Here is a 50878-nt window from a genome sequence, read left to right as displayed (position 1 = left end):
ACACATGCACATCTGTGGCCTGCTGGAGGTCATTTTGCAGGGCTCTGGCAGTGCTCCTCCTGCTCCTCCTTGCACAAAGGCGGAGGTAGCGGTCCTGCTGCTGGGTTGTTGCCCTCCTACGGCCTCCTCCACGTCTCCTGGTAGCGCCTCCATGCTCTGGACACTACGCTGACAGACACAGCAAACCTTCTTGCCACAGCTCGCATTGATGTGCCATCCTGGATGAGCTGCACTACCTGAGCCACTTGTGTGGGTTGTAGACTCCGTCTCATGCTACCACTAGAGTGAAAGCACCGCCAGCATTCAAAAGTGACCAACACATCAGCCAGGAAGCATAGGAACTGAGAAGTGGTCTGTTGTCACCACCTGCAGAACCACTCCTTTATTGGGGGTGTCTTGCTTATTGCCTCTAATTTCCACCTGTTGTCTATTCCATTTGCACAACAGCATGTACAATTTATTGTCAATCAGTGTTGCTTCCTAAGTGGACAGTTTGATTTCACAGAAGTGTGATTGACTTGGAGTTACATTGTGTTGTTTAAGTGTTCCCTTTATTTTTTTGAGCAGTGTACTATGGTATCACCTCGATGTTAGGCCCCACTGACACATAGAGGAAAGCTGGCACAGAATCCTACACTCTTAGAAAAAAGGGTTCCAAAAGGGTTCCCCGGCTGTCCCCATAGGAGAACCACTGTTGTGCTACCCTTTTTGGTACTAGGTAGAAGAACCCTTTTGGGTTTCATGTAGATCCCCTTTCCACAGAGGGTTCTACGTTGAACCCAAATGGGTTCTACCTGGAACCAAAAGGGTTCTCTAATGTGGAGAGCCAAATAACTCTTTTAGGTTCTAGATGTCACTTTTTGTTCTAAGTGCAGAACACAGACAGAATAACTGTTGGACAGAGAGGTAGCCCAAGGGGGAAAAAAATAATGTTTTCACCCATGACTATCTCAAACAATACATCAATCGCACACTGCAGATGGTGGCAAATTCAAAACAGCTAAGTCCATCCCCTGTGAGAAAACTGCCTTTTCATAATAATCCAGCCTGACTAGAAGCCTGACTAGAGAAACAAAGAGAAACAAAACACTTAATAACCTAGTAAAAGACAATGATGGCAATACATTTTCATAATGGTCCCATGGAATCTAATAATTCACATACCTTCTTTTGCGTTCCTATCCCACTGATGTATCTTGCTGTATCCATTAGATTAAATATCCATCCATTCATCCATCCAAATATTCATGCATTGTCATCCACGTGGTCTGTAAATAACACAATATTCCATATTCCATGACTCTTCTCTCCAACCACTAACCACCTAACACATGCAGAAAAGCAAGAACGAGACCTTCCTTTTTGACCTGTTTCTGAAGATATGGGACGTTGGCACATTAGAGTTAGTCAGTCAGAGTAATCGCTGTAAATCGGACTAGCGGTGCTGGTGGCCCTGCGGCCTTAGGGAGAGATGTTCCTGGCGGTACCAGGGAGCCCAAGGCCATAACAGTGGCCTTACAGTACTGAAACCCCCCCTGAGCTGCCACAGGATAATGGGATCAGGGAAATCATCTATGTTTCTATGTAGACTTGTCAAGTAATGTACTCAGGTCTAGAGAATTCCAATCATAGGCTATGAAGAACGCATCATTAGCAATACTAGCAAAAGGGTCTTGTCTTACACTCAAAACAAATCACTAACAACCCAAACTTGACCGTAGGTAATACTAATAACTACAAAATAAAACTCTTTAAACATGTATTAACTTTTGGACACACAGAATATAAAAATTATGGTTTATACATGTATATATTTAGACAACAACAAAACATTTTTCCAACATGTGAACTTCAGCCTATCCGATGGAAGATTGCTTATAATAATTCACACTCCGATAACTCCGATCGAGTCAGAGAAGTCATTCTAGAACCATCTTCTATTGTTGCTGATCAAGGACTAAATTTGCATTCAACAGACATCCCAATAACACATAATGAATGGATAGGGCGGAGAGATTCTAGGAACGTCTTGTCTTCTTCAGTCAAACGACTTCTTCCACGGCCGGTGTGAGAGAGTGAGCGGTGTGATTCACACAGCGGTCTGGCTATAGACTAAAGGCTTAAGCAGGTCTGGACTATAGAGTATGTGAGGCCCATGGTAAAGAGTAGAACCACTCCACTGTGTGGCTCTGAGGCAGAACGGCACACCATGGAGGGAGGCTTGACTTCAGACTTCACCTCTGGTGGTGACACCATGGTCCCTTGAATCTGGAGGGGAAACGAAAGAGAGGGACAATTGTATAACTATGAAATACAGTGAGGAAGATTACTATTTAAAACACATTCAATCATATATTATACAGTCGATTTTAAACTAAAAAGTGAACAACATTTATATAAATCAACATCCCAGAAGAGTGAAAGGACACAGATTCATTGGTTCCCTCTGGTTCCCTAGTCAGTGACTAATTGAAAGCACTACATCAACCCCAGCCCTGACTGAACACTCACCGACCACTCGTCCTGCCCCCACCTGGAGCAGCGCACATTCATGGGCAGCTGTAGAACCATCTCGTTGAAGGACTTCCCTCTGTTCTTCGACCACCTGTACTTGTCCATGGCCTCTGTGAAGGAGAGGTTGCTGTACTTCTTTGGGCTCTTGATGATGAAAGGCCAGGTCCTTTGACAGAAGAAGAATATACAGTAAGTGAAAGGTCGAATGTAAAAGGAAGAATGTAAAATGTAGAGTATTTACCATACACATGCTGATGCACAATATATCAGTCACTGTATACATGTACAGTGCACTGTAAAGTATTCAGACCCCTCCACTTTATGAACATTTTGTTACGTTACAGATTTATCCTAAAATTGATTAAATAATTTTAAAAAACATCAGTCTACACAAAATACCCTATAACGATGAGGTGAAAACAGGAAGAAGAAAAAAATGTTGTACAGTTATTAAAATTAAAAAACAGAAATACCTTATTTACATAAGTATTCAGACTCTTTGCTATGAGACTCGAAATTGATCTCAGGTGCATCCTATTCCATTGATCATCCTTGAGATTTTTCTACATCTTGATTGGAGCCCACCTGTGGTAAATTCAATTGATTTGACATGTTTTGGAAAGGCACCTACAGTACCTGTCTACAGTATATAAGGTCCCACAGTTGACAAAACCATGCCAAGAGGTCGAAGGAATTGTCCGTAGAGCTCTGAGACAGGATTTTGTCGAGGCACAGATCTGGGGAAGGGTACCAAAACATTTCTGCAGCATTGAAGGTCCCCAAGAACACAGTAGTCTCCATCATTCTTAAATGTAAGAACCAATACTCTTCCACCAAGACTCTTCCTAGAGCTGGCTGCCCGGCCAAACTGAGCAACCAGGGTAGACAGGCCTTGGTCAGGGAGCTGACCAAGAACCCGATGGTCACTCTGACAGATCTCTAGAGTTCCTCTGTGCAGATGGGAGAACTTTCCAGAAGGACAATCATCTCTGCAGCACTCCACCAATCAGGCCTTTATGGCAGAGTGGCCAGACAGAAGCCACTCCTCAGTAAATGGCACATGACAGCCTGCTTGGAGTTTGCCAAAAGGCACTAAAAGGACTCACAGACCATGAGAAACAAGATTATCTGGTCTGATGAAACCGAGATTGAACTCTTTGGCCTAAATGCCAAGCATCACATCTGGAGGAAACCTGGCACTGCTCATCACCTAGTCAATACCATCCCTACGGTGAAGCATGGTGCTGTCAGCATCATGCTGTTGGGATGTTTTCAGTGGCAGGGACTGGGAGAATAGTCAGGATCGAGGGAAAGATGAACGGAGCAAAGTACAGAGAGATCCATGATGAAAACTTGCTCCTGAGCGCTAGGGACCGCAGACGCAGGAGTGGCTTCGGGACAAGTCTCTGAATGTCCTTGAGTGGCCCGGCCAGAGACCGGACTTGTACCCGATCGAACATCTCTGGAAAGATCTGAAAATAGCTGTTCAGCGACGCTCCCCATCCAACCTGACAGAACTTGAGAGGATCTGCAGAGAATAATGCGAGAAACTCCCCAAATACAGGTGTGCCAAGCTTGTAGCGTCATACCCAGGAAGACTCAAGGCTGTAATCGCTGCCAAAGGTACTTCAACAAAGTACTGAGTAACGGGTCTGAATACTTATGTAAATGTGATATTTCAATTTAGATTTTTTTATAAATATTCAAACATTTCTAAAAACCTGTTTTTGTTTTGTCCTTAATGGGCATTGTGTGTAGATTGAGGAGGGGGAAAAAAATTGAATCAATATTAGAATAAGGCTGTAAGGTAACAAAATGTGGAAAAAGTGAAGGGGTCTGAATACTTTCCGAATGCACTCTACAATATTCAACATTTTTACAATTTATGGTCAGAAGGAAAAACAGCAGCTGCTAACTAAATCCTTCCAAAAGCATTTCCATGAGGAAGACATTAGGGAAAGTGGGACTGCTGTTTCCTGCTAAGGCCAGTTTTTGTTTATAGAAGGTTGGTGTTCCTCTTCATGACAAGGCTTCTTGGAATAAAAGGAGTGTAGCCATGCTGTAATAGCAGGAAGAGTAAACGCACTCCAGCAGCCCAACCCATCAAATAGACTCTCATTTCCAGGCCTTTTTTACAAACTATTCTCCGGTCTAAGGTCTCGCATACACAACTTACCACTCAGGAGCATATGGACAGGAAACACCATGGACACATTACAATACATTTACATTTTAGTAATTTAGCAGAAACTCTTATCCAGAGCGACTTGCACTAGTGAATGCATACAATTCATAAATGTTTTTCCCGTACTGGTCCCCGTGGGAATCGAACCCACAACCCTGGCGTTGCAAACACCATGCTCTACCAACTGAGCCACACAGGACTTCCTTAATAACTGATGCTACCTACAGTAGCATCAGTTAGGTTGCACTATGCTTCTTTAATTTACTGACATACTGACAATGAACTGACTTGTACGTAATCTAATGATTACATGAAGTAGATTGATGTTATGTTTCAGGATTTCACATCTGCTTTTGATGCTATTGTCATTTTATTTGCATAAAAGCAAAGATGGAAAAACTTAATGGTAAAATTATGTTTCACTAAGCATGCTACCATCCAGTTTTCATGCAAGTAAAGTCATACAGTATACAAACAGGACAGCTGTGATAGAAACAGGAAGTTTCAGTACAATTTTATAAATATCTACAGATACTATGTTTATTGGACATCGTGGGTGTCGGTAAAATGTATTATGTGAGAAATAGCAGTGGAAACACCTGTACGCGCAAATACTGATATAATAACCATCACTCCAAGCAAACTTGGAGTCACACGATGGTATCAAAGATTTGTATAAGATGATATGGAACGTGGTCCTCCAACTACGACTCGGGAAACCACACAGTTTATTAGGCTACAGATGAAGTGGGTGTTTGATGCTCCCTTCCAATAAATACAGAGGGTCTTATCTGTTGACATGATGATCGATGCTTGACTGCCGTTTGACAAATACAAATATTCTCGTGCATCCATAATAATGTCATCATGTAGACTAGCCCACCCTCACTTTGTATGTGAGCTGTTGCCTAGAATGCATGTGCCAAAACCAGAGTAGGCAAATTTGCTATTTAACGCAACAGTTTTTGTGACAAAACTATCGGTTGAACTTTAGATTTTTATTCGGTAATGAAAACTTAAGCAAAAATGTACATTTTGTGTGCACTATGTCATCATGCACAGATTTTTCTCTACAACAAGTTAGTTTGGTGGAAACACCACTAGAGGGAAAATGCGCATATTTTCTTTATTCAGATTTTTGAATATTCCCATGACAAATTGTCACCAATTGAATGGGAATCTAGCTACAGAGACAAACATTGTGCATTGTCTAATTTAAATGGATGAACAATATGTTATTTTTTACAAAATGAATGGAATGCAAGAGCAAAAACATATTAAGGAAAACAATAAACTATTGCTTTGTATATCTTGCTGTCAAATTCCAGCATGCTAACTGGTAAAACAAAACAGAACCATCTAAAACAGGAAAAAGAGTAACACTGTGCTCAACTTCAGATGTGCTCCACATGTTGACCCCACTGGGCTAGTGTGACTATGAGCTCATTGGGACTATACCCCATATTCCTCTGTCCTTTCCTCCTTCCTAAGACATGCAATCTCTTTGTCCCATAAACCTCTTCCAGTCGTTCCCCTATTCTCTCTCCCAGGCCTGGGGGAACGTATGTATTTAATCTCTCTCTATAACATGCAGTAACTCATTTGGAACATAACTTCTCCATGAGAATGCATTGTGTATGACCTTTGACATTTGTAAGGTGCTCCAGGCAGAGAAAACTCTTCACCTAAAAATGATCTTCCCCAATTGGTGTTACAGGTTCCAACTTGAACCGCTACATGGGTATTGCAGTCGCAGTACAGAGCCTCTTACTTACGTGACAGGCATTTGGATCTCTTTGACTCCGATGAACTTAAGCTGCCCGTTGATCTCAGGGAGGCTCTCACACCTGGTCAGGTTCACTCTGGGATAGTAGAGCAGGTAGGACAGACACATCTCATCCCTGGTGGTCAAACCACCCTGAGGGAACAGCCAGAGGGAAAATCATCTAGAAATCAAGTGGTTAAGAGCCTTGGGCCAGTAACCGAAACGTCACTGGGTCGAATCCCCAAGCCGGCAAGGTAGAACATTCTGCCGTTCTGCCCTTGAGCAAGGCAGATAACCCCCAACATCAACTGCTCCCTGGGTGCCGATGATGTCGATCAAGGCAGCCCCCACACCTCTCTGATTCAGAGGGGTTGGGTTAAATGCGGAAAACACATTTCGGTTCAATTCATTCAGTTGTGCAACTGACTAGGTATCCCCCCTTTCCCTATTCTGTATACTAAACACCAATACAACAGATACATTAACGGTTACGTATACTCAGCCTCCTCTAGCCTTTTGCGGGCCCTAAGTGAGATTTGGTTGCCCTCCCCCCACCTCGCAGGCATTTTAGTGGCCTCCCTCTTGGCGGAAGAGCAAACATTTTGCAGTTTTAATGCTAATTTCCAACAATTCTACAAAATGTTCTATGGGGTGGAGAGAAAATGTTGCTGTTCTAAAGTTCATTTTCTGAAATTGTACACATTTTGCCTTGGCTTATGCCATGTTCATACAATATCTGGATGACTAACAAAATCAATGGGTCCCCTGGAGGTCGGTGGCCCCCTGGAGGTCAGGGCCCCTGGGCATGTGCCTTTCCTAATTCAGCGATGAAGGTTTAGATAGCTGGCTAGACTTATAATCCTTGCAGTTCTATAAAATGTTAGCTGACATGGGATAATTGAGTGATTGTCAGTGACTGATATGACAAGAGAAAAACTGCTGATGTACAACCAAATTACAAAATTGCACATTGTGTATTCTAGTATGCTATCTCTCAACAATAAGACTCAGTTCCTAAAATGTTGTTTACAATAGCATTTACAAAAGTATGGTGGGAGGGCCGCTGGGGTCCTACGCACATCGTGTAGTCTGCACCACTGCCTTTACTATACTTTACTGTTATCAAATTACACTTCTATTTTATTCTATTTAGCCCCACAACAACATTCTTCTGCAAATACATGGATATCTGTGTAACAATCATGAACTTTAACAAACACTAAGATTTGGCACCAGGGTCCTTGTAAACCACTAAGAAATCATGAAAATCTGTTCTGAAAACATGTGACTGATATAGATTAAGTACCACTTCAGGCTGTATTATGTCTAACACGAAGCTGACACAATAACAGTGCCTTGTGGTGACAAAGCTGTAATGGAATAAAATTCTGTTTTATATCGTTCCAGAATAACAATTGGTTGGCATGTTTACTCCTGAACAGTAGAGAGTAACTCTAGAAGAGAAGAAGCCCTGTTTTACGACTGTAGTCATCAGTCATTTGTTCGTTTGATGTCTCTGTAAGAAACGATGCCAGTAGCTGCAAACAACTATATAACCAAGATCCCACCTGTGGTCCTGGGGGGTATCTGCAGACAGATTGTTCAGCCAAGAACAGACAGCCTTTAACACATACAGTACAGTGCCGTGAAAAAGTATTTGCCCCCTTTCTAATTTTCCCTACTTTTGCACATTTTTGATACTGAATGTTATCAGATCTTCAACCAAAACCTAATATTAGATAAAGGGAACCTGAGTGAACAAATAACACAACAATTACATACATATTTCATTTATTTAATAAACAAAGTTATGCAACACCCAACGCCTCTGTGTGAAAAAGGAATTGCCCCATTATACTCTATAACTGGTTGTGCCACCTTTAGCTACAATGACTCTAACCAAACGCTTTCTATAGTTGTTGATCAGTCTCTCACGTATCTGTGGAGGAATTTTGGCCCAATCTTCCATGCAGAACTGCTTGAACTCAGTGACATTTGTGGGTTTTCAAGCATGAACTGTTCATTTCAAGTTCTGCCACAACATCTCAAATGGGATTAGGTCTGGTCTTTGACTAGGCCATTCCAAAACTTCAAATGTGTTGCTTTTTAGCCATTTTCATGTACTTGATTGTGTGTTTTGGATCGTTGTCTTACCGCATGATGCAGCTGCGCTTTAGCTTCAGCTCACAGACGCATTGCCTGACATTCTTCTGTAGAATTCTCTGATACAGAGCAGAATTCATGGTTCCTTCTATTAAGGTAAGTCGTCCAGTCAGCAAAGCATCCCCAAACCATCACACTACCACCACCATGCTTGACCGTTGGTATAAGGTTCTTACTGTGGAATGTAGTTTTTAGTTTTACTTTTGACTCATCTGTCCATATAACATTCTTCCAAGAGTCTTGATGATCATCCAGGTGCTTCCAAGTGCTTTTTGGATGAGATGGGTTCCATTATGTCTGGCAAAAACCAAACACTGCATTCCACAGTAAGAACCTCATACCAATGGTCAAGCATGGTGGTGGTAGTGTGATGGTTTTGGGATGCTTTGCTGCCTCAGGAACCGGGCCAACTTATCTTAATAGAAGGAACCATGAATTCTACTCTGTATCAGAGAATTCTACAGGAGAATGTCAGGCCATGTGTCTGTGAGCTGAAGCTGAAGTGCAGCTGGGTTATGCAGAAGACCATGATCCAAAACACACAATCAAGTCTACATGAAAATGGTTAAAAAGCAGCAAGTTCGAAGTTTTGTAATAGCTTAGTCAAAGTCCAGAACTAATCCCAATTGAGATGTTGTGGCAGGACTTGAAATGAGCAGTTCATGTTTGAAAACCCACAAATGTCACTGAGTTAAAGCAGTTCTGCATGCAAAGGTGGGCCAAAATTCCTCCACAGTGATGTGAGAGACTGATCAACAACTACAGGAAGCATTTGGTTGCAGTCATTGCAGCTAAAGGTGGTACAACCAGTTATTGAGTGTAAGGGGGCAATTACCTTTTCGCACAGGGGCATTGGGTGTTGCATAACTTTGTTAATTAAATAAATGAAATAAGTATGTATATGTTGTGTTATTTGTTCACTCAGGTTCCCTTAATCTAATATTAGGTTTTGGTTGAAGATCTGATAACATTAAGTATCAAAAATATGCAAAGGTAGAGAAAATCAGAAAGGAGGCAAATACTTTTTCACAGCACTGTATGTCTGAAAGTATCAACCAAGAGGTTCATGCAGGGGAAACACAACTCATTTCTATTACCGGTAAGTACATAACACTAAATTCCATTCCATTTAAGTATACTAATTCTACTGATCTATTAATTTGTAATTGTGTAACAGGAATGATGACATCCTTCTCTGTAATTTTTCTTCAAAGGTAAGAATGGTTCAAAAACAATATGGGCTTTGTGTCCATCTTATGGTACATCTGAAGTCAAAGCAATAACCCCATAGCTCTACCCTCAAGGGTTGTGTAATGTTGTTATGAACATGACCATTTTTGTTCTGTTCTGCAATCAACCAAATCATCAAATAATCAAATCATAGAAACACAGAGACAGATTTGAAGCTCAAATAGGCTCCGCCTGAGGAACAATAGAACACGTAAAAATTAGGTGATCTCTGTAAACTCACATAAAACAGATCATTAGGAAGAAGCCACATCTTAAGGATGAGCTGGATTCATCATGTCAGAGCTGACAGCTCAGTTTCAAAGGCCCCATAAAAGCAAAAGGAAGAAAATAATAGAGAAAGCTGGCAAAATAAGTATTCATTTATCCATGTGGATTGTGAGTAGTGCATTCTTACCCAGGTCATGTTTTGTCTGTCTTTTGTGGTGTACTTGCATTCTGTGATCAAATTGTCACCCTGAAAAGAAAGATTAAAATCAAGGCTCTTCTGTGGTTGTAAATTTAGAACCCCACATCAAACAAAATTGTATTTTCATTAAAGTACATAATTACGATAACACTAAAGCTGTCACGACTTCCGCCGAAGTCGGTCCCTCTCCTAGTTCGGGTGGCGTTCGGGGGTCGACGTCACCGGCCTTCTAGCCATCGCCGATCCACCTTTCATTTTCCATTGGTTTTGTCTTCCCTCACACCTGGTTTCAATTCCATCAATTACATGTCGTGTATTTAACCCTCTGTTCCCCCCATGTCATTGTCCGGAATTGTTTCTTGTAGTGCTTGTGTATGTTATGCTGGTGGATATCGGGTTTTGTTTGACCCATTCATTGATTGTTCTGTTTACGGTGTTTTTTATGTTTATTTAAACGACACCGTTGTAAATCAGTTTTCGCTCTCCTGTGCCTGACTTCTCTGCCGCCAGTACGCACCCCGTTACAAAAGCAGTAATATACAGTACAAGGAGGCGTGATTTCCTGTGGTTTTAGCATGGCTATGCTGCGGTCGAAGGTACGAGGCAACAGCAAAATATGAACTTCTAATTATGTCCTGTATCTATGTAGGTGGATAAAAGTCATGCAATCATCAATCATTACTGTTCATCACAGGGAGAGGGGAACATGCTACAACCTGCATGGCAAACTCAAGTGGTAGATTTATATTCCCATATTTTCTACACTATTTAAAGGTAGACTCAGCAAAATGATGTTGCCACGAGCAGCACCACAGATATTGCGGTGAGTGATATGCAAGAATTCTCTCTCACGCGTCACACACAGTATCTGCGCATGTGCATGGGTTCGCTTCACGTTGTTAGAGCGTGGTAGGTACGGGATGAAAACAGTGGAGAAGTTTAGCCTTACTCTTCAACGCTCTTAGTTGTTGTGGAAATTGACCCACTATGCTGTTTACTTTGTGCACCTACATCATATCGCTGAGTCTACCTTTAACGTGTCAGCTAAACAGTATTTCAGAGTACCAACAGGTAACAACAGCCTCTCCTCCTTCAGCAACTGGAACTCCTGGAAGTTGAAGTCAAACTCCTCGTCATGTGACAGGGGCTGCAGCTCCTCCTGTCCCCGGAAGTGTCTGGTTCTGATGGCACGGCCAGCTAGGTGAGCATGCATCAGAACAGCAAACACCCTCACTCCGCTGGGCATCTCCTGGCCTAGGGACTGACAGAGGAGCAAATAGATATTCTCTCACAGATGCAGAAAGTGCTTTTTAGTTTAATTGCATTTTTGGATGACCACTGTTTTGGGCACATAGCAAGACTAAAATGAAGGCTTGTCACTGTTGGTGGTATAGCATAACAGTAATTTAACAGTGGATGTTTGACTCCTGTTGTTCCCTAGTGAAATGGGAATATCTGGCATTGCACCAGTTTGAAAGACTCCGTCATAGCTGGCTGTCTTACCTCCTGCAAACACTCGCGGGTACAGTGTCCCTCTGAGATGTACTCCTGCATGCCTGGAGGCAGCATGTGGTACAGACTCACCCACACACCTGTCTCTATCACTCCTGCATCATACTGACGCAACTCTGGGGTGTAGAACAGACGCAGGCCAGAGCTGTCCACCACTCCTGACAATGAAACAGTAATATTACAATGAACAGGGTAACTGACTGTTGAACTGTAAAGTGCTGTAGATATCACTTTGCCACACGCATGTGTATGGTGAGAATGGGTGAAATGGGAAAATTACAATAGAGTCAAGGCAGACAAGTAACATTCATTGTTTGTAATGCAACATGCCGTGTCCTTGTGAGTGTACTATACCTTGTTGAAAGGCTGGGTTGTCATAGTGGACCTCCATCAGGACATAGACAGGGTCTATTGATGTGCCAATGGACAGTCCAACATGGGGTGGATAGGTGAACCCCTGTAAGGGTAGATTGAGAGGCATACTGAACATGTCAATAAGGAAGCTTACATGATCACTCTGATACATGGAAATACATGTGGCTAATGTAAAGTTTTATAACACTGAATTAAAAATGACTACAAATTTGAACCAATTGCCCACCTCACCACCAATGGCCCAGGCGAAGACTATCGTCTCACATGTGAGAAAGGAGTCAGGCATATTTGGATGGTAACATTCATGGCCAGCCTTGAGCTCACTCTCATTCAAGGCGCTATCACATTGATACAACAAAATGTGATGGACCAGGTTTTCATGGCCCCTTTGAATCAAAGGCTCAATCTGTAAACAAAAAGAAGAGGGAAGTAGTAAATGTTAGTGTATTCTAACCCCGGTGGCTTCTTTTGAATTGCCTACACTTGCCTTAACTTTTACTGCAGTGGGCTAAATCAGGGTCACACAGATTATTTCTTTGTAGTCTTAAACAAATCTAATTCGAAACAAAAGTATACACACACGGTTATGGGCATAAAAAAAAGAAGACACCTGTACCATGTCAGATATTAGTATTTTGAAATGTATTTAATTTTGAGTTTGCACCCCAATATTACACTTTATATACGTCACAGAAGACTGAAATATAACAAAACCGCTTGACATTGAAACACCAGATTTTTGGCGTTTATTAATGATAAAATAATGAAAATAATTCACAACATTCCACTCATGAGGCCACTAGAGGTCTATTTAGTCATTTGACTGCAGGAAAGGGTTAGACCTCAATTATATTGCTCTCAACCATAGGAGTCACACAAGAGGGGACAAACAGGATTGGGTAGGCCCTGCTCACCTCAGGATGAAAGTAGTGAAAAATAAATGTAAATAAATATGTTTTTCCTCAATGGGCCTGGGGGACTCTAGCTTGGACTTAGAATCTGAGAAAAGCAGCTTGCTGCCTGCTGGGCAAACCGTGACATCATACTGTGAGGCCTCCTTTAAAATCAACTGGACACAAGACCAAAGCTTGGCCCATGAACACCGTATTAATATTTAGACATTCTTCCTACTTTTTCTCAAATGTATTTATTCATGGTGGAAGCAGCCGTGGTAGTCTAAGTTTGAGGTTGAGATTGTGCCATGAGAGAGGAAGGATAGCGCCTCTCTTGTTAGACGATTTGGTACACTGTGTAACAAACTCTGCCTTTATAGAACACTTTATAGGCCGCTTTCTCTGAATAAAGAACTTCATTGAATAGAATACATCTATCAAACTAAAATAAGCATGTCATGTAGACAGTTTTCAGGAAGTCTTGAAAGTCATAGAGTCATCTAAACAGAAGGTGAGGTTGTGGTGCCCAAGATAATAGAGGGTGGAGTGAGGTGGTGAACGACCAAATCCCCCAGAGGGACGAAAGAGGTGGAACGGAGGGTAGGGACAGAAACCGTGACTGAGAAAATATCATGGGAATGGGGTCTTTTTGAAGTGTCAAGGATAGGATTATTGGTACAACATGCACAGGGAAAATGAGATGGGCCTTTTAAACTTCTGTATAAATGCCTTAAAACCCCAAAAGAACAATAGTAGCGTTTCATCTCCACAGATGAATTGGAGGAGACAGTCCCATTCATATCACGCATAATAACAGATGTCTTACATACTGCCTCTCACTCACTGACTCACACATCATGCACACGCACATGAACACATCTGGAATGGATAACAATAACAATGTTTAATCACAACAGTCCGACTCCCACGTGGCATTTGGATACTGAAATGATTTCCCTTTTACTCTACTAATTCTATAAAGGCAACACTTTTTGCATCTTACATTATTTCTTCACGCAAAGAGCTCCCTCCAAAATAAGAGTTCACAACAATATCTGGGATATCTCACAACAGTTTGTGTTATGTATAGTGGAATCAGATATCCTCTGAGCCCTGCAGCTGTTAATAAGGGTAGGATTTTCCAGACCTTTTTTTAACTAAGGGTAGAATTTTCCAGACCTTTCTGAAACTCCTCTGACAAATTGGATAAGGGCAGTGGAGCATATTTTTTTGATAGAATGGTGCTGGTGTTTCTCCTTCTATGATCTAATTGTCATCATCAGAGTGGCAGATTGCAGAACAGAAGAGCCAGATTCATGTACAGTAGAGTAAGCTGTGTGCTGGAGGGGGAGTAAGAGAAGAGAGAGCTTGCTATATTTATATCTTTCTGGCTCTGGTTCACTTAATGACTGAAGACTCTTTGTTTTGAGCTCAAGGATTCTAAAGTCAAAGAGGTCATAGCCATGGCAACTTTAAAAGCAACTCTCATGTTTTCTAATTGGCAGAAAAGTTCTACTGTAAGTGATATGACCAATGATAACACGATACAGTACAGGACTACTATTCCATACTATGTTAATAAAACTAAGGCCCTTTCGTAAAACATCAAAATCTAGTTTCAAAAGCACATTTGGTCTTTATGACAAATCCCACTAAGGATTAGAACAAGAAATGAATAAGGAATGTGCCATCGCAGCATTCTTTTGATTCTAAATTGTATGTGCTACCTCCTTTCATCAAGTGTGTTTTAAAGCTTTTTGGTTTCATACTAGTTCAACTATGTTTGGGACATATCATTTATATAATGGCTCATTTAATACACAATAGCAATTTGGAGCAGCAAACAAGCGGCAGGTGTGCCTCAGAGGTGGGAGAAACCTCCCCACGGGGGGAACCCACTACAGACGACTGCAATGAAAGAGGGAGGCAGGCAGACAAATAAAAACTCAGAAATTATCCAGGTGAGATGCCTTTAAAGAAAGGTAAACAAGATGACTGCATGCTGACTGAACTGTAGGCTACTCCTTCCTCAAGGGAAAGCCTGTTGTCGATTTGGATAATTTTTCTGTGTTGTTAATATAGCTCAATGAATTCCAAGTCTGTACTTACTCTAATGATATGGTGCTTCTTCTGAAACTTCTGGATCTTAAATATCTGACACCAGTAGGTAGTGTCCTTGAATGGCACTGGCACCTATCTTGAGAGGAACAAACAGACAGAGAGACTGATACTGTATTTACTCTCCATAAAATTGGACTGATCATAAATCTCACACACTGCAAATACAGTCTCAGAGTACAAAAGGTCCTCTGAAGTAATAAAACCTAGAAGTGGTATCAAGTTTGTTTAAGAGATGGATAGTGGGTGAGAGAAGTAACCTTTTCTTCTCCAGCTGTCTCACTTACGTTTATGTATTGCAAGTTGAAAAAGTCAATCTCAGAGGAAATATTAACTTTACTTCCTGGGTCGAGTAGCCGCATACTCTTCCTCCCCTGTTCACTCCATGGTACATCGGTCCTGACGGTCCCACATCCTCACTGTGGTAGGCCCATATTACCCTCACTGTGCTTTCCTGGGCAGACAATACACATACACATCTTCTATCTATAAGTGAATTTCAATTTTAAAATGTGGTAAGAAGTACTATGACACGTCGGGCATGAACTGACATTTAAACTAAAACGCTCACACACGCACACATTCAAACACGCAAACATCAACCTCCACATTTCCCATTGATAAAACATTTCCACCACCCACGTACCGTGATGTCCTTGTCACTTGTGTCACAGGTCAGGAGATGCCTGCTGAAAGCCAGGACTGTGTGTGTACTGTTCTCCCTGCCATACTGCAGCCTGTAGTTCTGCTGCACATCTCTGTGCACTTTTCTGTTGGCGTCTGCAAAGTAATCCTGTTGAAAGCATGCCGGATAAAACACAACTGTCCTGTCTGCAATAAAACTGTCCTGAACAAGGGGACAAGAGAGCCCTTCAATGTAAAAATACATTCATAGATGTAAATCACAAAACTTTGGGAGAACCAGTGTTCCAATGACACAATTGAAAGAGCATGGTAGATAATTGCATTACTTTGCTTAATTACTGATCTATTACTGTATTATTACATTAGCTAGGATCACAACTAGCTAAAGGACTATTACCACAGGACTATGCTTCATTTGTGGTTAACCAACTGTCTTGAGCCCCGTTTATACCTGGTACCAACTTGCTTCCGTTGTCCTGATCTTCTCCACACTCTGATTGTGCCCACATTTTTAGACAGGTGTAGATGATTAAAATACGCATTGTGATCAGATCTTCCTGACCACCTCCAGAGGTAGTCAGGCACGCTTTGTGGACAAACGCATCTGGACAGTGAAAACATTTAAATCATCATTATCCTACACTTTAAAATCATTGACAAGGTGGCCAATTGACTTATGCCATACTTTTGTGTGTGTAATATATGGTGTATATATTTGCAAACCGAAGCATCTAAAAAGCTAGTTTTCCTATTAAAGCTTCAGAAAATGTGTCTTATGTTCCCTGTCTGAAATGTAAATGACTGTCTGTCAATATAAGTCTTAAAATAAATACTAATTATTTTGAAAGAATAGCTGTGAAATTATTTGCATACAAGGAAGGACCAGGAAATCTGGTCACAATGCAGACACAGTGGACGGATAACAGACACATTTCAGAAAACGTGGGCACAATCAGAATGCGGACAAGATCAGGACACAGGACATGTTAGCACCAGGTATATACAGGGCTTTGTTGTGGCAACTGTCTGGTTGTTATGTCTTTGTCCTTATCACTGCCAAGCATTGCTTGTAAATACATGACAACAAACAACAACAACATTGGCACAAAACTACAGCTGCTGTCTCTTCATAGACCCTGTCCCTCTGGTAACACAATAAGAAGGACTGTGTTAGATTGTGTGGCATCATTGCCAGATCCCTGAGGCACAGTGAGCTTCCTGTGATGTGTAGCAATATCCAGACCCTTTACCCTATTGGAGTCAATCCATGAGTGGCTGGCTGTGCCCCACAAAAGTTTACCATAAGGCAGTGGGTCAGACTAACAGTAACAGGTATGGCCAATCGCTTGTTATCTGATCAATAACCATAAATTCAATTTGGAGACTCTCAATTATTATTTAATCTACTTTTAGATCCAAAGTCGTGTATTTAGGAATACATGTCTCATCTAAATACATGGCTCTGGAAAATACTATTTCATCAGGTAAACACCCCAAATATACCCAAGTGCCCTGTGAAAAAGTACGAAGAAAAAAAAAATGTATGAAATGAAAATGAAATGTATGCATTCACTACTGTAAGTCGCTCTGGATAAGAGCGTCTGCTAAATGACTAAAATGTAAATGTAAAATAGCTAAACATAAATGTAATATAAATCATAATTTTCATATAGCTGCACAATTGAACTATGTATGCACTGTTAAAATTCCAGTGAAAGTAGCCCACCTCTCATGTGATAAAAAGCAAGGCATACCTTGCGTCACTTTCATTCTGTAAAACCCAGGTGAGTAACATACCTGTAGATACGGTGTCCCATCCGTGACTCCACCAATGACAATGTCCGACGACGCCATGGCACCGTTGGGAGATAGACCAAATCCTATATACCCTCTAGTTTCCACTTCTATTTCAAAAGAAATAGTTCTCCGGTCAAACCTCCACTTTATATTATACTTCCCATGAGGGTCCAAAATAGTTGAGTGACTAAATCCACTCCCGTGTGTCAAAGTTGCGTAAAACCAAAATGTTGTGAAGAAAACTATAACACTACTATATTTCGCGGGTAACATTGTGAACATTGACGAAAAAACAACTACAAACAAAAACAATATAATTGAATGTCGTTGTTTAGATACAAATTACGTTTCTTTAGAAGTGTTTGGTTTGAAAGTTGTACGCCGGCGACCAAGCACGCACACTCATCTGCAAGGAAGCAGCTTCTCTCATCCTCTCACTAGAACTGTCGAAACTTGTGCTGGCCTCTGATCTTCATAGAGACACGTTCCACACTGCTACTCCTGTGGTCAGGCCTTACCTGGGGGGTTGTTGTGCATACAGGTGGCTGTCGCTGTAGGCAGTGCAGTATAGGACCGTGATATGAAGGGGAAAGTGGGGTAAGTTGAGACATTGTTCACATTCAGCATCACTCTCAAGGGAAATATAGTATTCTTTCTAACAAAGACATCTAAATATATTTCAGGATGTTGTGCATCCCTGGAAATGATCAGAATTCATGTAAACAAGACAGTTTTGAAAACATAGCATGTCCAAAAAAAAGTGGTTTCTCGGCACAACTTACCCCCGGTTCAGCGGCCTATACATTTCTGTTCTGAATTAAATAACACTACCTTTTAAAAATCATGTCAGTCTTTATTTCCCAAACACAATTCAACATAATCACAATCACTTTTTGTCTTTTAAGCATATTTAACACAGGCTTAACCCCTAATAACACTTAATAACACTTTTAACATAGGCCAGGCCCTGTTATTACCGCATATCCCAGTGATGGGAAGAAAACACTTACATTTGCCATTGGCTCAACTTACCCCAAATCAAACATTTGAACTTTCATGCTAGGTTTAGGACATCATATTGAAGCTTATAGAGACCCCAACTGATGTATGAAACAATCTTAAAATGATCCACTTTGATTTAGATACAAGCACCAAAAAACCTCTAACACAAATTCACTTGACTTGGTGACCTAACTGTGGACCTAACTTGCTTACCAGTTTTGCCATGGGGTTTCTTTCTCCACAGACTTCATTCAATTATTACCATTTCCTAAATGTTAAGTCAAATTATTAATTTTGTCTATGGTATCCTAGAAACAAGGGTGTCTCAATTTACCCTTTTGGCTCAATTTACCCCACTCTGCCCTATCAAATTTCACTGCCTGTATCACAACACAGAGTGTGCAGAATGGGTGTGTGACAAGCACATCAATTCAGAATGGTGCAACAGGCCAGGGAGCCTGGTTACAATGTATAGTTAGACACTGGATGGATAACCTCTGAACATGTAAGGACATAATAGTCGATTTGCCTAAATGCCAACCAGAGATAAAAATTTAAAAAAGCTCCACGTAAATGTATCAGGCTAAAATAGAATACAGAGGACGAAAAATAAGTGTGTTAAAGTGATGCTACATATGTTTCATATAATTTTAGCCAGTCGTTTTTAAACAGCATACAGAAGGCCTGTTTCTCATATTTCACCGTCATATTTTGTGTGAAAAATTAAACATCTTTCTTAAATTGAACTTTTCCTAAATGTATCAGTGCCATCCAGTCTGTACATGCAGCTTCATCTGTCAAGAGATCAACTGCAGGGAGAAAAACTGGCAAAACTTCCAGGAACTGCTCCTCCTTCAGAAACACACGTACATGCAAGAGGAGGTGAGGAAATAAAATCACCCACTGCATAAAATGGTAAATGTGTTGGAATTTGTATATGCTCATTTTCACTAAAATCCTTGTTCAACAAGAATAAGGCAATTAAGCATATGAGATTGAGTACACAAATCAGGGTTTTATTCTGTTATTCAGCCCATTTATCATGTTTCAGGAGTATATTGTACAGTAAAGCTTCCTCCCTCAGAAAAACTGGACAAAACCAAGAATCAAAAAGAAAAAGTATATTATTTAAACTTTTGATGTGTAACTTTTCCATTGAAAACACAAAGCAGATATGAAGTTGTGTAGCCTAAAGTACAACCAAAACACACTGAATTAAAGAAGAATGATGATTAGTAGGCAAAGGTCAGAATGGGGGAAAAAGGGAAGCCAGTAATTAAGAGTTCATTGCATCTAGTGCTGCACTGCTTTTTATTGAAGAAAGGGGAAACGGAAAAAGCTGTATAAAAACAGATCAAATTTTGGTGAGGCAGCAAAAACATTCACAGTTCCACAATAATTGTATAACCCATACTGTGCCTTCAGAAAGTATTCACACCCCTCAACTTTTTCCACATTTTGTTGTGTTACAGCCTGAAATCTAAAATCTATTACATTTTAAAATGAAATGTCTTCAGTCAATAAGTATTCATCCCCATTCTTATGGGGAGCCTAAAGTTCAGGAGTTAAAAAAAAGAATTAAAAAAAAGAGCTTAACAATTCACATACTAAGTTGCATGGACTCACACTGTGAGCAATAATAGTGTTTAACATTTTTGAATGACTACCTCATCTCTTTACCCCACACATACAGATAACTAAGTTACCTCAGACGAGCAGTGAATTTCAAACATAGATTCAACCGCAAAGACCAGGGAGGTTTTCCAATGTCTCACAAAGTTGGGCACCTATCAAATCAAACATTTTATTTGTCACATACACATGTTAAGCAGATGTTATTGCGGGTGTAGCAAAAAGCCTGTATAGAACTTCGGTAACATTTTGCTCAAATTTGCTCAGTTAAAGTCCCCAGCTACAATAAATGCAGCCTCAGGATATGTGGTTTCCAGTCCAATAAAGTTCTTTGGGGGCCGTCGTGGTGTTGGCTTATGGAGGAATATACACGGCTGTGACTATAACCGAAGAGAATTCTCTTGGGAGGTAATACGGTCAGCATTTGATGGTGAGGTATTCTAGGTCGGGTCAACAAAAGGATTTGAGTTCCTGTACGTTATCACAATCACATCATGAGTAGTTAATCATGAAACATACACCCTCGCCCTTCTTCCTGGAGAGATATATATTCCTGTCTGCACAATGAACTGAGAACCCAACTGGCTGAATGGACTCAGACAGTATATCCCGAGAGCCATGTTTCCATGAAACAGAGTATGTTACAATCCCTGACGTCTCTCTGGAAGGAAATCCTTGCCCTGAGCTCGTCAACCTTAATATCCAGAGACTGAACATTAGCGAGTAATATACTCGGAAGTGGTGAGCGCACCTCCAGAGTCGGACTAAAAGTCCACTCCGACTTTTTGGTAGATGGGTAAAAAATAAAAAGCAGACATTGAATATCTCTTTGAGCATGGTGATGTTATTAATTATACTTTGGGATGGTGTTGCAATACACCCAGTCACTACAAAGATACAGGTGTCGGAGAGGAAAGAAACCGCTCAGGAATTTCACCATGGAGCCAATGGTGACTTTAAAACTGTTACAGAGTTTAATGGCTGTGGTAGGAGAAAACTGAAGATGGATCAACAACATTGTAGTTACTGCACAATACTAACCTCAATGAAGGAAGCATGTACAGAATACAAAATATTCCAAAACTTGCATCATGTTTGCAATAAGGCACTAAAGTAAAACTGCAGAAAATTTTGCATCATGTTATGCTCATCATTGGCAAGGAATAGGGAGTTAAGGATAAAAATACATCAGAATAGAGCTAAGCACAGGAAAAATCCTAGAGGAAACCTGGTTCAGTCTGCTTTCCAACAGACACTAGGACATTGAATGTTCCTGAGTGGCCTAGTGCAGTTGTCAATTAAATTGTCTATGGCAAGAAAATGGCCGTCTAGCAATGATCACCAACCAACTTGACAGAGCTTGAAGAATTGTCAAAATAATCATTTGCAAATATTGCACAATCCAGGTGTGCAAAGCTCTTAGAGACTTACATCTGTAATCGCTGCCAAAGGTCATTCTAAAGATGTATTGACTCAGGGGTGTGAATACGATTGAAAATGTGATATTTCATTTTCAATACACTTGCAAAAATGTAAAAAACATGTTTTCACTTTGTCATTACGAGATATGGTGTGCATATGGGTGAGAAAAAAAGCAATTTAAGCAATTTTGAATTCAGGCTGTAACAACAAAATATGGAATAAGTCAAGCAGCATGAATACTTTCTGAAGGCACTGTACATATTTATTTATACAGTGAGAATCTTTGTGAGATTAAATAAAAATGCATAAATTGCTTCATAGAAAATAAAGGCTTGAGGTGAAGAATAAGCCAGCACTCTGAGGAACTTGACAGCAAAAGTGATGCAAGATATTACTTAGCATTGCACAATTCTTGGCCTCTGGTGCATAGACTAGGCTACAGTGCATAATAATTAGCAGGTACTGTATCACACAAGACTATTCCTGGTCAATGCTGTGTGTATTCTTCTTACTATAGTATTATGGCCATGAGATTTGTAACTCAAACTTAGTCCTAAATAATCATTAAAATGCCAGGACCAAAGAGTATGTGAAAAGCATCATCATCCTTTGACTGATGCCCAGATGATTAAACCAACGACAACAGCAAGAACTGCCAGAACGACAATGAGAATGCAGATCTTCTTCCTAGATTTGCGCTGAAAGGGGCAAAACAAACACTTAACGTTATAAGAAAATGAATTTGATGCGGCATTGTAAAAGATACAGAAAAAGCATAATGATTTATTCACCCTCAAAATAATGATTAATGTTACCTACCTGATAGTCTGCAGCCTGTGCTAACTGCTGGGTGGCATTCTGAACATGAAGGTCAGCAGTTTCGACATTGGCCTCTATACTGTCTAGGGGTATAAATGCACAGTGAAAGGGTCATTCTCTCACAGAGGTTCAGTTTTGGTTGAATGTTTTCTTGAAAATGTTGCTGAAAACGTTAGAACCTTTGACTTGTACACCATGACGATGACTAGCCTCTCAAATGATGTCATTATCACGTTAACATCCCTTCAGTTTTAACTGTGGGACATAATCGTGTGTGTCTAGCTAGCGTAGCTGTTTGTCATCCTCTGTTCCCAGAACACTCAGACTGCTCTCCATAAAGACTCCTAAACATGCAGTACTTGATCCCTGTAGGCGTATGCTGTCAATGTTTTGAAAGTGGAAAAGTTTCTAACAGTCAGAAGTTTAGAGGAGTAAATGACAATGTATGCTTACCGATCACATCCCCTTGCTCATGGACCATCATTCCCAAGTCCTTAAATATTTCATTTATATCTGTAATATCAGACTAAAAAAAGAGAAAATAAGCATTGAATAAACAGACAACATAACAAATTAAATGGACTGGATATAAATTCATTATGTAAGTGTGATTTGCAGGATAGAATAAGGCAGTGATCATCAACTAGACTCAGCCACGGGCCAATTTTTTCTTGAGCGGATGGTCGGGGGGCCAGAACATAATTACAAGTAATTTGTAGACTGCAAATTGACAGCAAGAAGCCCAATATTTTACTAAAACATAATAATTTCAAACCTTGCTTGCATTGGTATAAGTTCACGTGTCTCTCTATTATGCGTGGGAATACTTGGGAACAGATTTGGGAATGCTGATCCTCAACACTGGGGCCCCTCAGGGGTGCGTGCTTAGTCCCCTCCTGTACTCCCTGTTCACCCACGACTGCGTGGCCAAGCACGACTCCAACACCATCATTAAGTTTCTTGACGACACAACAGTGATAGGCCTGATCAACGACAACGATGAGACAGCCTATAGGGAGGTCAGAAACCTGGCAGTGTGGTGAAAGGACAACAACCTATCCCTCAATGTGAGCAAGACAAAGGAGCTGATCGTGGACTACATGAAAAGGAGGGCCAAACAGGCCCCCATTAACATCGACGGGGCCGTAGTGGAGCGGGTCGAGAGTTTCATGTTCCTTGGTGTCCACATCACCAACGAACTATCATGGTCCAAACACACCAAGACAATTGTGAAGAGGGCATAACACCTTTCCCCCCCTCAGGAGATTGAAAAGATTTGGCATGGATCCCCAGAGCCTCAAAAGTTCTACAGCTGCACCATCGAGAGCATCCTGACAATTTGCATCACTGCCTGGTATGGCAACTGCTTGGCATCTGACCGTAAGGCACTACAGAGTGTAGTGCGTACAGCTCAGTACATCACTGGGGCCAAGCTTCATGACATCCAGGACCTATATACTAGGCGGTGTCAGAGGAAGGCCCAAAAAATGGTCAAAGACCCCCGTCACCCAAGTCATAGATTGTTCTCTATGCTACCGCATTGCAAGAGGTCCCAGAGCGCCAAGTCTAGGACCAAAAGGCTCCTTAACAGCTTCTACCCCCAAGCCATTAGACTGCTGAACAATTAATAAAATGGCCACCCGGAATATTTACATTGACCCCCACGCCCTTCGTTTTTAAACTGCTGCTACTCGCTGTTTATTATCTATACATAGTCACTATACAAATTACCTCAACTAACCTGTACCGGTACCCCCTGTATATAGCCTCGTAATGTAATTTTCTTGTGTTACGTTTTGATTTTATTTTATATTTTAATTTTATTTAGTAAATATTTTCTTAACTATTTCTTGAACTGCATTGTTGGTTAAGGATTTGTAAGTAAACATTCCACGGTAAGGTCAACACCTGTTGTATTCGGCGCATGTGACATAACATTTGATTTGACTTCTGAAATTAAAATCACTTGGAGCTGATTTTACGGTGTTTTTACAGTCCGATATGTAAAAAAATTATTATCTGAAAACTTAGGGGGGCAAATAAAATCGCCTTCGGACCACATAAGCTATGACTACTGTATGGCTTATGGTATAAGATAATTTAAAGGAATGAAAGACTTCCAGCAAAATCATAATTTAACCCTGAATCTTGTTCACTAATTTTGAGTAATAGGAGTGCTGTCACCTCTAGCTGTCTGATGGAGGTCTCTCTCTCCTGGATGAGCTGCAGGTCCTCTTCAGTGATGGCCACCTCCTGGGACTGTGACTGGACCTGGGCCTGCCCCCCACTGTAGAGTCAGACATGGGGAAGACGTGGTGAACCACCCAAAGCAAAACACTCACCTCCCACTCCATCTGTCTGTGCTAGAGAGAGATGGGCCTGATGGGCCTGTAAAGACTGACATGTTAACACTAAAGTGGATGTTTAGATAAACTAGCAGTTAGAGAATAGTCAACTATGGGTTTTGTATGTGAATATTCATTTGATGGTTAAGCGATTCATAGTAGAACAAAAGGTCCGGACATATAAAAAAAGAGCTAAACCCCAATAGACCAAATAAAAAATATCATCTTAACTGTAAAATAGGATGTTTACATTCTCCACAACTGTAGGCAATAGAGGAATCAGGATTATGAACTCTGGGTAAATCCATTAAATATGAGTGTCTACAGTGGTTCCTTCCTCTGTGGTCGGCATGCAGTTTTATGTGGCAACAGACAGTGGGATGTATTTAAACAGCTTGCACAGTATGTTTAGTGCAGCGTGTCTGTACTATTTCACTCAAAAATCACGAGACCACTGAAATGCTGAACTCTGACCTTTCAAAGACGTTTCCATTTCCTCCAAAGCTGTCGTCAGGATAGCCACCCTGAGGGTGGACAGAACAGTCAGTCTGATGATCTCTAATTTCAGGTGGGATTTGATTTATGGCTTTATGTGTAAAGTGACTACAGTTTGGGAGGAAAGACCACACTTGAAACATTTACAATTCCTCCCCTCTCGACAACCAAATAACTGACTACTCCTCCTATCACCAATCAACGGCTATATATACACTACATGACCAAGTATGTGGACACCTGCTCATCAAACATCTCATTCCAAAATCATAGGCATTAATACGGAGTTGGTCCCCCCTTTGCTGCTATAACAGGCTTTCCACTAGATGTTGGAATATTGCTGTGGGAATTTGCTTCCATTTAGCCACAAGAGCATTAGTGAGGTAGGGTACTGATGTTGGGCGTTTAGGCTTGGCTAACAGTCGCTGTTCCAATTGATCCCAAAGGTGTTCGATGGGGTTGAGGTCAGGGCTCTGTGCAGGACAGTCAAGTTCTTCAACACATATAGCGACAAACCATTTCTGTATGGACCTCACTTTGTGCATGGGGGCATTGTCACGTGAGAAACAGGAAAGGGTCTTCCCCAAATTTGAAATCACAGAATCATCTAGAATGTCACTGTATGCTGTAGCATTAAGATTTCCCTTCACTGGAACTAAGGGGCCTAGCCCAAACCATGAAAAACAGCCCCAGGCCATTATTCCTCCACCAACAAACTTTACAGTTGGCACTATGCATTCGGAGAGGTAGCGTTCTCCTGGCATCCGCCAAACTCAGATTCGTCCATCGGACTGCCAGATGGTGAATCGTGATTCATCACTCCAGAGAACTCGTTTCCACTGCTCCAGAGTCCAATGGCGGTGAGCTTTACACCACTCCAGCTGACGCTTGGCATTGCACATGGTGATCTTAGGCTTATGTGCGGCTGCTTGGCCATGGAAACCCATTTCATGAAGCTCCCGACGAACAGTTCTTGTGCCGATGTTGCTTCCAGAGGCAGTTTGTAACTCGGTAGTGAGTGTTGCAACCGAGGACAGATGATTTTAATGCACTACGCCCTTCAGAACTCTGCGGTCCTGTTCTGTGAGCTTATGTGGCCTACCACTTCTCGGCTGAGCCGTTGTTGCTCCTAGACGATTCCACTTCACAATAACAGCACTTACAGTTAACCAGGGCAACTCTAGCAGGGCAGAAATTTGACAAACTGATTTGTTGGAAAGGTGGCATCCTATGACGGTACCATGTTGAAAGTCACTGAGCTCTTCAGTAAGACCATTCTACTGCCAATGTTTGTCTATGTAGATTGCATGGCTGTGTGCTTGATTATATACACCTGTCAGCAACGGGTGTGGCTGAAACAGCTGAATCCACTAATTTGAAGGGGTGTCCACATACTTATTTAACATACATACATACATACATACATACATACATACATACATACATACATACATACATACATACATACGGAAAGTATTCAGACCCCTTGACATTTTACACATTTTATTACTTTACAGCCTTGTTCTAAAATTTATTAAATAAGAAATCCTCAATCTCCACACAATACCCCACAACGACAAAGCAAAAACAGCTTTTTAGAAATTTTTGGAAATGTATTAAAAATACTGAAATATCACATTTACATTGATGAAGAGAAAAAAACAATGTAATACATTTTAGAATAAGGCTGTAACGTAACTAAATGTGTATATACACAGTGCATTTGAAAAGTATTCAGACCCCTTGACTTTTCCCCACATTTTGTTACGTCTTTATTGTTCCAAACTTCTTCCATTTAAGAATGGAGGCCACTGTGTTCCTGGGGACTTTAAATGCTGCAGAAATCTTTTGATACCCTTCCCTAGATCTGTGCCTCGACGCAATCCTATATTGGAGCTCTACAGACAATTCCTTTGACCTAATGGCTTGGTTTATGCTCTGACATGTACTGTTAACTGTGGGACCTTATATAGACAGGTATGTGCCTTTCCAAATAATGTCCAATCAATTGAATTTACCACAGGTGGACTCCAATCACATTGTAGAAACATTTAAGGATGATCAATGGAAACAGGATGCACTGAAGCTCAATTTTGAGTCTCATTGGAAAGGGTCTGAATACTTATGTAAATAAGGTATCCGTTTTTAATACATTTGCAAAAATGTCAAAAAACATGTTTTTGCTTTGTCATTATGGGGTATTGTGTGTAGATTGACGAAGATCATTTTTTTGTATCCATTTTCGAATAAGGCTGTAACTTAACACACACACACACACACAGTAGCTTTAAACCTTTTCCTGCATTAAACAAAAACGTTCATGTTGAAGGTGTGGTCTGTACCAGTGGAGGCTGGTGGGAGGAGCTTTATGAGGATAGGCTCATTCTAATGGCTGGAATAGAATTTGTGGAACGGTATGAAACGTTTCAAACATATGGAAACCACGTTTGAATCCGTTCCATTAATTCCATTCCAGCCATTAAAATGAGCCTGTCTTCCTATAGTTCCTCCAACCAGCCTCCTCTGGTCTGTACCTAGTAAAGTTTGTGTACATTTTTGATGATTACTAACCGACACTCTGGACTCGGCACGGACTCTGGCAACACACGCCTTCTCTTTCTGAGCAGCCTGCCTCTGTGTCTTTTGGAAATTGGCCAGTGCATTGGAGAAGTCATTGATAAATCGGTCTTTCTGGATCTTTCGCTGGCGCTAGAAGAGAGGTATATGTAAACAAATGAGTTAACATCACATACAGTGTTCATGATACTGTGCCATAGCATCACTCTAATCTCAACCGATAGATAATTATTCTTAGGATTTCCATCTCAGGCCCTCATGTCCTACTTTACATAAGCAGAAGTGAAAAACTAACAACTAATTATGTGACTTATATGAAAAACATTTATATATATTTTCGTTAGCAAGAAATACAACTAGAATGTGTTTGCAATTAAACCCATCATTTGTCTTTCCATTGTCTAAATTAAACATCCAGGACAGTATTGAAAAACAGAAAATGTGGATGTTTGTAAGAATTGCTTTATTCCTGCCATGGCGTGCATTCCAAAGTTTCCTTATGAGCTCTACAAAAATGCAATAATTGCTTTCTTTACCACACACAAACAAACAGAAATTCCTTCAACACTGTTGGATTTCTGCTGTCAGGAAAAATGTTCATGCAGCGTGCCTTGGGCCTTCCTTGAACGAGAAGGCACAACTACGAAAACAGGAAATAAAGGCTTAATGCGTTTAAGAATAGTGCACCAGCAGTATATATAAATAAAGGCGGATCCGTAAGTAACCCCTCCGCCCCCCTGGAACCCTCTTCCCCAGAGCTAAAGATCCGAAACACGTTCTGCGCAAGCTTTTCTTTAGCTCTACTTTACGCACACATTTGAGGTCACCCTCTCTTCACATTTCTCACTGTCAATCGTGAATGATAATTCTTCAAGTTTTACCGGTGAAACGTCCATGTAGCATCTGCATGCCAACCATTTGATCTCAATCACAATTTCATGGGAATATGCAGTGTTGCACACAGTACAGTGTTGTTTTGAATTATCTACAGCAGTGGTCACCAACCTTTTCAGAGTCAAGATCACTTTCCCAGTCAAAAAGCAAGCAGAGACCTACCGCTCAGATTTATTTTTAAACATGACTAAAAACATTTGACATTAACCTAATATAAAACAGTTCTAGACCTAATACATTTCCTAGTACATTATCACAGCATTTTGGCTATGCCTGTCTTGCCAATATTGTTATTCTCAGACCATATTAGATTTCAAAACTCAAGCTTTGATAACAAAATAGATCTGCTAATGTAGCACTTGCGAGGCACTGTGGACCATAATTTGCTTCTTTATTTTACCAGACTGATGGTACCTGCATCTGGGAACCCAAGAAAAGAAAACTGAGGTCAACTCATGATATCAGTGATCTTCAGGTGGGAAAGTCTGAGCTTTAGAAAGATGCCCGAGTTTCCAACTTGGAATTCGGAGTTGGATGACCATTTAAAACAATTGTTCCCAGTCGGATATCGTTTTCTATTCACCCCCCGAGTTCCCAGTTGTTTTGAACATGGCATTAGTCTCAGCGGAGGGAGAGAGCAGCAGAGAGCTATCCGATTGGCCAGCGCAGTAGGCGCACTTCATTTAGCTCTCCTGGTCTGGCCTGTAGGCAGAGTTTGTCCCTTCAGACAAATGGTTCAAAATGGGAGCACTTTGCCTACTCGGCGCACAGGGCTTCTTGAATCAACTGCACCTACCACAAACAGCGTAACACGAATTGAAAAACACTAAATTGGAGCGCAAGGCTTTATCATTGGCTTTTCTACAGAAATGTTTGGTGATCGACTGGTTAGTGACCAATGCTTATACTATTATATTCGGTTCTGTTATGTAGAATACTATCATTATGTGATTTTCAGGTTTAATTTTATTAAATGAGCACCATTCATCACTGAAATTCACCAGAGTAGCCTGTTCTCCAGGCAGCCAAACGAGTAGGCCTAGAGCAGTGAGTAAAGGAGGGAAACCCACAGCAGCGGGTTCCAGAGAAATCAGAACTGCAGCCACTCCGATAAATAAAACACGGTACCTTATCATTCCCTATTATACAGTATCGGCACACCATGTAATGACAAAGTAGAAATATATTTTTTTAAATGACATTCTTTTGAAAGGAAATTGTTATCCAATTTATAATCTCATAAAAGTAAAACATTGAGAATGCAGGGTAAGTTTGTTGAAAGTTGGCTAAGATAAGACGCAAATACAAAGCGGCAATCAGCAGTTAAAACAAAAACAAAGCATACTCCCGAACACTGTTTCAGCATAACGCGAGGGATGGGACTGGGAAAATGTAACCACTCTCAAATTAAAAGACAGAGCTATGGATGCAAGGACTGACCAGCCATGATATAAAAATTATAGTTTTAACCATGTTTTTTTAATGCTATACAGTGTGTTTACATTTACTTTGTTTACAAACATTAAGAATAAAACAAGCTTATATTTGGGGTTCTGATGGGGTACGACCGTTGAACTAAACTCATGGAGGCATGTATAAGTAATATTCTTCAAGAATCAATGAATACATTTAAGTCCAAAAATGGATGTAGCAACTGCTGATTGCCCCTTTAACAAATGACAAATGCATTCATAAAAAGGTGAACGGAGGGCACTATTACAAGTGGAATTACTTACATTTTTTTATTGAAAAGTTGTGTTGATTGACACTTGAAACTCACAAGGAACAGGTCATCCAAAGACCAGCTTAGACAACACAGGCCAGTCCACCTAACATGTGACCAATGAGAACTGAGGTGCTGTTCATCTAGCCGTTTTCACAATACTGTGTGAATAATGTTCTATCTGCTATTGTACATGACAGTAGTTACTATACCTTTTGTTGCTTGTTGTACAAAAAAAGGTGTTGAGTACCTGTTCAGTTGTGACAGGCAAAGAGCCAAATTGCTTCACACTTTGGTCGGTTTCTTTGGCAAGGTGGTTGACATTCTGCCGTTTCTGCTGCCTACATTGGAAAGTCAAAAGCCTAATTTAGATAATATTCCATTATAATAAATATTCCATTATAATACCTGCATGTAAAAACATCTTTAAAAGTTACAGACTACAAGAGACATATTCTGATTAAAACAAAACTCACAGTTGCTGTCTGAGCTCAGTTGTGTCTTGTGGTGTTCCCAACTTATCCACAATACTCTGTATTTCAGAAGCTGGTAGAAACAAGGCACACATTGTGACACAAAACAATACGTGTTCATTCAATAGGAAAAGTATTACATTTGAAAATTCATTCAAAATAAAAATATAATGTAGATATATTAATACTTTTCAGTCTACCCCCAGGCCTCATAGGATATGTATAGTAGTAGCCTATTGGCCTACTAAAGTCTGAGGACATAACAAAACTTGTTTGTACTGTTGTGGTTGTGTGCACAGTTTGTTCATGTGTATCAATTACTTTGTTGTGCTATCTTTTGGATGTTGGAGATTATCATCTGAGTAAGCACATTTGGGTCCTGCACTTTTCCGTACTGGTAGGCCATCGTTGACACATTGGGAGTCTCCCCAAGACCTTGAAATATAAAATGTTACAAGTATTGTTGTCAGTCACTCACATGGCTTGCCTCAGTTCACTTCTATTCACTCCCACCTGCTTTATGTATTATGTACACTCATTCCCCTAGACATACATACGTGCTGTCGCCAAAGTGAGAAAACTATTTTATACAAGCATGTGGGATTTAAGTGAATAAACCATGAACGTTGAGGAACATAATAGGCCATCAGTAAGAGAAACGCATGAATGTACACAAGAGTACAGTCTGCAAGAGGTTATTTGAAGTTCATCAGCCAGCCGTCCAATCAGATACAGGCATTGGAAGAGAGCACAGGCAGGGCAAGCTAACACCCTCAACCTGAAAAACCAGAAAAATGCGGAAATACGACGCCTGAATAACTGGGCATGGATGAATGTCAAATACGCCCCCTCCCCACTGTGTCTATTTGCTACTCGTATGTCATCATATACATTTCATCAAACGCTAAAAACATGAATGGTAAAGTAGCCATGTTCATTTAGATCAAGGAAATACTGCAGAGATACATTGTTGGATCTCCAGTTGCACAAATGCTGACAACTTTCAGTAAACATTTAAAATCCCTTTCAGGTCGCATGAATTACAGCTTAATTGTCGCTTGTCGACATTTACTAATCATTGCATATCCAAACATTGCTGATGGCAAATTTCGGGGAACACCAAATATTCGTTTACCTTAATGAGTTCTGTCTTAACAGTCTGCTCGGCCTACACTCTGCTTCCTGATCTGTGTCATGTTTTTCTAGTCACATGATCCACTCTATGCTGCTTTACAGCAAAGATCAAATCAGAGTGCAAGAGGCGAAGTGAGAGGATTTACTTCGCCCAAAATCTTTCCACGAAAATAAGACCACGAAGTGAGGAATTTGTGCATGTAGGTCAATGAGAATGTCGAATTTGGTCAACACAAATGTAATTGATTGCTAATTTGTTACGTCTTGCTTATTTGAACGAATAGACGTTTCATAATGGTTTGGTTGTTACAAATGCACAGATATAACTGGACGCACATGGCATTACGGTAACTTAAAAATAAAAACAACTTTATAACCTAACACAGCAGGCATAAAATAAACTCCTGAAACTAGATCCCCCACATTCTGGTCTTGACGAGAATTTTAAAAAAAATGTTAGTAGATCTTCTCTTCTGCACTGTTCAACCAATCCAGAAAATGTGGATGAGGAGTTAAGATGTAGTGTCGCCTTGTTAACGTCCAAAAACGGAGGTGACGTCACGCGCTCTCGCTTCCATTTCCACTAACAACCGGAACATCCTTTTATAATCAGCCTCGGCGGGGCTAAGGCTACATTGTGCCTGTTGTTTATATGCGTATTTGCCCTCTCAATGGCTAGAATGGTCCCACTTGATCTCGCCTCCTCCTGCCTGCCTTCCATCTTTGAGGACATGCTTTTCCATCGTTAGAGCAGCTGTCTTCTCACTATAATAGATCATCTTTGATAACAAAATGTTTAGCTCAGACAATGGGACTGGGAGCCGGGTACCTGTGATTCTTTAGTTCAACTCTAGCCATTATATGATTAGACACAAGATGATTGAGTTACAAAAAAAATCCCAAAACACATTTTATGTACTTTATGACGCTTTATTCTAAGGTAGGCCTATGCTACATTCAAAATACAATAAGAAAGGATTTATAAGTAAACACAGTTACGTGAAGAAGACCAGCCAAATATTGACAGTACTATAATGTGCAGAAGAGGTTTCTCAAATGCTTCTCTTCATTTGCCTCATTGAAAACACTATCCAAGGTGGACAGATTATTGCTTAGGTAAAGAAAACTGCCACTAAGCCACATAGTGTACATGTATTGAAATGAATCCTTTTCTGAGAAGTAAATTATAGTAGCTGGACTATTCATCCGCAGCCCAAAAAAAGGGCTATTATGAAACATTTACATTTTTTTGGCATGAAGTTAGTTCCATACCGTTCACACATAGTTGTATATTATATTAATGTAGCTTTACAATAGATCGTGTAGTAGCAAATACATTTATATAGGAAGAATTTCTATTGAATATTTTCAATGTGGTCATGGGTGCACCTCAGCCACGCTCAAGGTCCTAAACGATATCTTAACCGCCATCGATAAAAAACAATACTGTGCAGACGTATTCATTGACCTGGCCAAGGCTTTCGACTCTGTCAATCACCACATCCTCATTGGCAGACTCAATAGCCAGAGTTCAGTGTGTCAAATCGGAGGGCCTGTTCTCCAGGCCTCTGGCAGTCTCTATGGGGGTGCCACAGGGTTCAAATTTTGGGCCGACTCTTTTCTCTGTATACATCAATGATGTCACTCTTGCTGCTGGTGAGTCTCTAATCCACCTCTACGCAGACGACACCATTCTGTATACTTCTGGGCCTTCTTTGGACACTGTGTTAACTACCCTCCAGACGAGCTTCAATGCCATACAACTCTCCTTCCATGGCCTCCAACTGCTCTTAAATACAAGTAAAACTAAATGCATGCTCTTCAACCGATCGCTGCCTGCATCTGCCAGCCCGTCCAGCATCACTACTCTGGACGGTTCTGACTTAGAATATGTGGACAACTACAAATACCTAGGTGTCTGGTTAGACTGTAAACTCTCCTTCCAGACTCACATCAAACATCTCCAATCCAAAGTTAAATCTAGAATTGGCTTCCTATTTTGCAACAAAGCATCTTTCACTCATGCTGCCAAACATAGTCCCATGTGGCTCAGTTGGTAGAGCATGGTGTGTGCAATGCCAGGGTTGTGGGTTCAATTCCCACGGGGGACCAGTACAGGGGAAAAAATCTATGAAATGTATGCATTAACTACTGTAAGTTGCTCTGGATAAGAGTGTCTGCTAAATGACTTAAATGTATACCCTTGTAAAACTGACCATCCTACCAATCCTCGACTTTGGTGACGTCATTTACAAAATAGCCTCCAATACCCTACTCAATAAATTGGATGCAGTCTATCACAGTGCCGTCTGTTTTGTCACCAAAGCCCCATATACTACCCACCACTGCGACCTGTACGCTCTCGTTGGCTGGCCCTCGCTTCATACTCGTCGCCAAACCCACTGGCTCCATGTCATCTACAAGACCCTGCTAGGTAAAGTTCCCCCTTATCTCAGCTCGCTGGTCACCATAGCAGCACCCACCTGTAGCATGCGCTCTAGCAGGTATATCTCTCTGGTCACCCCCAAAGCCAATTCCTCCTTCGGCTGCCTCTCCTTCCAGTTCTCTGCTGCCAATGACTGGAACAAACTACAAAAATCTCTAAAACTGGAAACACATTTCCCTCACTAGCTTTAAGCACCAGCTGTCAGAGCAGCTCACAGAATACTGCACTTGTACATAGCCCATCTATAATTTAGGCCAAACAACTACCTCTTCCCCTACTGTATTTATTTATTTATTTATTTTGCTCCTTTGCACCCCATTATTTATATTTCTACTTTGCACTTTCTTCCACTGCAAATCTACCATTCCAGTGTTTTACTTGCTATATTGTATTTACTTCGCCACCATGGCCTGTTTTGCCTTTACCTCCTTTATCTCACCTCATTTGCTCACTTTGTATATAGACTTATTTTTCTACTATATTATTGACTGTAGGTTTGTTTTACTCCATGTGTAACTCTGTGATGTTGTATGTGTCAAACTGCTTTGCTTTATCTTGGCCAGGTCGCAATTGTAAATGAGAACTTGTTCTCAACTTGCCTACCTGGTTAAATAAAGGTGAAATAAATAAATAATTAAAAATAAATAAAATGTGACAATAAGATTAAGTCATTTTCGAAACCACGGATAAAACAGTGCATAGATTATTGGATTTGCAGAGAATAGAGAATAGGTGGTGTGCTAAAGTTTGTGTATAGATCAACTATGAAATTAACAAAGAAAGGCAGCCAGCAAAAGATGAAAACACCCACCACAATGCCTAAAGTTTTAGCTGCTTTCCGCTCTGACCGTTGAGACACCACACCTTTATCTCGCTCATTGGAATTCTTTTGGCTGTCTTCAATCTTCCTTAGATGTTCTTTTGCCACCAAAAATATTTTGGTATACAAACCCACCATTACAGAGCATGGAAAGAAAAAGGCTATCAATGTGTCTAGGGCGCCCCACAGAGCATTAAAGACAAGATTACAACTTCCCAGGCAGTATATGGATGCAATGAATTCATCCAGTCCTCTTACATTTGCTTTTGAATATAATAGGCAATAGGAGTACAATGCAGCAACGGCCCAACTGGCAAGAACCATGAGCCATGCAATTGGTATAGTAATCTTGGTGGAATAGCGAAGTGGATTGCACACAGCCTCATATCGATCTATGGCTATGAATACCAGGTGGAAAATTGAAACAGATGTGAGGAACATATCAAAACTAGAATGCAGCAAACAAAAAGCATCTCCAAAGTACCAGCAGCCCTCCACAGCCCTCATTGTACTAAAAGGCATCACAGTCACTCCAAGCAGCAGGTCTGCAACTGCCAAAGACATTATAAGCATGTTAGTTGGCGTGTGGAGCTGTTTTATGTGAGCAATGGAGATAATGACCACACCGTTCCCTAGAATTGTGACCAGCATGCCTGAAACAAACAAAAAGTATAAAGCAATTTGAACCCCTCCACTGAAAATGTCTCTGGTGCAGGAGGCATTTGATTCTGGGTAACAGAACAGCTTTGGATCCAGATGTTGATGAGATATCCATTGCCAAAAACAAAAAGACATTCAAGTTAGAGCTGATTACTTGCTACTGTAGTCACAGGTGCAGGAGTGTGAGTGGTGCTGAATCCAGCACAGTCTTCTTAGAGGAATGACAGGGTTTATACACTGTATTGGACATATTTTGGGCACACCCCTTTCCCAGCTACCAGCCAGTTATAATAGGTTACATGATTTACATCTGTGTATATTATATGTGTATATTCAAGTAATGTACAGTATGACAGTATGATAGTTACATAAAATAGTGATGTCATGACCTCTAAGCTCAGAATTACTGTTCCAGCGGTGTGTACCTCAAGTAGGCACTAGGAGGAGACAAATAACACTATTAAACAAGGTGACAGGCACAGGGCTCACAGGCATTGAAATACATTTATTTCAGGCAAACAGCTTTATATGAAACAGGTTAAAAGCAGCTTCTGTTACATTTTTACTCAAGCTTTATCTTTTAGTTGCATAACTGTCACATGTTACATCCCATCATAATTCATATATTTATTTGAACACACATCATACAACGTCAACTGAAACTTTACTCAGAATACAATCTAAATCTACAAGAACCTCTGTGAAAGATGTGACCACTGATGATGATTCTCAAAGCCCTCCTGAACCAAGTGTAAAAGAAAGCATAGACAATAGGGTTAAAAGCAGAGTTCAAATATCCAAACCAAACCAAGGTATCCCCCAACAGCGGGGGGATGGAGTACTGTATGAAAGGGTCAATGATGAGGCACAAAGAAAAGGGACTCCAGCAGATTAGAAACACTCCCACTACTATTGCAAGAATATTTGCCCCTCGTCTCTCTCTACGTCCAGAGTCTGCCTCTTTAAACTGACGAGATACATCTTTAATGGACCTGGCCTGAGCCCTGGCAACCCAATATATCTTGGAATATATACAAATCAAGATCATGCCTGGGATGTAAAAACAGAAGGAAGATGCTACTAAAGCCGCCACTGGACTAAAGAACACCTGACAGCCTCCAATGCACTTGACATGTGTTTCATAGAAATCCTCCCTGCCTTTCAGATTGATCTCAGGGAAGATCATTCCATAAGCAAAAATGGCAGGGACCAGCCAACTGCTGGTGATCATGATCAATACAGTGTTATTGGTGATGATCAGTCTGTACGACAGTGGCCTGCAGACAGCAAAGTAACGGTCAATGGAGATGAAGGATAGATGGAAGATGGAGGCTGTGCTCAGCATAATATCAGTGCTGGTGTGGAGCTTACACAGAAACCCTCCTAGGTACCAACAGCCCTGGACAGAGCGCACAGCGCTGCATGGCATTACAAACACTCCCAGAAGGAGGTCACACACAGCCAGGGAAACGAGCAGTTGGTTTACGGAGGTTTGGAGCTGCTTGAAGTGTGCAATGGAGGTGATGACCAGAAGGTTCCCAATAACAGTCACCAGTATGGCCAACACCATCGATGTGAACATCGGAACCTGAACGCTCAGGGGTCGAGCAATCCTCACACACGATCCACTCAAAGACTCGTAGCAGAAAAGAGTCTGTGATTTCACAGTGCTGTTGAGGTTCGAAGTATTTGAGAAGTCCATTCCACCTGGTGTTTTAGGCCTAGAGACAAGGAACAATTTGATCACATCTTTAAATGTGTTTTTCAAAATGTTTCATGTTTTCATCAGTCATATACATTTGTGTTTGCAAAAATGAACTGGACTTACGTTCAATGAAAGTTTTGTGTTACTGTAACAGATGGAACACTGAACTGCTAGTCCAAAACGTTGTTCTGAGTCAGATTATTGGGCTTCTGAAAATACAACACATCCTGCTGGTAATGCTTCCCATCGGAATCCAGTTTATTTCTAAAAATAACACAAATGAGGGCAATGCACTTGAGGGAGAAATGGCTATGGTAACACATTCCCATATAAATAGTAAGCCGTTACTATCTTCATGAAATAGTTACACATTTAATAAACACAGTTTTTATCAAACTTTTATACTATATATTCATAGAATGTAAATGTAATCATGCAACTTGAACAACTACTTCTGTTCATGACTAGTATCAACAACAATTTCACATCACAGAAGTTAATGAAACAAAATTGGCATCAACTAGTCATACTGTGTGGGGTTCTTGATTGAAAGGTCACAAAGAAAGAAAATAGTGTTTGAATGTCATCTTTCTTATTCTTGCTCCTTTGAAAATATGAAAAAGTGGTATGAATAGACAGACTCCATGCAATCAACCTAAAACTGATACTCACCTGAATATCTACAAATATTGTGCGTTTATTTAATTAGTTCTCAGCAATCAATACCTTAATCCGTATTACTTCATTGGAAACACTAAGCACTGATTTTGAGCTCTGGTCAGGATCCTTTCAGCTGAGGGAAACGAAGAGACAAGTAAACACTGTAGTCATGTTGACTTGTTGAACAATTGGTTATGAAATGATGGTGTGTAATAAAGATCAATCATATGAAAAGTTTAATCTCACCTAATCATAGTCAGCAAACCATGCACAACCTCCTTCAGTCTCAGGCTCTACGAGCACCTAGACTTTCCTCTGAGCATTATATAAACAGACGGATGCTGCTTCACAGCCAATGAAATTTGAGTTTTAGTCTGTGGAGACTCCTATTGTATGTTGTTTACTGTGTCTGATGAGTCCACATGATTCAGTTGGCAACATATAGTCGTCAATTATGGGCCCATTTGCAATAAACAATTAGCATTGTAATAATGCAGGATTATCTGTCATAATCTAAATAGCAGTCAAGCATAAGCAAAGATCACACATTTAAGTATTCAAGAATCAATGGGTATACACTGCGCGACGAGGGCACTGCATATTGGTGAGGTCAGGCTCAATGGGTTCTGAGGTCAACACCCTTGTAGGTGTTAAAGAAATTACTGTGAAATAGTTGTTTCTGGTGAGTTTTGAAGGGAAAATAGATCAAATCAAATCTATTAGTCACATGCTCCGAATACAACAGGTGTAGACCTTACAGTGAAATGATTACTTATGAGCCCCTGACCAACAATGCAGTTAAAATGTTTTATATATATCTATATACAAAACAAAAATGGAATAAGAGTAAGAAATAAAAGTAACAAGTGATTTATGAGCAGCAGTAAAATAACAATAGCAAGACTATATACAGGGGGATACCGGTACAAAATGACCAGAAACAAATAACTTTCTTCTGAAACTCGTCAGTCTATTCTTGTTCTGAGAAAATAAGGCTATTTCATGCAATAATTGCCAAGAAACTGAAGATCTCGTACAACACTGTGTACTACTCCCTTCACAAAACAGCGCAAACTGGCTTTAACCAGAACAGAAAGAGGAGTGGGAGGCCCCGGTATACAACTGAGTAAGAGGACAAGTACATTAGAGTGTCTAGTTTGAGAAACAGACACCTCACAAGTCCTCAACTGGCAGCTTCATTGAATAGTACCCGCAAAACACCAGTCTCAATGTCAACAGTGAAGAGGCGACTCCAGGATGCTGGCCTTCTAGGCAGAGTTCCTCTGTCCAGTGTCTGTGTTATTTTGCCCATCTTAATCTTTTCTTTTTATTGACCAGTCTGAGATATGGCTTTTTCTTTGCAACTCTGCCTAGAAGGCCAGCATCCCATAGTACCCTTCACTGTTGACATTGAGACTGGTGTTTTGCGGTTACTATTCAATGAAGCTGCCAGTTGAGGACTTGTGAGGCGTCTGAAAATAAAAACAGATCGATGATGGCTAGGCAGAGTGACACAGAAGAGGACTGGTCACCCCTCATAGCCTGGCTCCTATCTAGGTTTCTTCCTAGGTTTTGGCCTTTCTAGGGAGTTTTTCCTGGCCACTGTGCTTCTACACCTCTATTGCTTGCTGTTTGGGGTTTTAGGCTGGGTTTCTGTACAGCACTTTGTGGCATCAGCTGATGTAAGAAGGGATGTATAAATACATTTGATTTGATTTGAAGGCCCATTTTATTGCTTCTTCAATCAGGACAACAGTTTTCAGCTGTGCTAACATAATTGCAAAATGGTTTGCTAATGATCAATTAGCCTTTTAAAATGATAAACTTGGATTAGCTAACACAATGTGCCATTGGAACACAGAAGTGGTGGTTGCTGATAATGGGCCTCTGTACGCCTATGTAGATATTCCATAAAAAAATCAGCCATTTCCAGATATAATAGTCATTTACAACATTAAGAATGTCTACACTGTATTTCTGATCAATTTGATGTTATTTTAATAGACATAAAATGTGCTTTTCTTTCAAAAACAAGGACATTTCTAAGTGACCCCAAAATATTGAACGGTAGGTTAAGTATTTTAGGCATATCATGTGGATTAGGCGTCATGTAAAATCATTGTCAAAGCGCAATAAATACTGTTGCATGACGAACAGGTGCTGTTAGATTACATTATTGTTCTGCCCGTTTGGAAAGGTGTAAACAACACTTTAAATGCTTTATAATCCAAATGTTGAAAGTGCGTGGGCGACAGAGAGAAACAAAATGGTTGTCACGTCGTGACCAGTATAAGGGGTTATTCGCTGTTGCAGTTTGGTCAGGACGTGGCAGGGGGTGTTTGTTTTATGTGGTTCGGGGTTTGTTGGGCTATGTTACTATGTAAGAGGGGTGTTTGTTTAGAGTGTTTCGGGGTTTGTTGGGCTATGTTCTTGTTAGTTGATTTCTATGTTAGTTCTAGTCTTTCTATGTCTATGTTTAGTTAATGGGGTTGACCTTCAATTGGAAGCAGCTGTTCCTCGTTGCTTCTAATTGAAGGTCTTATATAAGAGGGGTGTTTTTTCTATGGGATTTGTGGGTAGTTGTCTCCTGTTTTGTGTCTGTGCACCTGACAGGACTGTTAGTGTCGTTCGTTGTTTTGTATATGTTATTGGTTTGTTTTTTCCTTCTTTTGATTTAATAAAGAAGATGAGTATACACGTTCCCGTTGCACCTTGGTCTAATCCTTATGACGCCCGTTACAGAACTACCCACCACCAATGGACCAAGCAGTGGGGGTAAGGAGCTGGAGAGGAGCTATCGGGAGTCGTGGACCTGGGAGGAGATCCTAGCCGGAGAGGGACCATGGAGGAAGGCTGGAGAGGACCGGGAGTGTTTTGCTGGAACACGGTTGGCATGGAAGCCTGAGAGGCAGCCCCCCAATTTTTTTTTTTGGGGGGGGCACACGGGTAGTTTGGCTGGGCCAGGGTTGAGCTCTAAGCCAACTCCCCGTGCTTACCAGAGGCAGCGTGGTACTGGTCAGGCCCCGTGCTATGGGGTGATGCGCACGGCGTCGAGGCCAAGCATCCACAGGCCGGTATGCTTGGTGCCAGCGTCCCGCATTTGCCGGGGGGAAGCGGGCACCCAGCCAGTAAGGGTGGTGCCAGTCCTGCTCTCGAGACCGCCAGTGCGCCTTCACGGCCCAGTGTATCCTGTTCCCGCTCCCCGCACTAGCCCTGAGGTGCGTGTCTCCAGTCTGGCATCTCCAAAGACAGCACCACGCACCAGGCCTCCAGTGCGTCAGCCCAGTCCAGGATGTCCTGATCCCGCTCCTCGCACTAGCCTTGGGGTGCGTGTCTCCAGTCTGGTACCTACACTACCAGCCCCACACACCAGGCCTCCAGTGCGTCAGCCCTGTCCAGCTCGTCCTGCTCCTGCTCCTCGCACTAGCCTTGGGGTGCGTGTCTCCAGTCTGGTACCTCCACTACCAGCCCCACGCACCAGGCCTCCAGTGCGTCAGCCCAGTCCAGCTCGTCCTGCTCCTGCTCCTCGCACTAGCCCTGTGGTGCGTGTCCTTAGTCAGGCACGTCCTAAGCAAGCTCCACGCATCAGGTCTTCAGTGCACAGTCCCCGTCCAGAGCGTCCGGCGACAGTGCCTCGTCCAGAGTGTCCGGCGACAGTGCCTCGTCCAGAGTGTCCGGCGACAGTGCCTCGTCCAGAGTGTCCGGCGACAGTGCCTCGTCCAGAGTGTCCGGCGACAGTGCCTCGTCCAGAGTGTCCGGCGACAGTGCCTCGTCCAGAGTGTCCGGCGACAGTGCCTCGTCCAGAGTGTCCGGCGACAGTGCCCCATAGAGAGACGGCCCACAGTCCGGAGCCGAGAGAGACGGCCCACAGTCCGGAGCCGGCGCAGCCAGAGTCACCCTACAGTCCGGAATCGGCGCAGCCAGAGTCGCCCTTCAGCCCGAGGTCTCCAGCGACGCACATCAGCCCGAGGTCTTCAGCGATGCGCCATAGCCCAGAGACTTCGGGAGGGGTAAAGTTTAATGAGTATTTAGGGGGGGTGGACAGGTTAGGTTGGGGAGTAAGGCCGGAGCCTGATCCACCTCCATAGTAGGTGGGTTGGGGAGGGGGGGGTGTAGCACAAGAAGCGTCGGTGACGGTGGCCACCCTCCCTTCCCTCCCTTTAGTTTGGGATTATTTTTGTTTTGGGTTAATTTTTGTGTTTTGTTTTTTGTTTAAGGTGCATCTGGGGTCTGCACCTTTTGGGGGGGGGGGGGGGGGGTACTGTCACGTCCTGACCAGTATAAGGGGTTATTTGTTATTGCAGTTTGTTTGTTTTATGTGGTTCGGGGTTTGTTGGGCTATGTTCTTGTTAGTTGATTTCTATGTTAGTTCTAGTCTGTTTAGTTAATGGGGTTGACCTTCAATTGGAAGCAGCTGCTCCTCGTTGCTTCTAATTGAAGGTCTTATTTAAGAGGGGTGTTTTTTCTATGGGATTTGTGGGTAGTTGTCTCCTGTTTTGTGTCTGTGCACCTGACAGGACTGTTAGTGTCGTTCGTTGTTTTGTATATGTGATTGGTTTGTTTTTTCCTTCTTTTGATTTAATAAAGAAGATGAGTATACACGTTCCCGCTGCACCTTGGTCTAATCCTTACGACGCCCGTTACAATGGTGCAGTTTGAGGCCAAGTGGCGGAGAATGATGGGGATGTGAGCAGGTGGGTCTGGGCAGGTGTGATGTAGTTGTCGATTGTATGTACATGTTTAGTATTGTCCAAAAAAATGATGTTCCCCTCCGTATCCTCGCTGGACACTCTTTCATTCAGTTTCTTCTTCACATCAGCAAAGAAGGATTCTGTGTTTCAGAAACTCAATTTATATAGAGGAGCTATCACTTGTGGTAAATGTAGGCATTTTGTTTTTAGAATGATTTATTTCTGTTTTTCAAGGTACAGAAACCAACAGCAAAGCCAAAAGCATAATCATCGTTCTAATTCCCCCTTGCCATAGTGTGGCGCAATGACAGAACGACACAATTTACCACAATCTGCCACCATCTTCTACAAACATGTCGCGGCATAAGTTTGAAACTTTTAATTGAGAAACCACTGTATGGAGCTAGTTAGCTAGCTAGCTAGTTAATAATTATATGTGTATCATACATTTGACTGGTTAAACAGCAGTCCTGCAGCAGCCCTCGCTTGTGCCTTGCTAGCTAGCTACAAATTGAACGAGACACTAGCCAGTTAATTTTAGCTAATACCAATGACAAATGCCCCTCAAATTGTCAATATGAGCATTTTATTTTGTTCAGTTATCAAAGACCACATTAATAATCTGTCAGTTTAAACTAGAGATATTGGCTGCGTCTCAATCCCCCGCATCGCCTATGTCATAATTACAAAGTTAATTTCAGACTGTCATAGTTTGATAATTGTGTAATTATCGAGGTTACCTAGCCAGCTACACTTTCAAACAAAGTCAACAACGTAGCCACTGCTAGCTAGCCTACTTCACCAGCCAGCAGTACTGTATCATTTTAGTCATTTTAGTCTAAGGTTTTTGCAACGTAAGCTTAACTTTCTGAACATTCGAGACGTGTAGTCCACTTGTCATTCCAATCTCCTTTGCATTAGCGTAGCCTCTTCTGTAGCCTGTCAACTATGTGTCTGTCTATCCCTGTTCTCTCCCCTCTGCACAGGCCATACAAACGCTTCACACCGCGTGGCCGCTGCCACTCCATCCTGGTGGTCCCAACGTGGTCTCCGGCAGCCTCTGGAACTGCCGGTCTGCGGCCAACAAGGCAGAGTTCATCTCAGCCTATGCTACCCTCCAGTCCCTCGACTTCTTGGCGCTGACGGAAACATGGATTACCACAGAACACTGCTACTCCTACTGCTCTCTCCTCGTCTGCCCACGTGTTCTCGCATACCCCGAGAGCATCTGGCCAGTGGGGTGGTGGCACTGGAATCCTCATCTCTCCCAAGTGGACTTTCTCTCTTTCTCCCCTGACCCATCTGTCTATCGCCTCCTTTGAATTCCATGCTGTCACAGTTACCAGCCCTTTCAAACTTAACATCCTTATCATTTATCGCCCTCCAGGTTCCCTTGGAGAGTTCATCAAGGAGCTTGACGCCTTGATAAGTTCCTTTCCTGAGGATGGCTCACCTCTCACAGTTCTGGGTGACTTTAACCTACCCACGTCTACCTTTGACTCATTCCTCTCTGCCTCCTTCTTTCCTCTCCTCTTTTGGCCTCACCCTCTCACCTTCCCCCCCTACTCACAAGGCAGGCAATACGCTTGACCTCATCTTTACTAGATGCTGTTCTTCCACTAATCTCATTGCAACTCCCCTCCAAGTCTCCGACCACTACCTTGTATCCTTTTCTCTCTCGCTCTCCTCCAACACTTCTCACTCTGCCCCTACTCAGATGGTATTGCGCCGTCGCAACCTTCGCTCTCTCTCTCTCCCGCTACTCTCTCCTCTTCCATCCTATCATCTCTTCCCTCTGCTCAAACCTTCTCCAACCTATCTCCTGATTCTGCCTCCTCAACCCTCCTCTCCTCCCTTTCTGCATCCGTTGACTCTATGTCCCCTATTCTCCAGGCTGGCTCGGTCCTCCCCTCCTGCTCCGTGGCTCGACGACTCATTGCGAGCTCACAGAACAGGGCTCCGGGCAGCCGAGCGGAAATGGAGGAAAACTCGCCTCCCTGCGGACCTGGCATCCTTTCACTCCCTCCTCTCTACATTTTCCTCTTCTGTTTCTGCTGCTAAAGCCACTTTCTACCACTCTAAATTCCAAGCATCTGCCTATAACCCTAGGAAGCTCTTTGCCACCTTCTCCTCCCTCCTGAATCCTCCCCCCCTCCTCCCTCTCTGCGGATGACTTCGTCAACCATTTTGAAAAGAAGGTCGACGACATCCGATCCTCGTTTGTTAAGTCAAACGACACCGCTGGTCCTGCTCACACTGCCCTACCCTGTGCTTTGACCTCTTTCTCCTCTCTCTCTCCAGATGAAATCTCGCGTCTTGTGACGGCCGGCCACCCAACAACCTGCCCGCTTGACCCTATCCCCTCCTCTCTTCTCCAGACCATTTCCGGAGACCTTCTCCCTTACCTCACCTCGCTCATCAACTCATCCTTGACCGCTGGCTACGTCCCTTCCGTCTTCAAGAGAGCGAGAGTTGCACCCCTTCTGAAAACCTACACTCGATCCCTCCGATGTCAACAACTACAGACCAGTATCCCTTTCTTTTCTCTCCAAAACTCTTGAACGTGCCGTCCTTGGCCAGCTCTATTGCTATCTCTCTCAGAATGACCTTCTTGATCCAAATCAGTCAGGTTTCAAGACTGGTCACTCAACTGAGACTGCTCTTCTCTGTGTCACGGAGGCTCTCCGCACTGCTAAAGCTAACTCTCTCTCCTCTGCTCTCATCCTCTAGACCTATCTGCTGCCTTTGATACTGTGAACCACCAGATCCTCCTCTCCACCCTCTCCGAGTTGGGCATCTCCGGCGCGGCCCACGCTTGGATTGCGTCCTACCTGACAGATCGCTCCTACCAGGTGGCGTGGCGAGAATCTGTCTCCGCACCACGTGCTCGCACCACTGGTGTCCCCCAGGGCTCTGTTCTAGGCCCTCTCCTATTCTCGCTATACACCAAGTCACTTGGCTCTGTCATATCCTCACATGGTCTCGCCTATCATTGCTATGCAGACGACACACAATTAATCTTCTCCTTTCCCCTTTCTGATAACCAGGTGGCGAATCGCATCTCTGTATGTCTGGCAGACATATCAGTGTGGATGACGGTTCACCACCTCAAGCTGAACCTCGGCAAGACAGAGCTGCTTTTCCTCCCGGGGAAGGACTGCCCGTTCCATGATCTCGCCATCACGGTTGACAACTCCATTGTGTCCTCCTCCCAGAGTGCTAAGAACCTTGGCGTGACCCTGGACAACACCCTGTCGTTCTCCAATAACATCAAGGCGGTGACCCGATCCTGTAGGTTCATGCTCTACAACATTCGCAGAGTACGACCCTGCCTCACACAGGAAGCGGCGCAGGTCCTAATCCAGGCACTTGTCATCTCCCGTCTGGATTACTGCAACTCGCTGTTGGCTGGGCTCCCTGCCTGTGCCATTAAACCCCTACAACTCATCCAGAATGCCGCAGCCCATCTGGTGTTCAACCTTCCCAAGTTCTCTCACGTCACCCCGCTCCTCCGCTCTCTCCATTGACTTCCAGTTGAAGCTCGCATCCGCTACAAGACCATGGTGCTTGCCTACGGAGCCGTGAGGGGAACGGCACCTCCGTACCTTCAGGCTCTGATCAGTCCCTACACCCAAACGAGGGCACTGCGCTCATCCACCGCTGGCCCCCCTATCGCTGAGGAAGCACAGTTCCCGCTCAACCCAGTCAAAACTGTTCGCTGCTCTGGCACCCCTATGGTGGAACAAGCTCCCTCACGACGCCAGGACAGCGGAGTCAATCACCACCTTCCGGAGACACCTGAAACCCCACCTCTTTAAGGAATACCTAGGATAGGATAAAGTAATCCTTCTAATCCCCCCCCCTAAAAGATTTAGATGCACTATTGTAAAGTGGTTGTGCCACTGGATTTCATAAGGTGAATGCACCAATTTGTAAGTCGCTCTGGATAAGAGCGTCTGCTAAATGACTTAAATGTAATATTCTAAAATGTAAATATAATTACCAACATAAAAATGAATTGTACACAGTTTCTTACCTTAAAATTGTTGTCCTGGTCTCAAAGACAAAGCTGTCAAAGTTGTGAGAAACCTTTCAGGTTCAGTGGAGGCGAGGCACCTCCCGGTGGCAGCAATCATTTTCAGTCCCCTGAAAAAGTCACAATTTTCTCAATCCTGCCAATGACGCATTGGCGTCAGTCATTACTATGGCAATTGAAGATGCCATAGTAACCATACCATACCGCTAATAAACAGTGTTCATTATCAAAATCCCAAAATAGAGATGTTAAATGCACATGTTTAGTATTAGAGGATGGAATACATACAGCAGCATCATTGTCACCAGTATCTTGTTGCATCTGCAGCATTGACCATGCAGACTGCAAGTGGTTGTGATTCGTGGTAGAGGACAACTGCTCTCCTTGAGTGACGGGGGGGCGGGAATGTGTGTGTGTGTGGGGAAAGAGAGAGAGAGATGACTCAAGTAGCAAACGGAGTAAACTATAAAAATGGACATAACATGGGGCAAACCAAACAGGTCAAATTGACATGTTTCTAATATTGGGCAGGGGGGTCATAACCCCTCGTCCCCATTACAAGGACATCTTACAGATTTTTCCTTTAATGAATGGTTTGGAATGCAAAGTGAATTATATATCAGTGAGTCTTATCTGTGCAGCACCTTCATCAGGTCCCCTACAATCCCTGCTCTACAGGTCCTGTGATGTAATGACAGTAACTCTATCTGTTTGTATATTTACCACATTAATGTGTTTTCCCCTGCATGCAGAGCTGCCTCTAGCCTTTTGGGGGCCCTAAACGAGATTTGGTTGGAGGCCCCCCCCCCCCCACAATGCCGCCACAACATTTTAGTGGCTTCCCTCTTGACAAAAATATAAACGCAACATTCAACAATTTCAAAGATTTTACTGAGTTATAGTTCATATAAGGGAATCAGTCAATTTAAATTAATTAATTAGGTCCTTATCTATGGATTTCACATGACTGGGAATAGAGATATGCATTGTAAAGTGGTTGTTCCACTGGATATCTTAAGGTGAATGCACCAATTTGTAAGTCGCTGTGGATAAGAGCGTCTGCTAAATGACTTAAATGTAAATGTAAATACCTTAATAAAAAGGTAGGGCACCTCCCAAGTTGCACAGCGGTCTAAGGCACTGAATCGTAGTGCTTGAGGCGTCACTACAGACCCGGGTTCGATCACAGGCTGTGTCACAACCGGCCATGACTGGGATTCTCATAGGGCAGCGCACAATTAGCCCAGCATCGTCTGGGTTAGGGGAGGGTTTGGCCGGGGGGGGCTTTACTTGGCTCATCGCTCTCTAGCGACTCCTTGTGGCGGGCCGGCGCCTGCAGGCTGACTTTGGTCGTCAGTTGAACTGTGTTTCCTTCGACACATTGGTGCAGCTGGCTTCCGGGTTAAGCGGGCGGGTGTTAAGGAGCGCGGTTTGGCGGGTCATGTTTCGGGGGACGCATGACTCGACCTTCACCTCTCCCGAGCCCATTGGGCAGCAATGAGACAAGATTGAAATTGGGAGAAAAAAGGGTTAAATACAAACAACAATGTTGTCCCACTCCTCTTCAATGGTTGAGCAAAGTTGCTTGATTTTGGCAGGAACTGGAACATACTATAGTACAACAAAAAGAAAGGAGGACCAAGGCACTCTTCATATAAAGAATTAAAATGCCTTTATTGGTATGGCATGTTCAATAGAAACAAGGTTTAAAAAAATCCAACGCGTTTCGGCTGCATGGCCTTCGTCAGGGAGTACAAAGAAATAATACAATGTCCTCTTTTTAACAGCTTTTCCAATTAGCCCTAATTTGAAGAGGGAGTGGTTACAAAATTGATTGGACACACCTAGTAAGCAATACTATACACATAAAAAAGTGAAACACTGTAGCTGTGCCATCACAAAAAAAGGAAGATAATACAACTCCAAGATAGAGGCACTAGAACACCCAGCAAGGTAGTTCCAACCCTAAACATGTCTGGGAGAGATGTCAAGAACAAGAAAGCAATATATTCCCTAGTACACTTGAACACAACAAAACATGAACAACAACAGTCTAAACATAGCTGAGGGCAATTGAGAAAAAAGACAGCAAATGGACCTATCACAACCCTACAATAATGGTGAGAAATCCAAATCTTCATTTAAACCAGGGTATTTAGTGGCCTGTAGTTTGTAAATCCAAAAACTTTCCCTTTGGTTTAACTGTTTAAGACGGTCCCCTTTTCTAATAGAGGCCGGAATATGATCAATACCCATAGCTTGTAGGGAGGCAGGGTTGCCTTGGTGTAAGGACTTCTAGTGCCTTGCCATGGGGTAGTCGTCATTGCCTACCCATATGGCGTACTTGTGTTCCGCTAGACGGTCTTGAAGGCGTCTCTTTGTCCGTCCAATGTAGAACACCTTGCAAAGTGGACATTCCAATCTATAGATGACATGAGTGGCTTTGCAGTTAATGAAATGCTTGACGTAATACTCCATTTTGGAAGCTGTGTCTACAAAATACTTTTTCTGTGCAATATTTCTGCAGTGGTTGCACTGGGTTACCCCCCCACTACCATACAACATTCAAAGGCACTTAAATATTTTGTCCTGCCCATTCACCCTCTGAATGGCACACATACACAATCCATGTCTCATTGACTCAAGGCTTAACAATCCTTTAACCTGTCTCCTCCCCTTCATATACACTAATTGAAGTGGAATTAAGAAGTGACATCAATAAGTGAAATAAGGAAATGTTTTGCTTGTCAGCAATCAAGATTTCAGGATATGTAACTTTCAAAATACAGAAATCATCCCTGTATGATTCATCATACGGGGATGATTTCTGTATTTTGAAAGTTACATATCCTGAAAAATTCCACCCAAAAACTATATTTTGGTGTTTGTTTCATTAGTCCATTGTTAACATTGTCCCAAAATGTTTTGCTTGTCAGCAATCAAGCTTTCAGGATATGTAACTTTCAAAATACAGAAATCATCCCTGTATGATTCATCATACGGGGATGATTTCTGTATTTTGAAAGTTACATATCCTGAAAGCTTGATTGCTGACAAGCAAAACATTTTGGGACAATGTTAACAATGGACTAATGAAACAAACACCAAAATATAGTTTTTGGGTGGAATTTTCCTTTAAGGGCTCATAAGTAAGAATTTCAAGGGAAGGTTTACCTACACCTTTTGTATTCGGTGCATTTTACAAATACGATTTGATTTTGATTTGATTTTATAAGCAGTGTCCTTTTTTCCCCTGCCTTTTCTTCACCTGACAGTTGGATGCCCATCTGACACTGGCCCATCGAAACAACACCTAAACTATATCCAAACTAATTTCACACATATGATAATAGTGGTAGCTTAAAGACAAGATTACATTTACAATAGTCTCATGGGTGACTATATTATCAATTGGCTTGTGAATGAAGAAACATGACGAACAGTGCAGTGTGTAATTAACAAATAAGGGAACGCTTTCCAAAAAGCAACCTTTTCAAATCAAGCTACAGTGGTTAATGCAGGTCAGATGTTTTGATTTGTAAAACCTATGGGAAAGAGCAGATTGTAAGGTTTCTAAAACACCTACATTTCTAAAACTATTCTATTTCAAATGCATTTTTTGTTGTTGTTGCTGAATAACAGTAATTCCATGCGTCCATGAGTTCCACAAGTGAGGGGGGAGGGGGTGGGGTTTGTAGGCCCAATGATTCTGGTATACAG

At 42.1% G+C, this 50878-nt stretch overlaps 4 protein-coding genes across 4 annotated transcripts; all 4 read right to left on the bottom strand.

Annotated features, from left to right (window-relative positions):
- Positions 1 to 1746: 1746 nt before the first annotated feature.
- Positions 1747 to 18196, bottom strand: LOC115174879 (DBH-like monooxygenase protein 1 homolog). Its single transcript, XM_029733871.1, is given in 13 exon segments — positions 1747 to 2268; positions 2512 to 2680; positions 6475 to 6617; positions 10273 to 10332; positions 11354 to 11545; positions 11788 to 11954; positions 12151 to 12253; positions 12398 to 12577; positions 15174 to 15257; positions 15470 to 15552; positions 15555 to 15636; positions 15829 to 15975; positions 17625 to 18196. Coding segments are annotated over 13 exon segments (1848 nt in total). The 5' UTR covers positions 17907 to 18196; the 3' UTR covers positions 1747 to 2112.
- Positions 18197 to 21917: 3721 nt separating this feature from the next.
- LOC115174878 (syntaxin-7) lies at positions 21918 to 32682 on the bottom strand. The gene is made up of 10 exons (XM_029733869.1): positions 32142 to 32682; positions 31328 to 31441; positions 31010 to 31079; positions 30784 to 30874; positions 27911 to 28048; positions 25319 to 25368; positions 24684 to 24786; positions 22953 to 23025; positions 22500 to 22582; positions 21918 to 22378 (listed from the first exon to the last, which is right to left on the bottom strand). Exons 2-10 carry the CDS (start codon positions 31410 to 31412, stop codon positions 22283 to 22285), a joined length of 789 nt encoding a protein of 262 aa, XP_029589729.1. The 5' UTR covers positions 31413 to 31441; positions 32142 to 32682; the 3' UTR covers positions 21918 to 22282.
- Positions 32683 to 35224: 2542 nt separating this feature from the next.
- Positions 35225 to 36057, bottom strand: LOC115174368 (trace amine-associated receptor 13c-like). The gene has a single exon (XM_029732894.1). It carries the CDS (start codon positions 36055 to 36057, stop codon positions 35290 to 35292), a length of 768 nt encoding a protein of 255 aa, XP_029588754.1. The 3' UTR covers positions 35225 to 35289.
- Positions 36058 to 36551: 494 nt separating this feature from the next.
- Positions 36552 to 38744, bottom strand: LOC115174367 (trace amine-associated receptor 1-like). Its single transcript, XM_029732893.1, has 4 exons — positions 38678 to 38744; positions 38498 to 38564; positions 37895 to 37980; positions 36552 to 37787 (listed from the first exon to the last, which is right to left on the bottom strand). Exon 4 carries the CDS (start codon positions 37766 to 37768, stop codon positions 36731 to 36733), a length of 1038 nt encoding a protein of 345 aa, XP_029588753.1. The 5' UTR covers positions 37769 to 37787; positions 37895 to 37980; positions 38498 to 38564; positions 38678 to 38744; the 3' UTR covers positions 36552 to 36730.
- Positions 38745 to 50878: the final 12134 nt, after the last annotated feature.

Source organism: Salmo trutta, chromosome 35, assembly GCF_901001165.1.
Source record: "Salmo trutta chromosome 35, fSalTru1.1, whole genome shotgun sequence".
Lineage (NCBI taxonomy): Eukaryota > Metazoa > Chordata > Actinopteri > Salmoniformes > Salmonidae > Salmo > Salmo trutta.
The sequence above is the reverse complement of the archived record's forward strand: the minus strand, read 5'-3'. Positions and strand labels throughout refer to the sequence as shown.

What these genes read in the sequence shown, in the direction of transcription:
- LOC115174878 (XM_029733869.1), bottom strand. Translation starts at nt 31,412, where the DNA reads ATGGCCTACCAGTACGGAAAAGTGCAGGACCCAAATGTGCTTACTCAG. An exon ending in CCAAAAGATAGCACAACAAA is followed by an intron (nt 31,080 to 31,327) that starts GTAATTGATACA and finishes TGTTTCTACCAG; the next exon opens with CTTCTGAAATACAGAGTATT. An exon ending in TGCCTGTCACAACTGAACAG is followed by an intron (nt 28,049 to 30,783) that starts GTACTCAACACC and finishes CCTCTCTTCTAG; the next exon opens with CGCCAGCGAAAGATCCAGAA.
- LOC115174368 (XM_029732894.1), bottom strand. Translation starts at nt 36,057, where the DNA reads ATGCTGGTCACAATTCTAGGGAACGGTGTGGTCATTATCTCCATTGCT.
- LOC115174367 (XM_029732893.1), bottom strand. Translation starts at nt 37,768, where the DNA reads ATGGACTTCTCAAATACTTCGAACCTCAACAGCACTGTGAAATCACAG.